General features: G+C 37.8%; 1 pseudogene; it reads right to left on the minus strand.

The window, feature by feature from the left end:
• Positions 1-39,444: 39,444 nt before the first annotated feature.
• On the minus strand, positions 39,445-41,076 carry LOC123826336 (annotated as a pseudogene).
• Between the last annotated feature and the right edge of the window lie 31,013 nt (positions 41,077-72,089).

The raw sequence follows: 72,089 nt of genomic DNA on the forward strand, positions 1-72,089 counted from the left end.
GGGTGAACTGCTGGCCCCTCCAGGATGAAAGGAGCCTCATGTAGTAAACGTGTCACCATGTGCTGATTAGTCTTCTCAAAGAAGATTCAGAGGTGCTGAGCTTCTCAAACAAGCTCAGAGGGGCTGAGCACTGGTCTCTGTAGCAGGCTGAATCTTCAGAGGTGGCAGTCACAAGCTGACCCTTGATAAGTACAAGTTCATGCTTTGGGTTCTATATAATTCTGCCACTGTGGACACTGCATTCATCTGCCTATCATGATGGTGACACAGTTTAGTTATGTCAACTGACTGAATCATTTTGTTTATCTTTGGTTATTTAGCACAGCTTTTGTTTTGAATAGTTTCTGATGGTGCTTTGTGTTGCCAAGCATCAAAATCAATTTAGACCCTGTGTTCAACAGTCATCAGGTTTTGATATTTCCCTTTTCCCAGGAAACAAAGTGGGCAACCATTAGAGTATATGCCTGCCTCAGTTTTACACATTCCTTCTTTCCAGTGAGTGGATTCTGGATCTGAACAAGGGATTATGACATTTTATTGGGGCAATACCCTCAGCCTCTTGCTCCCTGATTCTGCCTTCTCTGGCTCCAGCTATTGTGGGAGGGCGCTCTGCGTGGTGTGGGCCCAGCTCCCACTGGGAGATGCACAGGACCCACACCCACATATAGGTTCTCCCGTGGGGAATCAAGCCTGCAATGTACTTAGACCTCTATGAGTCTTTTTTGCTAAAACTCCCTCACCCTGAATTGAGGACATTTACTGCAAAGCAACTTCCTAAAAACCATGCTAAACCTTCCAAGGATGAGTGTAACTGGTTCAACTACTTTTGGCTTTTCATTTGCAAATATCCCTCTCCTGTGATGTGATTACCAGCATCCTCTCCTTTGTTTTATGTATAAGGTAACCACCTAAAGTGAGCCTGTGCCTAGTTAATGAGGACCTTCTTGTAATGTGCCCAGTAAGACAATAAAAGCTTATTAGAGCCAGGGCCAAGGCTTTTGCTCCCCTTGAGAGAAAAGCCATGCTGTCCCTTTTCCTCCACCAGACTCAGTAGTCTGCATGAATGTCTCATTTTCATCCATAATGACATGAACCCCACGAGCTGGGGTCCCCATCAAGCTATTAAGCAGCACACATCCTGTTGGTATAGTTTTTTTTAAGTTTTATTTTAATCATTGTTCAAGTACAGTTTTCTCCCTTTTACTCCCATTCCAGCCCACCCACCCAACCCTCCCCTCTTCCCCCCCATTACCCCCCACCCCTAGTTTTTGTCCATGTGTCCTCCAAATTTGTTCCTGTAAACCCTACCCATTTCCCCCTAAAATTCCCTCTTCTCTCCCCTCTGGTCACTGTCAGTCTGTCCCCTATTTCAGTGTCTTTGGTTATATTTTGCTTCTTTCTTTGTTTTGTTGTTTAGGTTCCTGTTAAAGGTGATATCATGTGGTATTTGTCTTTCACTGCCTGGCTTGTTTCGCTTAGCATAATGCTTTCCAGCTCCATCCATGCTGTTGCAAAGGGTAGGAGCTCCTTCTTTCTTTCTGCTGCATAGAATTCCATTGTGTAAATGTACCACAGTTTTTTGATCCATTCATTTACTGATGGGCATCTAGGTTGCTTCCAGCATCTAGCTTTGTAAATTGCGCTGCTATGAACATCCAGGTGCACAGGTTCTTTTGTACGGGCATTTTAGTGTTCTTAGGATATAGTCCCAGCAGTGGATATGCTGGGTCAAAGTGCAGATACATTTTTAGTTTACTGAGGAAATTCCATACTGCTTTCCATAGTGGTTGTACCAGTCTGCAGTCCCACCAACAGTGCACTAGGGTCCCCTTTTCTCCACAACCTCTCTAACATTTGTTGTTTGTTGCATTGTTTATGATGGCCATTCTGACTGGTGTGAAGTGGTATCTCATTGTGGTTTTAATTTGCATCTCTCTGATAGCTAGCGATATTGAAAATCGTTTCATGTGTCTTTGGATTTTCTGTATGTCCTCCTTGGAGCAGTGTCTGTTCAAGTCCTTTGCCCATTTTTTAATTGGGTTACTTGTCTTCTTAGAGTGGAGTCATGTAAGTTCTTTATATATTTTGGAGATTCAACCCTTGTCTGAGGTATCATTGGCAAATATGTTTTCCCATACAGTGGGTTCTCTTTTTATTTTGATACTGTTTTCTCTGGCTGTGCAAAAGTTTTTTATTTTGATGGGGTCCCATTTGTTTATTCTTTCCTTTATGTCCCTTGCTCTAGGAGACATGTCAGTAAAAAAGTTTATGAGTGAAATATCTGAGATTTTCCTGCCTACGTTCTCTTCTAGGACTTTAATGGTGTCACGGTTTATATTTAAGTCTTTCATCCACCTTGAATTTATTTTTGTATAAGGTGTAAGTTGGTGCTCGAGTTTCATTTTTTTGCACGTAGCTGTCCAGTTCTCCCAACACCATTTGTTGAAGAGGCTATTTTTATTCCATTTTATGTTGCTGCTTCCTTTGTCAAATATTAGTTGACTGTAGGGACTTGGGTTTATTTCTGGGCTCTCTGTTGTGTTCCATTGGTCCATGTGCCTGTTTTTATGCCAGTACCAGGCTGTTTTGATTACAGTGGCCTTGTAGTATAGTTTAGTGTCAGGTATTGTGATCCCTCCTACTTTACTCTTCTTTCTCAAAATTGCAGCAGCTATTCGGGGTCATTTATGGTTCCATATAAATTGTTGAAGTGTTTGTTCTATGTCTGTGAAATAAGCCATTGGTACTTTAATAGGTATTGCATTGAATGTGTACATTGCTTTTGGTAGTATGGACATTTTGATGATATTAATTCTTCGAATCCATGAACACGGTATATGTTTCCATTTGTTTGTGTCTTCCTTGATTTCTCTCCTCAGTGTTATGTAGTTTTCTGATTACAGGTCTTTTACCTCTTTGGTTAGGTTTATTCCTAGGTATTTTATTTTTCTTTTTGCTATTTCAAATGGGATTTTTTTCTTGATTTCTGCTTCTGCTGTTTCATTGTTGGTGTATAGAAATGCCTTTGATTTCTGGATATTGACTTTGTATCCCGCTGTTTTGCCAAATTCATTGATTAGGTCAAGCAGTTTTTTGGTGGAGTCTATAGGATTTTCTATGTACACTATCATGTCATCTGCAAACAGTGACAGTTTTGTTTCCTCCTTTCCGATTTGGATGCTTTTTATTTCTTTTTCTTGTTTGATTGCTGTGGCAAAAACTTCCAGTACAATATTGAATAGAAGTGGTGAAAGTGGACATCCTTGTCTTGTTCCTGTTCTTAGTGGAAAAGATTTTAATTTTTGCCCATTGAGTATAATGTTGGCTGTAGGTTTCTCATATATGGCCTTTATTATGTTGAGGAATGCTCCCTCTATTCCCACTTTGCCAAGTGTTTTTTATCATAAATGGGTGCTGTACCTTATCAAATTCTTTTTCTGCATCTATTGATATGACCATGTGGTTTTTGTCTTTGCTTTTGTTTATGTGATGTATTACATTTACTGATTTGAGAATATTGTACCATCCTTGCATACCTGGAATGAATCCCAGTTGGTCATGGTGTATGATCTTCTTAATGTACTGTTGGATGTGGTTTGCCAGTATCTTGTTGAGGATTTTAGCGTCAATGTTTATCAGTGATATTGGCTTGAAGTTTTTTTTTTTCTTTGTTGTGTCTTTATGTGGTTTTGAAATTAGGATGATGTTGGCCTCATAAAAAGAGTTTGGGAGTCTTCCATCTCTTTGGATTTTTTGAAATAGTCTGTGAAGGATAGGGGTTAGCTCTTTCTTAAATGCTTTGTAGAATTCTCCTGTGAAACCATCTGGTCCAGGGCTTTGTGTGTTGGGAGTTTTCTGATTACTGCTTCAATTTCTTTTGCTGTTATTGGTTTGTTCAGGCTTTCTGCTTCTTTTTTATTGAGTTTTGGAAGATTATATTTTTCTAGAAATTTGTCCTATTCATCTAGGTTTTCAAATTTCTTGGCATACAGTTCTTCATACTAATTTCTTACAGTCCTTTGTATTTCTGTGGTATCTGTTGTAATCTCTCCTCTTTCATTTCTGATTGTGCTTATTTGGGTCTTCTCTCTTTTTATCTTGATGAGTCTGCTTAAAGGCTTGTCGATTTTGTTTATCTTTTCAAACAACCAACTCTTGGATTCATTGATCTTTAGAATTGTGCTTTTAGTCTCTATGTCATTTAATTCTGCTCTGATCTTGGTTATTCCTTCCTTCTGCTTGCTCTGGGCTGTCTTTGTTGTTGTTCCTCGAGTTCTTGTAGACGTAGGGTTAGGTTGTTTGTTTGAAATGTTTCTAACTTTTTTAGGTCGGCCTGTATCACTATGAACTTCCCTCTCAGGACTGCCTTGGCTGTGTCCCATAAGTTTTGGGTTGTTGTGAGTTCGTTTTCATTTGTTTCCAGAAACCTTTTGATTTCTTCCCTAATATCATTCTTGACCCATTCATTGTTTAATAGCATGCTATTTAATCTCCATGAATTTGAGTGTTTTGGGTTTTTTTCCTTGGGGTTGGTTTCTAGCTTCAGTCCCTTGTGGTCTGAGAAAATGCTTGGTATGATTTCAATTTTTTTGAAATTCTTGAGGCTTGTTTTGTGTCCTATCATGTGGTCAATCTGAAAATGTTCCATGTACATTTGAAAAGAATGTATATTTAGCTTCTTTTGGATGGAGGGTTCTGTATATATCAGTAAAGCCAATTTCATCTAGGTTATTGTTCAATGCCACAATATCTTTGTTGATATTTTGTTTGGAAAATCTGTCCATTTTTGATAGTGGTGTGTTAAAATCCCCCACGATAATTATGTTGCTGTCAATATCTTTCTTGAAGTCCTCTAAGATTTTCTTTATGCATTTGGGTGCTCATATGTTGGGTGCATATATATTTACAATATTTATGTCTTCTTGGTGGATGGTGGATTCTTCTCTTGAATATTATGAAATGGCCTTCTGGGTTTCTCTTTATGGTCCTTTTTTGGAAGTCTATTTTGTCTGATATGAGTATGGCTACCCCGGCTTTTTTTTTCCTGTCCATTTGCTTGGAAGATTTGTTTCCAGCCCTTCACTTTCAGCCTGTGCAGATCTTTTATCCTGAGGTAGGTCTCTTGTAGGCAGCATATGTGTGGGTCATGTTTTCTTATCTGATCAGCTATTCTATGTCTTTTGATTGGAGCATTTAATCCATTTACGTTTAAGGTTATTATTGATAGGTACTTATTCATTGCCTTTTATGTACGTGTGTTACTCTCTCACTCTCTCTTTTCCTTTCTTTTCTTAAAGCAGTCCCTTTAGCATCTCTTGCAGAGCTGGTTTAGTGGAGGTGTATTCTTTTAGACTTCTTTTGTCTGAGAAGCTTATTTGGCCTTCTATCTTGATTGAGAGCCTTGCTGGGTAAAGTAGTTGTGGTTGCAGGCCTCTGGTTCTCATTACTTGGATTATTTCTTGCCATTCTCTTCTGGCTTGAAGTGTTTCCATTGAGAAGTCAGCTGTTAGCCTTATTGGGGCTCCCTTATATGTTACTTCCTGTTTCTCCCTCGCTGTCTTTAAGATCCTCTGTTTGTCTTGAAATTTTGCCATTTTAATTATGATGTGTCTTGAGGTGGGTCTCTTTGGGTTCCTCTTGACTGGGACTCTCTGTGTTTCCTGGATTTGTGTGACTTTTTCTCTCATCAAATTAGGGAAGTTTTTCATCATTACTTTTTCAAACAGGTTTTCTATCCCTTGTTCTTCTTCTTCTCCTTCTGGTATCCCAATTATACGGATATTATTACGTTTCATATTGTCTTGCATTTCTCTTAATCCCTCTTCATTCTTCCTGAGCCTCTTTTCCTTTTCTTGCTCTTTCTGGGTGTTTTCTTCTACTTTGTCCTCTAGCTCGCTAATCCAATCTTCTGCTTCATCAATCCTGCTTTTCATTCCTTCTACTGTGTTCTTCAGTTCAGAAATTGTATTCTTCATTTCCTCTTGGCCCTTGTTGAGAGTTTCTATTTCCTTTTTTATGCTGATGTAGTTTTCAGTGAGTTCATTGTAACTTCCCTGTAGTTTCTGGTAGCTCATTTTGAGCTCATTGAGTTTCCTGACAATCATTGCTTTGAACTCAATATCTGATAGTTGAAGTGCCTCTATTTCATTTAGTATTCTTTCTGAGGCTTCCTCCTTTCCTTTCATTTGGGGATTGTTTCTTTGTCTTCCCATTGTTTGTGAGACTCTTCTTGTTAGCCTCAGCTTCTTATATTGATCTGTTCTGGCTCCCTGGGTTTATGTTGTGAACTTCTTTAGTAGAATAGCAGTGAATTTCAGTGATGCTGTTTCCTTGATCTCCCAAGCTCACTGGTCTTGGGCTGTCGTTTAAGTTGGCTTTGTGTTTGCCTTTGGGTTTTGATTGTTGTTGAGTCTTTCTTTGGTGGTTCCTTCCCACCAGCTGGTTAAATGAGGGTCACTCTGTCCACCACCTCTTGTATTTTGTTGTGCTGGTGAAGGCAGGTTGTGTTGAAGCTGGTTCTTCTGTGTGTATAAGGTTTAAAGAATTCTTGTTCAGTTGTTTGTATTGGGTACTGTCTCTACTGTTTAGTTGTATTTCCAGATAGGTCCTGGATTGAGGTTTGTGTGGTTACTACTCCCTCCTTCACCTTCTTCTGTTGTTATCTGTTAGTGGTTCCTTTGGTTGTTGGGTTTCCTCTTCCAGTGGGTATCCTGGTGTTCACCTCCTCCACCTATTATTTTTTTGTCATCAGTTGGAAGGGGGAAGGCAAAATGGTTTAAGACAGCAACAGAGAATTCTATGCTATTTATACAGTAGTAGCAAGTAGGGAAGAGATAGGAGATCCTTTGACTATGTATAGTGTTAACCGTGATCTTCCACCCAGCTAGCTGATTTTTTAGAAAGGATGGAAAGAAGATAAGACTCTTGTTGGGGAAGGAAGGATTGTGAGTTGGATCTATAAAGCAGGGAGGTTGTGGGAGGTCAGATTCTGGGGTAAGGTGAGAGTAAAGGATAGTAAATACGTGTAGTGTGTGAGAGAATAGAGTTAACCACTACAGTAATAGAGTTCAGGAAACTTTGAAATGGGCTAAGATCGGGGTGGGGGTGGTGTTGTGAAGTAATTACAATTGCATGGAACAGCAGTTATTTACAATAATATTATGGCAACAATCATATGACAGAATCTATGAGATCTAGGTAACAAGAATAGGGAGTACAGAACCTCGAGTAGTGTGCTAATGGGACACAGGTGAGTTAAAGGACAGTAGATTAGCAATACAGTATGGAAAGAGATATCAGCGGGAAAGCTGTCAGGTCATACAATATATCCAGCCTAGCAAAGCAGACTATACAAAAAAGAAGAGGGATATAAAAATACTATTAAAAAAAGATGTAGGAATACTGGAAAAAATAATAATAATACAAATATGCAATAACTTGCAGGTTCTCTGTAATAGCAGAGTGAAATTTATCTCACTGTCCCAGCTGTTGTGATGCCCCTTCTTTGGGTTCAACTTTGGTCTTTTCACAGATCCAGGATTTTGTCTCACTTGTAGGTATTTAGAAAAAAAATTTAAAAAAGTAAAAAATAGAAAAAGGCAGACGAAGGAAGGGAAGAAGAGATAAAATTGGAGGACAGGAAGGAGGAAGGAATAAAACAAGAAATCAGGTAAGAGAGGAAAAAGAAATCAAAAGAGAATAAAAACAATAAAAATTAAAAAATTAAAAATTGTTAAAAAAATAGAATCAAATTAAAAAGTCTCTTGGTTTCAAAGTGACTTTAAAAAGCCAGACCGGTTTTTCTGCTCTTGCTGGCTGAGGCAGGCTGAAGGATGATTGGTGTGGCTTTTCTTCCTTGGCCAGCGGAGCTCCCACTGGCTCCTCAGCCTTGCACCCTGGGTGTGGGAATCAGGTCTTTCCCCAGGGTTACTGCTGTGGACTGGGGTGCGGGGATGCTCTCCCTGCACACGCGCCCCGTGCACTCATGCGCTGGCATGCCCACGGCTGGGTAGTAGGGAGGCTGGAGCCACTGATCACTTTAGGAGAATTCCCCAAACAGTGTCTGTGTCTATTCACTCCTTCCTCTTGAGAAATTCCTCCTGTTCAAGCCTGCCGCTCCCCACAGTGGCCTGGCTTCTCCCACCGCCAAATATTCCAGCCAGACCAGTGACTATGGGGGTCCGGGTCCACTGCGTGACTCAGCCCCTCCGATGTCCACAGCCTCCAAAGGTGCTCACAGCCCCCGTGTGTTTGCCAGCACCTGGATTCCTCCCAGAGCTGCTCAGACCTTGTTTGTCTGGGGAGGGAGCAATTGTCCTGGCTCTCTCCCAAGGACCCTATGGCAAACCCAGCAGCGGGCCCAGGGCCTATGGCTGCAGCCCCAAGACCACTCGCTGGACCCCGGGACCCTACCTTGTTGCAGCACTCTTCTTAGGGTCTGTTCTTTGGTCTGTCGGTTCTGTCACAATCCTTGGTCCCCTATTTTCAAAAATGCTGAAGTATGTTGGTTTCTTGCCTCTCTACTCCATAGATTGGTCAGGATTTTCTCTCCTGAGCAGAGGAAAGCCGAATCTGCTCCTTCCTACTCCGACGCCATCTTAGCCCCCTCTACCTCTTACCTCCTGTTGGTATGTTTTACTTCTAAGGAAACATCATCTATTAACCATCTTCACACTGCTATGTGAGCCAATTCATACTGACTTACCAGTTGTACCAGCTAATGTCAGCCTCCCACTTCTGGTAGGTAATATCACCAATGCTAGTGATGCTTCTAGTGGTCTGAACTGCCTCAATTTCCACAGGCCCCACTGGAATTAATGAGCCCCATCTCACAACCACCTCTCTTGTTATCATCCTTTGCCTCCAAGAAGAACCACTGCTACCATTCTTGGTTATGCTGGTTTCCTCTCATCAGCTACTTTTCATGTACCTCCCAAAACTGTTCCCACAGCTACTGCCTTGGCTATTGTTGCTACATCAAGATAATTTTTTCAAGTCAAAGTATCATAATCTCTTTTCTGCTTTATATGGTCCAGCATACTTCCAGGTGGGTTATAACTCTAGCTATCAGCATAGAACCCAGGAGAGGACATGGGAGAAGCTCTTGAGAGAGGGATCTTTTTAGGAGAGGCCTCTGCAACATCTTACAGCCTGGAGGAAGCACTAATTCCTAGTAGAAAGTGTACACATTTGCAAGCTCTGAGGGTTAGGGCCACAGAGCAAGATCCACTGGAACATCCATCTAGATGTCCTGCCTTGTGCCTCAGGGTCCCAGGTTTTCTCAAGCAGGGCTCCAAGCTCAGTAAAACAGATTGCCTTAGCTGAGCATTTCAGCTTCTCTGGACTCAGTGTCTCTCAAGTGAGTCTGCTCCTCAGCTGAGTCAGACCATCTCTACAGGAGATAAAGCTTCTTTGAAAGTGTCCAAAAAGACCTCATGGCTCTCACACATGTCTTTAATTGTTTGTTCATGGCCCTTAGTGTCTCCTTATGCTTCTGTGAGATCTCAGTGCAACTTAGCAATAACCAGCCAACTCTGCTGTCTTTGTTGTAATTATTCCTTCATATCTTTCAAGTGCCTGGATCATGGCCTTTGGAGGGGAATCCCCTCTGCCAGGATGTTTTTGCAGGTCACCAACAAAGAACTCTACAGCAATCAGACCACAATTTATGCCAGGCCTAAGTGTACCACATACCACTCAGGAAGGCAACCTGCTTGTCCTCCAGGCAGGGAGTGAGGCAGATTCCAGGCTCTCCTTCAATCACTGTCTCCTTGGACTGACCCTGGCACCTCTGTGTTACCTTGAGTCCCCTGAGAAGCAGACGCCAGGATGGGATCAGAAGTGCAGGGCAGTTATTGAAGGAATGGCAGGAAAGGATCAAGGAAAGAATCAGGGCTGGGAAGGAGAAGGCTCGGACTGACACCTATGAGAGGAGATGGGGACAGGGCAGTGGAGGGTGGCGTAGAAAGAGCATCAGTCCATGGAGCAGTGCCAGGAAAGATTCCGACTAGCTGAAGCAGAGTACTCGTGGTAAGTTGCATGTTAGAGAATTCCCTTGTCCTGAGGAGTCCTCCACTGTCTAGCCTTTGTCTGGGAACAGTAAAGGGGAAACTCAGCTTTAGCACTCACAAGGTGGGGTTCAGAAGGCAGGTGGCCAGGTGTGGAGGTTAGCCAGGCTCCCCCCAGCATGCTGAGCAGCACCCTCCCCAATGCCACCAACACAGACTGCAATAGCTTCCTGACTAATAGTTAACATTCACTAAGCATTTGTTGTATGCCAGGTACCATGTAAAAGGTTTTGAACACATCTTTCCATTTAATCTTCACAAGAAGTGTAAACAAATCCCAATTTTTCAAAATCAAAGTGAGGCTTAGAGAGGTTAAGTAATTTGCCATAGGTCGTAAGGAGTTGGTCCCCATAACAGGAATCCTATAACTTCCCATGAAAGCAATTTTGCATATATTGACAAAACACATACTCTGTTTCTGAAGGCTCACTGCGTTTTTGCAATATAATGGTAAACCAGGCAGCATGCATCCCACTGTCACAGAATTTAAATCTCATTGGAGAAATCTGTGTGCAGATGTGCAATTTAATGTGGCTCGTCAACTGCATAGAAAGGCCCTTATAATGTCATGTAAGTCTTCCTGGAGGACACGATATTTAAACTGGAGTATGGATAGCACTTATCCAGGTGGCAAGAGGTGGGCAAAAGAAAGTACCAAGTAGAGGAAACACTATGTGCAAATGCTTATGGACCAAAGAAACATAGGAACCTCAAGATACTTGGTGCTAATGGACACCATAGCGTGTGGAGAGGCTCCAAACTGTTAGTAATTTTAAAGTATCTTCTATGTAAACATGCACAGAAGCACAGTGACAAGCAGAAAAGATAGGGTCACCTATTCTCAAAAGGGATATGTTAAACAGCATGAAAGTTGCATTATGGAAAATAAATAGAACATTCTTTTAAAACACACAGAATTTAATTGCATTGCATTTACTTGACTTAAGATAAAAAAAAATCTTATTTGATTAATACAAGGGTGTACTGGTTGAAATCTCTCCTTTGCAGCTGCCTCCATGCTGCTCCAATGCTGCCATCTCTGAGGCGTCAATAGGTTTTTTCATTCCTAAACTCACTATAATTATTTCCTATTGATTCTAAGCGTATTAAGCTTTGTGTTCTAACCTTTAAGATACTCCAGAAGATAAGGGAGTACTAATTAAAGTAGTAGGAAGAGGTTGGTAATTCCTTTATTTAAAAGAGGTCAACATTTCCCTCCCAAAAAAAAAAACATTTCTTGATACTGGACATTGACTCAGAGAAGAACAAAATGAAGCATTTATTCCTTTTTTTTTTTGCTTTTTTTATTGTATTTTTTTCATTACCATTTATCTGCCTTATGCCCCCTTCCCCCTGCAATCACCACACTGTTGTCCATGTCCATGAGTCCCTTTTCCTTTTTGTTTCATTCCTCTACCCTCTAACCACCTTCTCAGAGTTGTTAGCCTGCTGTCTATTAGTGAGTCTGTCTTTATTTCCCTTGTAGTTCAGTTTTTTCATTAGACACCATATATGAGTGAAGTCATATGGTATATGTCTTTCTTTGACTGGCTTATTTCACTTAGCATAATGTTCTCTAGGTCCATCCATGCTGTCACAAAGGGTGACATTTTTCTTTTTTTATGGCTGAGTAGTATTCCATCGTGTAAGTATTCCATAATTGTTTTATCCACTCATCTACTGATGGACACCTGGGCTATTTCCAGATCTTGGCTATTATAAATAACACTGCAATGAACATAGGGGTGCATATATCCTTTTAAATTAGTGTTGCAGGTTTCTTTGGATATATTCCCAGAAGTGGGATTGCTGGGTTACCCAAAGGGAGATCCATTTTTAATTTTTTGAGGTGTGTTCATACTGCTTTCCGCAGTGACAGCTCCAATCTGCATTCCCACCAACAGTGCACAAGTTTCCTTTTCCTCACATCCTTGCCAACACTGTTGTTTGTTGACTTATTTATGATAACCATTCTGACTGAGGTGAGGTGATAAACTCAAAATGGATTAAAAATTTAAATGTAAGTTGCAAAACTATAAAAATCCTAGAAGTAAACATAGGCAGTAAAATTTCAGACATACCTCATAACAGTATTTTTGCTGTAATATTTTTCCTTGTCCAATCTCCTTGGGCAAGGAAAAAATAAGCAAATGGTACCGCATCAAATTAAAAAGCTTTTGCATAGCAAAAGAAACCATCAACAAAATGAAAAGTGAACCCACTGAATGGAAGAACATATTTTCCATTGATACATCTGATAAGGTGTTAATTTCCAAAATAACTATTTTTTACAGTTATTGTAAAGCAATTATACAACTCAACACCAAGAAGACAAACAACCGAATTAATAAATGGGCAAAGGACCTGAATAGACACTTCTACAAAGAGGACATATAGATAGCCAGTAGACATATGAAAAGATGCCCAATGCCATTATTCATCAGAGAAATGCAAATTAAAACCAGAATGAGGAAGGGTAGTTTTAAAAGATGGTGCTGGCCACAATATCAGCAGCTTTGTTGCTAGAATGGGTAAAATCTACTTGGTTTAGAGGAGAAAACCTGTGGATTTGCAGGGTAAAAGAGACAAGATTTTTGCTGACATGGGAAATAATAGCATCATCAACTGGTGAATTGATAAATATGGCATATGCATGTAGTGGAACATTAGTGATATAAAGAAATAACTACTGATGCATTCTCCAACTTGAAACACATGAAAAATATGCTAAATGATATGAAGCCATTCACAGAAGAACATATATATTCTATTTATGTGATATTCAGAAAAGGCAAAACTATATATAGGAAGACAAAACAGATCATCTGGTTGCCTAGGGTCGAGATCAAGGACTGACTACAAACAGGCATGAGGGTATATTGTGGCATGATGGAAGTGTTACAAGGCTGGACTGTGGGAATATTGTCACAACACTATAAATATATTAAAAGTGACCAAATCTACACTTAAAATGGGTATATTTGTATTTAATAGAATGTAAATCATATATCAGTAAAGGTGTTAAAAATTCTCCAAAATCTTGCCCCATTGCACCCATGCAAACATATTTCCTGATACTGGCCACACTCTGTGCAATGGAGTAGTTGTCCAAGCTGAATCCTCACTGTTTGGTCTGCTCCTCACCTCCAGCAGCAGCAATCACACAGTCCACAAGCAGGGCTGCCCAGCCAGGGAGTGCAGCGCACTGCAGAGCTGAGCACAGGGGAGAGTTGGTAACATTGTAACTACCTCTTTGACTGAGAAAGCCCTCTATTTGCCCCAGTGGGTGGAGGAGATATTATCATTTTTTACATTTCCCTTTCTCATGAAAACTAGAGAACATGGCCCAAGTTTCATTTTCTTCATGAAGCCTTCCCTGACTATTCTGGCTCATAATGATGTATAATGTAATAATTAGTTGTTTTCCAATCACATAATGGTCTTTCAGCAAATTTTGTTGAAAGCATAATAGGTGCTGGATACTATTAAGATACTAGAGAAAGACAAAGACCTTAGTTCCCTGAAACTGTATTTGAACATTTATATATGGTACTGCATCCATGTAATTAAATCTATGTTAGTTTTGTTGACTTTGTTATAGTACAACTTTCTGTTTGAGAGGAGGCACTCTCTTGTACCTCTTTTTATAATCTCTAATACCGCTTTTAATGTAGTTTAGGCCATTAGTGAAATGCATGTGTTATCTCTTTCAGGGAAATTTGCATTTAGGTCTTAATTTTATTTATAGGAAGAAAGACCTGGGAAGAGCAATTTAGGAATTTTTAATAAGGGAGTGGGTAGAGATTTATTTGTACCAAGTAAGTAAGAAGGGGAGATTATTTCTCTGCACTTCTGAAATTAAAACACTCAGTGAGTTTTAATTCTGCCTATATTTAAGGAAAGTTCTGGATTTACTCCAAGTTTCAATTACACTTGTTAATTAGAAATATGTTAGAAGTTTCATTTGTTAGGGTAGGGAAAACTAGCTGCTGTAATATTAATTTCTGAAATTCAGTGCTCAGTAGAAGTTTATATTTTATTTATGTCAATTCCAATGTGTGCTTGCCAGGTGGTCTACCTCATGGCCATTTCAGGCCCCAGGTTTATGGGCTCCTTCCATCAGCTGACGGAGGACCAGAGATTACACAGGGAAGACATGCCCTCTTCTCAACTACTTCCTACTGGAATTGACGCACATTTCTTCCACTCACATTCTATTGGCCAAAACTCAGTCACATGACCATATCTAAATGCAAGGAGGTGTAGCAAATATAGCTTTGCTACATGTCCAGGAGAAAAAGGAAACAGGTTTTTGGAACATGTAGCAATCTCTGCTTTAGAATTTGTACCCTGTTGTTCCAGAATAGCTCACTAATCTTGGATATTTCTGACAAATGCTCATGAATAATTCACTTTGTCACAGTGGAGACATGCCATATGCTGGCTATATTTGTGCTATCTTGCATTTTCATCTGGGCTATTTATTTTTTATAGTAAAAAGACTTACATTGTTTCACATTACAGTAAATAAAAATTGCATTTTACAAACAAATGGCATTCTATGAAGCCAGTTTTGTAAAATGAGAGTGTAAACACAAAAAAAGTCTGGATCAAAATACATAAAAAATGCTAGTAGTGGTTACCCCTTTGAAAGTTTAAATAATTTTCACTTGGTTTTTGGTGTCTTTTTTTTTTTGTATTTTCTGAAAAGTTTTAGAACAAGCAGATATAATGTTACAATCAGAAAAATAAAAATTCTATTTAATAGGGATCAACTTGCATAAAGTTTAGCACATGCTATAGGGTACTTTCACATGTTTCATTTTATTGCTCTTGAGAGTTAGTAAGGTGGACATAAATAGTATTATGCCCATTTTACAGACAAGAAAACTGAAGTGCAGGAGGAGCAAGTGACTTGCCTAAGGGCACATAGCCAGAAGTAGCTAAGCTAGGACTTAAACCTAGATCATATCCTTTCAAATTCGTTGTCTTTCCATAATATCAAGTTGGTTTCACAAATATTGTGCTATTGAATGTTTCATTTTTTAGTTATTAAAGAAGAAAAATAAACAGAAACTTGTTGGGAGGAGTCTTCTAAAGGGCTCCAAGAAAGATACAAGAGAAGTTTCACTTGACTTTTCCAAAAAAGGGACACAGAACTAGAAAAAGGAAAGTGCCCAATGCTCTTAGGTGTTTTTAAGTGAGAGCTTTTTGACAGAGAAATTATAGTGTAGCGTCACCTTCTTCACCTCTAGAGCCACTTGGATAGAGGTTGCTTCCTGGCTTTTGGCTGCTCTCTTTTTATAGTAAGGACTGGAAAAGTTTCCAGGCCAGCTTGTCACTGCCACATCTGATCCAGACAGCTTTGCACTCTCCAATTTTAGTTACTATTTTGTTTTCACCTCTCAGGGTAAAAAAGAACAGCCTGTAACATCGCTGTGGGGAATTTCTGGAGCAAGCACTACACTGACTGCATGGGAAAGGCAAGGCCGCCCCCACTCTGGTGTGCTAACTGGTCTCTTACAATTTTCCCAGTCAGCAGAGTCCCCAGCCTGCAGGATTTCAGCAGGCTGTGGTTTATTTCAGGGATATTTGGTAGGAACCAGAGAGGATGATTGGCGTGTGGACTGTTAAAGGTGTGCCATGGAGTTGGAATTCTCACTGAGAAAGCTTGTACACATGCCAAAGGACAGAGAGAAGGAGAGAACCGCTTCCCAAGACCCAGTGTTTGGAATGGGCTGAAAGCTAGTCATTATGTTACCCAGATGCATGTTCAGGATGAAGCTAGTGACAGCCCAAATAAGCAAATCCAAAGAAGCAAACCCACAGACATGATAGCTTTTAATTCAGTTGCTCCCCACTCCCACCCCTTCCCACTCTCTTTCCTTTGAACTTATGTCTCATTACAGCTACATTTGATGTTCTCCTCCAGTCTTTCCTCAAGAGCAAGTTTTAAAGAATGATTATGGTGTGGTGGTGGTGGGAAGTTATTTTAGATGGCAGAATCATTTTATTCACAAGAGAGATTTCTCTACTATTTTAGCAGAGGTTCTTGAGAACCTTGACATAGGTACAAAAATAAGGAAATCAGAGCTTGAGTTTCATCTGCTCAAATACTGTGAGCCTACAGTTGAAAGGTAAGTTCTCTGGGTCATAGGGTACATGTCTAAGTGTCACAAAGAGCAAGGCAGGCTCTGGCTGGTGTGGCTCAGTGGATTGAGTGCCAGCCTGCGAACCGAAGGGTCGGTGGTCTGATTCCCAGTCAGGGCACATGCCAGGGTTGTGGGCCAGGTCCCCAGTAGGGGGTGCATGAGAGGCAACCACACATTGATGTTTCTCTCCTTCTCTTTCTCCCTCCTTTCCCCTCTCTCAAAAAATAAATAAATAAGATCTAAATTTTTTTTTAAAAAAGAGCAAGTCAGGCATATAACATCTTTACCAAAGAAGATACAATATTTCTGACTCTGTTCCTGAAACTCAGCTTAAAAATAGTTGAAGATACTCTAAAATTTTGTCTCCTAGATAATTAATTGTCAAAAAGTTGAGTCACAAGAGAAATTTTTAAAATGAAAGAAAACAGATACATATGAGCCAAGAATGTTTCAAATTCTGTCACACTAACCTTTTCAAGTGTTATCTACTTTGTTCCCTTAATAATTTGCAGACTGTCACTAAGTCAGAATTCCAGGGTGAGAGGTGCATGAGGTGCTCTAATTTCTAGAAGAGAAATTTAAGGCAGGTATGCACCAGATGTTATGGAACAGTGGGAGTTTCCAAGCATATTTATGTGAGACTAAGTTTTACGATTACAAAGCCTCTGTTTACAGAATGAAGAGGATATAATCTGAGTTTGAAAGAAAGAGCAAAGTTGGAGAGTGAGAACTTTGTGTGCTGAGGTAGAATGGAACTTGCAAATACTAAAATGGAAATGGTAATGAACTTCTGTCCTTGATCTTCATTTTTGAGGAGGCCTAAAGAAGATCAGAAATTTTCTAATCTGGATTTACTTCTTGGCAGTTAGTTGGCTGTTGTAATGGGAGGGCCCCTTGAGATAACTCGAAGCTGTTGTGTCAATGAGACCCTGTGAGACAGGGCAACTCCGGCATATACTGAGTCCTTGGAAGATCAAGAGGGTGGTGTTTCCATGGCTAGCTGTGTGCTGGACAGAAATCCAGACACCTGGGAAGTCTGGTTCCATGCTTTAAGAACCATGTGACTGGATTATCCCAAGCCTCATCCCTTTACACTATACAAAGGGTATAGCATAGCAATGTGTTATATGTTGTTATTCAAACTGAATTCCACCTACCTACATTAAATAAAACTTTCTAATGCAGGAAGTATTTAGTAACATTAAGAATGGACAGAAACCCCAGATTCTTAGATTTCTTCCAAGAAAATATTGCATGCTCACATGTGTTACAAATGCCCTGTGAGCACTTATTATAGTGTACAAAGTGAGGAATATCAAGTCAGAAGTAATCCATAAAATCAGGCCTCTGTCTTTATTCTATTTCTTAAATAATTAGTGTTTCTAATCATGCCTTAAGGTTTCCAGGCTGGCTTTGTTTCTTTGACCTCTAATTGACCTCACCAATTTTTATGCGCAAATTTTGCTTTTCTACCTTTGGCCTTCAGGTAACTCATTAACACCTATTTGCTCTTGACTCATTTGTCATTACACTTTCACCTGTGCAAAAATTTTCTTTTCAATTTGCCTCTTCTGTTTGTTTTTATCAGAAATCGTTTACTATTTGGATGTAACTGTGAATGGAACTATTTCCGTAATAGCTGGGAACATTTTCAGTGCTTTAAGATTTGTAAAACTTTTCAGATTGAGAAAGCTGATTTCATTGCCCACACTAGATTGCTTCCTTGTAATTCTCACTTTCTTCTTTTCCTCACATCAGGGGAATTTAGGTCTTGTGATTCTTCTAAACTACTTCACCATTGGCTCTTGTACATCTGATCTTGAGGCTTTATTTGCTTTTTTCTACTTCAATTTAATTTTCCTGAAAGGGTTCTCTTTACAACCCCCTGCCCAACTCTTTCCCAAGGGCAGCAGGCTGCGCTGGTAGTGGTGGCTTCTCAAAGAGACTCTGTCTGCTACCGTGGGTGCTGAATTAGGCCCACACCCAGGCTCGTCTGTGAGGCTATTGAATCAAAGGAAACTTGTATTCAGTGCTCACCATGTGCCTGACACAGTTCTCAGTACTTTGCATGCCTTCGAGCCAGATGATAAGCTTACAAAGCAGATATCATTACATTTTAAAGATCAGGAAACTGACACCCACAGGGCATAAGTAATTTCCCACAATCATAAAGTCAGTAGGTAGCAGAGTTAGGATATGAATCCAAATGATTTGGCTCTCATACCAGAACTTTTAACTCTTACATTTTTATGTTATTGTATTTTGATCTTCTGCTACTGTTGGTTGCCCCCAAATAGATCACAGTTTGCACATCGTGGTGATCTATGTGGGCCTGCTATTTCATGAATGCTCATTTTGCCTTAGAAACAGTATAAGAAAAAAATGTTTTGCAAACAGCAAAAGACAGAAAAAAATCAAGAAATTATTTAATGAGCAACAGACCAGATCCATATAAGAAGATTATCTTGATCTTATATAAAAGGGATATAGTAGGTAGTTAGGCATGAGCAGAGTAGGAATGGCAAGCCACATACAGAAGGTCACCAGGGAAGGAAGCCCCTGCACTCAGCAATGGGCAAAATCAGAGCAGGACCTCACCCCAGTGTGACTTTTCCTTCCGTAGCATATTGCTGGTCATGTAGTGTAGACCCTCTGACCTTTCCTATCTCTGGTTATGTGTTTGGACCCTCCCCTGACCTTTCTTCCCCTGGTATGTTGCAGTCATGTGGTAGACTCCCTTAGAGAAGGAAAAGGGGACCGAAGAATAATCTCATATGACTCCTGTATAAGCCCTTGCATGGCCATTCCCTTAAGCACTAAACTCCAGAGATATCATCTAGTCCTAGTAGTGTTTCAGCTCTAGTCTCAGAAAAGCAGGAAGATAACTAAGACCGATGCCATGGCAGACATCAGAATTAGCTGCAGTGACTAATGACACACCCCTACCCCCGCCCAGCCCTGATCAATCAGTAGAAACCATGACTCTGAAAGGACACACCTGGAAAGCTGATGAATGTTCTAATGAGATCCTCCCCTGAAAAATCCCCACCTTTAGAAAACAGATAAAATCCTCAAGATGAAGGACCCTGTGCATGCTCACTCACTCTCTGGAAAATGCTGTGCTTTTCCTCCTTTTCTTCCCCCTGGTGCTTTTTCTTTGCCTTTCTTCGCCTTTCTCTTAAGCTCCAAGAGCCCTACTTCTGTCCCTATAACTTGTTTCCTGAGCCCATGCAGCCCAGCTGGCTCACTTCTTCCATGTCTCACTTCTTCTACTTCTGAGACTTTCTAAATAAAATTTTTGCTTGTATTTGAGTCTTAGCTTTGAATTCTTTCCCAGACAAACTCAAGAGCTGGGGCTGCTGAATTAAGGTCCAACATCTGGTACTATTTCTGTTAACAAAAGAAAAACTACAAAAAGGGGAGATAGTGTTACCAGATCAGACTGACCACTTAACAAACAAATCAAACAGGAAGATATGCAATAACTCAGAGGTCAAACTAAATTACACTCTATTTGTTCATTCATTTAGCAAATACTCTGTGCCAGGGAAAAGCCAGACTGGGAAAAAAGAGTGAGCAAAATGGGCAAAAATCCCTGTCTTCAGTGTATTTACATTTTATTGGAATACAGGTAAGACAAATAAGGCTAGTCAGTATAAAATATACATCAGATGACAATAAATGCTATGGAGAAAGAAAAAAATAAAGAATAATAAGGGCTGCAGTTTAAAGAGGGGGTGAGAGAAACATCCCTGAGAAGGTGACATTTGAGCTAAGGCCTAAATGAGGTGAGGAAGTGAAATTGCCAAAGTGCCTGGAAATGACATAACCATACTTGGTAATATAATCACTCTGCCTCCTGTATGGAGACTGGGCTGTAGGAGTCAAAGTAAAAACAAGAACCTATTTTAATAGTCCTAGTGAGAGATGATAGTGCTTGTGACTAGGATAGCCTCTGTGCGAGGAAGAAGGAGGAGGGGCATTTGGTTCCATACCCTGAAGGCTGATAGAATGTATTGGTGGGTTGGATATGGATGTGAGAGAGAAAGAAGCCAAGGATAATTCTTGGCATGATGGGGCTAGAAAATGTTTACTCCATTGGTTTCAGGCAGATTACAAAAGGAAGGACCACAAAATCCAACAAGCTCCCTACGATGGGAAAAGTGCTGGTGGATAGTCCATGATGAACATAATGGCAAAAATGTCCCACCACACCAGCTAGCATGAAATCCAAAAGGAATTGCCACAGGCTGCAGCCCAGGCACACAGTCACATCAGGGTGTTGAAACAACAGATACCTGAGAGTTGCAACTGGTGACTGGAGCCTGGCTCCTGAGAATCAAGAAGCAGACAATATTCAGAAAACTGTGGCAGCAAATAGAAGGAAAACTGGGGGCCAGAATTCTGTGGGGTGACTGACAGGAGGAAAAGAGGGCCTCTGCGTTAGAGGGTCTTAGGTACCAGGAAAGCCAGCCCTCAAAGAGAACAGACAGACCTGACTTGTCCAGTTTGGGATAGAAAATGGGAGCTTGTCATGGCAAAGGAAGTTGTCTAGTTATTGGATCTGAGAAACCTGATCAGACTGAAATGATCAATGAAAGGCACTTTCTTTTGGATTAACTGAGTATTGAATTAGAGCTTTTTAAATGCTCTGTGAAAACAGAACTGGGCGGTCCAAATGTTGACAGTAGCACCACCTGCAGATCCAGCCCTTGCAGTCTCTGGCTCTGGGAGTCACAGCCATAGGAAGGATAATGGACCCAGTGACACTGTTAAACACATGTCTCCCTGTTAGGAAGAGTGAGAGGAAAGCAGAGCCAAAGCAGGTGGAGAGGTCAACCATACACTGCTGGGAAATGGAGGTGATATGCTCCCTTCTCCCCGTGGCTCCGGACACCTGGCTTCTATATTTCCTTACTCACAAGGGCCTCTGGCCTCTTTCACCTGCCCATGCATATGATGGCCTAAAATGCTTGAAAATGTGCCTTTCCTACTGTGACTTAATCACACTAGATTGTAGACTTTCATTCAAAATGTACTCTCTCTCTTTCTGTCTACCAGAATAATTTATTCAGATTGACCAGCATGCTATATTTGATTTTATTTCAGACTTGCTAGAAAACAGTAAACTGAAAGGTATTTTGGAGCTGTATTGCAGCCATTCAAGACTGGACAGGTTCACTTGGGATTTGGACAGATGGAAGATTTGTGGAGCCGTGGAAATGCCTGACATGCCTTTCTTTATTCAAGTGTGGGTGATCCACACACACCACGAGCCACGTGTCCACTGGCAGGGAGTCCCAGCTCCCTTATAGACTAAATGCACACAAAGCTGGTGGAGTGCCAAGATACTGTATAACACAGCATGATTCTACACATGTGAGCCCACTCAAGGCAATAGGAATACTGCTTAAGGGGCCCATTCTCAATGTTATAGGAAAACGGCTGCTTTTAGTTGCCCGGACATCTGGGTGAGGGAGCCTGACAGACTCTATTTACCCTACAGAAGTTCTCCAAAGTAAACCTATGGAATGATTAGGAATTTCCTCAACAGTGAATTTGAGGGGTAACTTTTAACTGAGAGCTCGTTTATGTCAGGTTTCACTTACAAGAATTCTCGTGACTTCCAGCCAAGATAGAGGTGTAGGTAGACACACTGTGCCTCCTCCCACAACCAAAATAAGGACAGCAACAATTTAGAAATAAAATAACAACCAGGACTGACAGAACTGTATGGAAGTCTGACAACCAAAGAGTTAAAATAGACACATTCATCCAGATGGTAGGAGAGGTGGAGCCAGGTGAAGACGGGTCGCAGCAAACAAAATGGTGGCTTGTGGACCCTGGGCATGGGGTGGCAGCGGACAGACCCAGCAAGGCGGTGGCTGACCAGGCGGTCCCACATTCGAGCGCAGATAAACCAAACAAAACTGGGGAGCAAGATAGACCGTGCAACCCAGGGCCCCAGCACGGGGAAATAAAGCCTCAAAACACTGATTGAAAACACCTGTGGGGGTTGAGGCACAGGGAGATACTTTCAGCCTCACAGGAGAGTTCACTGGAGAGACCCACGGGGTCCTAAAATGTGCACAAGCCCACCCACCTGGGAATTAGCACCAGAAGGGCCCAGTTTGCTTGTGGGAAGTGGTAGAAGGGACTGAAATCTGACAGAGAGGGGAGCAGGCGCCATTGTTCCCTTTCAGACCCTGTCCCCACAAACAGCGTCACAAACCAGAGACTGGGTTGCCCCGCCCTGGTGAACACCTAAGTTTTCACCCCTCATACATAACAGGCATGTCAAGACACACACAAAAAAATGTCCAAATGAAAGAACAGATCAAAGCTCCATAAAAAATACAACTAAGTGACAAAGAGATAGCCAACCTATCAGATGCATAGTTCAAAGCACTGGTGATCAGGATGCTCACAGAATTGGTTGAATTTGGTTGCCAATTAGATGAAAAAATGAAGGCTATGCTAGGTGAAATGAAGGAAAATGCATAGGGAACCAATAGTGATGGGAAGAAAATTGGGACTCAAATCAATGGAGTGGACCAGAAGGAAGAAACAAACAATCAAACAGAAAAGAATGAAGAAACAAGAATTCAAAAAAATGAGGAGATGCTTAGGAGCCTCCAGGACATCTTTAATGTTCCAACATCTGAATTATAGGGGTACCAGAAGAGGAAGAGCAACAAGTGGAAAAGTTATTTGAACAAATAATAAAGGAGAACTTCCCCAAGCTGGCAAAAAAAAAAAAAAAATAGACTTCCAGGAAGTCCAGGAAGCTTGGAGAGTCCCAAAGAAGTTGGGCCCAAGGAGGAACACACCAAGGCACATCATAATTACATTAGCCAAAATTAAAGTGAAGCAGAAAATCCTAGAAGCAGCAAGAGATGAGGAGACTGTAACCTACAAAGGAGTTCCCATCAGACTGTCAGCTGATTTCTCAAAAGAGATCTTTCAGGCAAGAAGGGGCTGGAAAGAAGTATTCCAAGTCATGAAAGGCAAGGACCTACATCCAAGATTGCTCTATCCAGCAAAGCTTTCATTTAGCATGGAAGGGCAGATCAAGTGCTTCTCAGATAAGGTCAAGTTAAAGGAGTTCATCATCACCAAGCCCTTATTATATGAAATGTTAAAGGGACTTATCTAAGAAAAAGAAGATAAAAAACATGTGTAGTAAAATGACAGCAAACTCACAATTATTAACAATCACACCTAAAACAAAAACAAAAATAAACTAAGCAAACAACTAGAACAGGAACAGAACCACAGAAATGGAGATCACATGGAGGGTTAGCAACAGGGGAGTGGGAGGAGGAGACAGGGAGAAAAGGTACAGAGAATAAGTAGTATAGATGGTAGGTAGAAAATAGGGAGAGGGCAAGAATAGTATGGGAAATGTAGAAACTAAATGACACATGTAGAACTTATGACACATGGACATGAACTAAAGAGGGGGAGTGTAGGTGGGAGAGGGTGTGCAGGGTGTAGGGGAATGAAGGAGGGAAAATGAGATAGCTGTAATAGCATAATCAATAAAATATATTTTAAAAAGAATTCTCGTGATTGAGTGAGTTTGCTTTTCCTTCTTCACTGGTCTATAAAATTGCAGAAGCACAAAAAATAAGTATTTTATTTTGTTTATCTTTTCTCTCACATAATCTAAGAAAGTAAACAAACATAGTAATTGATCAGTACTCCACATTGAAATTAATATTCACCATGTTTTATTTTACTTAATTTCTCTTAGCTTATTTTGACTGGTACTTACAGTTTAGATTTTTTCTTTAAACAAGTATTTCATGATTTCCTTTTTATTATTTTTTATTGTTTTTTGAACATAGTTGTTTCCATTTTCCCACCATCACTTTCCCCCTCCCTACCCACTCCCTACCTCCCATCTTCAATTCTACTCACCCTGTGGCTTTGTCCATGTGTTCTTTATATATATTCTTCAATGACCCTTCCCCTTTTCCCCTGTTATCCCTTCCCACCTCACCTCTGGTTACTGTCAGTTTGTTCTTTATTTCAATGTCTCTGGTTATATTTTGCTTATTTGTTTAGTTGATTAGGTTCCATTTATAGGTGAGATCTTTTGGTATTTGTCTTTCATTGCTAGGCTATTTCACTTAGCATAATGCTCTATAGATTAATGAATGCTGTCGTGAGGTGTAGGAACACCTTCTTACTTTCTGCTGTGTAATATTCCATTGTGTAAATGTATCATAGTTTTTTTTGATCCACTCATTTACTGATGGGCACTTAGGTTGCTTCCAGCACTTGGCTATTGTAAATTGTGCTGCTATGAACATTGACATTGTTCTTTTAAATTAGTGTCTCAGGGCTCTTAGGGTATAATCCCAGCAGTGAAATTGCTATATCAAAAGGTAGTTCCATTTTCAGTTTTCTGAGGAAATTCTGTACTGTTTTCCACAGTGGCTGCACCAGTCTGAATTCCTACCAACAGTGCACTACGGTTCCCTTTTCTCCACAGCCTTGCCAGCACTTGTTATTTGTTGATTGGGTTATGATGGCCCAGTCAACCCTGTGGTCTAGTTGTGAGCTTAGGGTGATGATGGCCTCATAAAAAGACTTTGGTAGTCTTCCATCTTCTTGGATTTTTTTGGAATAATCTGAGAAGGGTAGGGATTAGCTCTTCCTTATATGTTTTGTAAAATCCTCCTGTGAAACCATTCAGTCCAGGACTTTCGTGTGATGGGAGCTTTTTGATTACTGCTTCAATTTCACCAGCTGTTATTGGTCTGTTCAGATTTTCTGTTTCTTCTTTATTTGGTTTGCAAGATTATATTTTTCTACAAATTTGTCCATTTGACCCAGGTTTTCAAAACTTGGCATATATTTGTAGAAATTTATTTGTATTTCTGTGGTATCAGTTGTAATTTCTCCTCTCTCATTTTATATTTTATTTGGGTCTTCTCTCTTTGTTTTCTTGATGAATCTGATTAAAGGTTTGTCAATTTTGTTTATCTTTTCAAAGAACTAGGTCCTGGATTTATTGATAATCAGAATTGTTGTTTTAGTCTCTATATGATTTAATTCTGCTCTGATCTTGGTTATTTCCTTCCTTCTACTTGCTCTGGGCTTTGTTTGTTGTTGTTCCTCCAATTCTTGTAGATGTAAGGTTAGGTTGTTTATCTGAAATGTTTCTATCACTTTTAGGTATGTCTGTATCATTGTGAACTTCCCTCTCAAGACTGCCTTCTCTCTGTCCCATAAGTTTTGGACCATTGTATGTTCATTTTCATTTGTTTCCTGAAACTTTTTGATTTCTTCTCTAATTTCATTCTTGACCCATTCATTGTTTAATAGCATGCTATTCAGTCACCATGAGTTTGAATGTCTTTGAGTTTTTCCCTTGAGTTTGGTTTCCAGTTTCAGTCCCTTGTGGTCGGAGAAAATGCTTGATATGATTTCAATTTTCTTGAATTTGTTGAGGCTTGTTTTGTGTCCTATCATGTGGTCTATCTTTCAAAATGTTCTGTGTGCATCTGAAAAGAATGTGTATTTAGCTTCTTTGGGATGAAAGTTTCTGTATATATCTGTTAAGTCCATTTGATGTAAGACATTGTTCAATGCCACAATATCTTTGTTGATACTTTGTTTGGACAATCTATCCTTTGTTGACAGTGGGTTGCTGAAATCCCCTACTATAATTGTGTTGCTGTCTATATCTTTCCTGAAGTCCTCCAAGATTTTCCTTATATATTTGGGTGTTTGATGTTGTTCTGCAGTTCCCTTAACCCCTCTTCATTATTTTTTAGTCTTTTTTCCTTTTCTTGCCTTTTCTGGTAGTTTTTTTCTATGTTGTCCTCCAGTTTCCTGATTTAATCCTTTGCTTTTTCTAGCCTGCTTTTGGTTCCTTCTACTGTATTCTTCAGTTTAGAAATTGTATTCTTCATTGCCTCTTGGCTCTTGTTGAATGTTTCTATGTCCTATTTTATGCTTATATATTTTGCAGTAAGTTTCTGTGTAGTTTTTGGTAGTTCTCACTGAGCTCATTGAGCTTACTTATAACCATTGTTTTGAACTCAATATCTGGTACTTGACTTGCCTCTATTTCATTTAGCATTCTTTCTGAGGATTCCTCCTTTCCTTTCCTTTAAGGGTTGTTTCTTTGTCTTCCCATTATTTGTGAGACTCTTCTTGTTTGCCTCTGCTTCTTAAATTTATCTGTTTTGACTTCCTGACTTTGTGTCATGAACTTCTATGGTATGAGGCCTGTGAGATTCAGTGTTGTATTTTCCTTGATCACCTGAACTAGATGCTCTTGGAATTCTCTTTTTGCCATTTATGTTGGTTCTCTGGATGTAATTGGGTTTTGATTGTTGTTGGGTCATTCTTTGGTGGGTCTTTCCCTCCAGCTGGTTAAATTAGGGTCACTCCACCCACCACATCTTGTGTGCTGTTGTGCAGGTGCTGCCAGAACAAAATCACAAAGCCCAGGAAACAGATCCATGCCAGCAAAGATAACTGCCCTCTGTAATTCCACTGTCAACAGCAAATGAACGAACATTGATAAGGGGGTAAAGAAATTAAGACTATTATAAGAAAGGAGAAGCAAATATGAGATGACCTACTGAAAGAAAAATGATTATGATAGGGCAGAGGGAGGAGCACTAATAAGAATTGGGAGTTTGAGCAATATGAAGAGAAAGGTAAAATTTACATCATGAACAAAAAAGGGAATGAAGAATGTGGAATGGAGTATGAGAAGGGAAGCATATAGTATTAGGTTTAAACAGAAATTAAAATAATATAAAATAAAGTGAAAGAGAGAAAGAAAAAGGAAGCATAATAAATAATTAATAAAAATATAGGAGCCAAATTGGAGAGTAAGATCCACCATAGTACTATCAACAACAAATGAGCTAAAGCTAATATAGATGGGATAGGAATAAAAGGGAAAAAAGAAACAAAGAAAAGTTTAAGAGGTATCTAGAGGGATGGGAAGTGATTTTGAAATGATAGGGGAAGAGGGAATAAAGAGTGAGGAACAAACACCAGGCTAAGACAGAAAAAAAATAAAATTTGGGAATGTAAAGGAAAATAAAAAAGAAAAAGGAAAGAGAAAAGGGCAAGATGAAAAAGAAATAGAAGAAAGACCAAAAAAGAAAAAAAAACAGGCTAAGATGGCAAAATTAAAAATTTGAGACAAAAAAGAGTAGGAGAGGGGACTGGTAAAATTTGATATTTGAAATACAAAATAAGTGAAGCTCTAGAGACAAAATTGAAAAAAATGCAACAACAACTACTCTGCCCACAACTAAGTAGGAAAGATTGCTAAAGGTGGAGAGAGCACAAGGGTATTTTAAGAGCAGGGGGAAAAGGATGTGAGATGACCATTGACTAGAAAATTGGTTTTGTGTGTCTGGATGGGAGAGAAATGGTAAGAGTGTGGAATGGAAACAAGTTGTAGAAAGAAAGAATACAAAATTTGAAATGAAAATAATTTGAGGAAAGAGATGTAAAATGGGATAAGAGAAGGGAGGGGCCAAATATGTGAATTAAGATACACTATAGTATAAAATCTAGTGACTTAACATGTACAAACTTGCTGGACAAGAAATGAATGTTAAAAATCTATGCAGACAAGAAAATGTGTTACAAATTAAGGAGAAGAGTACAGTGGATTTCGTCTCAATAGCCTCTTGTTTTTACCACTGTTTTTCTTTTGGGATCTGCCTTTGGTGATGTCAGATGTTGAGCCTATCTGACCTTAGGCAGCCTTTTCAAGACTTCTAGGGATCTACTGTCCCTGGCTGACTCCTTCAGTTGTTAATCTAGTCACTCTGCACTCGGAATCAGGTTTAAGCACTGTGGGGCTGGGATGAATCCCTCCTGCAGTGGGAGCTATTGTTTGCCCTCAGGCTGCTGATGCTCAGAGGGGAGTGGTCTGCCTGAGCAGGGTGGCTGCTGCCATGTGGCTAATGACTCAGCATTAGCATCCTGGTGGCCTCTCTCACTTCTCTCCCCAAAGCCTCCGTTCCCAGTCTCTCCTCAAGCATCTCTAGTCCACTCTGTCCCCTCTTTGCCAGGGATCTAGTTTCTGTGGCTATCTCCTTCAGTTGTTAATATAGTCAATCTGTACTCAGCAGTCAGGCTAAAGCACAACAGGGCCAGGGCAGAGACCCTCTGGGATTGGGGCTATGGCTTTCCCTCAGGCTGCTGCCACTGGGAGGGGAGTGGTGTGCCTGAGCACAAAGGCTGCTGCCTGTGGGCACCCAGCCAGTCCTCTCTAGTCTCTACCACACACCTTACCAGTTAGGTTGTGCCAAAGGTGTTTCTTCTGTCTGTCCAACTCATAATTTCTAAGAAACATATTTTTCATTGTCCTTTTTATTTGTTCTTAGAGCAAGTTTGAGTGGGATTGGACTTCAATACTTTTTCTGTTGTTCATTTTTATGTAAATTTAGTTTCTATAGATGTTTAGAAGAAGACTGGGTTCAAAGAGTTTTTACAACTACACAGAATTCTCTCCCTCTCTTATATTATTTTTGTGTAGCATTAACCTAAGGTAACATGCTTGCTGAAATATCCTGGCCTGGTCCACCACCCCCATGTTGTTTGGACAACTCTTTTTCTTTTCTTTTTTTTTTTTTCTATCTTGCCTATCCTGATAAATTTTGCTTTCATTCCCAACAGTCTTTCTTTAGTGAGAAGGCTTGTCTTGCAAGGGAACCTTCATCATTCAGTTTTGAGGGTTCAGAAAAGGCTAAACTGCTCAGCTCCTGGGCCCTAGGGAAATGCATGAGTGGAGCTGGGGAAGCTTGCATTCACCTGTTATTAGAAAGAGCAGCACTGCTCCCAGCTGCAGGTATTTTCCTCAGATTTGCCCTCCATACTTTCCAGTGAGACACTGAAGCTGTTCTGAGACTATGTTGTTCTTGGGCCCTTCAGATACCTCTCTGGCTCCCTCTAATTCCTCTGGCACAGATCCACACTCACTGGTGTGCATATAACACACGGGCATACCTCTGGGTTATTTGTCCCACCTGTTTGTATTTCAGGATTGGTAAGGACACCTTGTCTCTTAGTTTTGTTATTATAAGTGCATCCATGGACTTTTTCTTTTGCTTCCCCATTACCATTTAGGAGTAAGTCTCATTTTTACATTTTCTGTTTCAGCCACTGCTTTCTCATTCTGGAGGAGGACTGGAATATGTTTCTTCAAGCAGCTCCTAAGGGAGGAATCTTTCATTGAAGCCTCAGGACTCTCCTATTTTCCCATTTTTCCAAAAGCTCCAGAAAAGCAACAGGACACAATACCCTGTTATGACATTTTTCCAGCATGCAAAAAATCATGAAAGCATCAAGCCACAGAATTGTAGTACTTGGAAGTTTAGTGCCAATTTCCTTCTATTGTAATACATCTCACATAAGGGATTCTTTTTCCTGGAAGCAAAAATATCTTAAATTCTGGGTCCATAGTGTTATTAATAACTACAGAGAACAGCAGAATATAAGTATTTTCTGGAGGAAAATAGAAAGACTTGCTGACAGTATCTTTGTCAAAATGTGAGTTAAATAGTGCCTTCAATCCTAAGTCAACTTTTGAATCTAACACTCAGCCAAGAAAAATGTTCCACAATGAGGTTGATACTGATATTAAAAGTTATATAACCTGGTGGGGAGGAAGGTGGGGCTTGCCTTCCCAGCTTCCAGATTGCCTTTCCTTCTAGAAACTAGCACCTAAAGCATTCCTATATTATAAGAATATTTAGAACTGTGTTTAGAAGGCACCTCCAGCTATCATGTCTTACCTATAGTCCACCTGCCTTTTGGAATTTTTCCAGAAAGCTGTCATTATTTTTTTTAACATCTTACCTTAGGGCCTGTGAATCTGGTACATCCAGGCTGAGTATTGTGTGGGTATTATCCAGAAGCTCAGAAAACAAGGCACTCCAAATTAATAATTGATAACTTTCCAAATAAAGTACATTCTTGTATACTTTCACCTTTCATTCTTCAATTCTCCACAGCCCAAACATCCTTCTCCTCTTCCTCCATACAAAGCTACCCCAACCTGCTGTGGTTAGGGCTTCTCCAGTGCAAAGATCAGTTCCTTTGGGAAGCACCATGTCTTGTATTCCTCTGCAAAACTTTGCCCCTTGTCAGCTTCTGAATTAATTGGGCCTTGGAAATGTATACTTTATTTTTATAACAACATAAACAACTCCTTTGTCCTCTGTATTTCTCTGGAATAAAATGTGACCTGCAGAAAGTCAACACAGACAGAAGATAAAGAGGAAAAGAGTCTGGAATATTGCCTGAAACATAGCACCACTAAGCAAAAGGCTTGCTTTCCTTGACTTTGCCCATTTAGAAGTCAGCATGCATTAGGTCTAGAGATGAACCTCCCTGACCAACGAGAGTGATGGCACTCTCTGATAAGAACATGTAGGTATGCTTACCACTGAGCCTGACCTGGTCACAGAATGAAGCTGGATTACTCTGGAGGAAGTAATCAAGATATTTTTTTTTTAGGTCAAGAGCTTTATTCTTCCTTTAATAGGCTTTTGCCAAGAGAAATACATAGCCATGCATAAGCAATATGAAAACAAATCCGTCAACAACATCTTACTTAGAATCCTAAGTGCTCCTGTTTCTATTTGCTTCTCTTGACATTGCTATGCTGTAGTCTGCGTACGACAGAATCCAATAGGGAACCAAAGCATAATATAAAACAGAGGGCAAGGGTACAAAAAGTAACAAGAATGAAATTAGGAAACGACAATCAAAATTCTAGTGAATTGACTTTTCTATTTTTTCTTCATTTGAAGTTAGAAATGCCATAAGGTAAATAAATATAATTCTGAGATAATACACTTTTCCATGAAGTTCATTAATTTGTTCATTTATACACATAACAGATATATGTTATTGCAATTAAGTCATTGGAAAATATTTGACCCCCTGTACTCATGGAGCTTATAAGTTAGTATAGGAAATGTGCAAGTGGCTTCTACATGATAAAGATAGTGAGGTAAAATATTAGTAAGAAGATGATAAAATATGGTGTGATCACTTAAGCAAATCCTCTTCTACTCCAATATAATGTTCTGAGAGGGCTATGTTGAAACATATAGCCTTTATTACACTAAAAATATATGTAAATAATAATATACAAATTCCTTTAAGCTGGTAATCAGTCATAGTTTTCTTTATCTAATAAGACAGTGGAATCTAATAAAAGAGATTGAATGTCATATAAGTGCATGTATCATTATATATAAAATAAACTGAGAATATATTTCTTTGCATTAATGGTCATTTTCAAAATGATGCTTTATGAGCATGACAGTAACTATAGATTTTGTCATATTTCTCAATACCTTTTATCATCCTGATGGAGTCAAAGTGACAGAAAATTAAGGAGCATTGCAACAGAATTAGAATTTCTTCTGGGACAAGGCCATGTTTGTATTATATTTCAGACTTACCTGATATATGGAGGCTACTAAAAGGATATTTGTTTGCTAGAGTTGAGAGCTCTTAAGTGGAGGGTGACTTTATCTCCAGTGACCATTAGAACCCTGCTAATGATGAATGACATATATGTATAGTGTCATTAACACAGTGAGGGGTGAAAATTCACCATATAGACCTTCCCAAATATTCTAGTATTATTTGTTTCAAACATTAATGCCTTACCATAATTCAGGGAAATATTGATAAAAGCAGCCCATTTTTCCACTGCAAAATTTGTACTTAGAAGATATTACTTTTTAATTTTCTAAATTCTGTTTTGGTGATCCTATCTTTAAAAAACATATTATATTAGAGGTAATACCCAATTTGCTTTCTGGATTTTTTTCAACCTTCTAGATTTCAGATAATTGATATTTCCCACTCAGTGATATTTTCTGTAGGTGGTTATATAAGTTAGTTAGTTGTTATTTTTTATTTACATAATCTATAACATTAGTTATAAATTATGGTAAAAGGTAAAAGCTATAAATTACAGTAAAAAGTAAAATTAGTTATAAATTAGGGTAAAAGGTAAAAAAAATTCCCTGTTTCTATATCAATTTATACCCTAGAGATGTTTTTCAGCAAGTCTGTCTCCTGAATTATTCCCTGGTTGTGACCTAGGAAGCTGAGGAAGATTCATTGGTTGAGTTAGTTTACCAAGAAGCTGTTTAGTGAACTGATGCAAAAAGATAACTTGAAACACTGTAATGAAGCACCCCCATGGCTTGGATTTAACAAGTCTTTATTGAGTGAATGGTGTATGAAAGACACTGCACTAAACCCTTTGAGAAATTGCAGGTGAATTGCACAGGGTCTTACCCTTTTCAGGGAACCTACAGTTCAGTGGAAAATGCTGAAAGAAATGACTATTGGAAGGAAATGAATGTAAGAGTGAAACAGTGAGTAGAACAAATTCAGGGAGAGGGGAGATCAGTACATTTAGACACATAAACATCTAATGAAACTTTAGCAAATGAGAAGAATACTAATTTTTATTAACTCTAGGACATTAAAAGCAATTCAGTCTAATGAAAAACTCCCCGTGCTTAAATCTCATTTAGCAGTGGCTTCAAATGTTGGTTTAGAGATGGAACCCAGATATCTCCAATTTAATGAAGCTCCCTCAGCTTAGTTGGGAACCACTACTTTAGCATCCTGGCTAAGGGGAAAGCAGTCTGATAACAAATTCCCCACTGACAGAGAACCCACTACCTTGCCAAACAGCGTATTCTTCCTTGGAAAACTGCAGTGTAGAGTATTCTTTCTGGTCCTGAATGGAAATTTCTTCATGAAACTTTAATTGGCTAATTGTTGCTCTGCACTTCTAACCAGGCAATTCAAGCTCATCTTCTGTTATCTTCTATAAGTATTGTAGTTTTAGGCTTTACATTTAGGTCTTTGATATGTTTTTAGTTAATTTTTGGGACAAGTATGCAGTCTATGTCTTGATTCTCTTATTTTGCATGTGGAAGTCCTGTTGTTCTAGCACCATTTGTTGAACAGAGTATCTTTTCTTTGTTGTATTGCCTTTGCTTCTTTGTCAGTGATCAGTTATTTATAGTGGTTCATTTCTGTGCTCTCTCTCTCATTCCACTGACCTATCTGTCTCTTCTTTTGGCAACATTGCACACTGGCTTGGTTACTGTAGCTTTATAGTAACACTTGAATTCAAGTAGTGTCAGTCCTCCAACTTTATTTTTCTCCTTCACTATTGTGTTGGCTACTCTGGACACTTTGCCTCCTTCTAAAAACCTTAGAATCAGTTTGTCAACATCCAAAAAATTACTTACTGGGATTTTGATTGGAGTTGCATTGAATCTATAGATCAAGTTAGGAAAAAACTGATATCCTGATAATATTGATTCTTCCTATCCATGAATATAAAGTATTTCTCAATCTATTTAGTTCTTTGATTTCTTTTATCAGAGTATTGTACTTTTCCTCCTATAGATATTATACACACATTTTTTAGACCTAACCTGTTGATGTGATGCATTACATTCATTGATTTTTCCAATGAATATTAGAATATCCAAAATAGCCTTGCATATTTGTGATAAATCACACTTGGTTGTAGTGTATTACTCCTTTTAAATATTATTGAGTTTAATTTTCTAAAATTTTATCAAGGATTTTGCTTTTATGTTCAAGAACAATATTGATTTATATTTTTATTTCTTTGTGATGTCTTTGTTTGGTTTTGGTATTAGGGCAATGCTGGCCTTGTAGATTGAATTAGGAAGTATTTTTCCTGCTTCTATCTTCTGGAAGAGATAATTGGCATAATTTCTGCCTGAACCATTTGATAGAATTTGCCAGTGAACCTATATAGGCCTCCTGCTTTCTGTTTCATATTGTCTATTTAGACTCATTTTTAAAAAACACAATATTTTTTTGTCATTGATGTACCTAAGAACTTTTAATGACTCTTCATTCTTTGAATAAAATCCCGAGACCTTAAGATGGACAGCTTATATGATCTTGCCCTTTATTTCCTACAGCCTCTTTCTCATATTTGCTTTCTGAGTCATATTCACATAGACCTTTTCTCAGTTCCTAGAAGGTTTAATCCTCAGGGGTTTACACCCGGACTTTCACCTGTTCATAATACCATTCTCCCAGATTGCTTACCTAAGTAAAAAAATGTTCATCCTTCAGCTCTCTGCTATACTTTCTTCATGTGTCCCCTCCATAATAATGGAGTTAAGTCTTTATTATTGTTATTATTTGTTTACTGTTTCTCTTTTTTACTAGACTATAAGTTCAATGAAGACTATTTGTCTTGTTCACGCAATCATTGCCCTACAGTTCAAACAAATGTCCATCATATATCAATCATGTAACAAATATTTGTTGAAAGAATATTTCTCACACTGTCTCTGGAGAAGGTACTCACATTATCTTCCTTATATGGATAAGGAAACTGAAGCATTGAGAGAGTTGGTATATGGTTCAATTGTATTCATAGTAAATTAGATGGATAGATTGAAAGTCATGTCAGTGACTGCCCCCCCATTATCAAAAACTGTACTGGAACAGGACACTTTCTTGGGGCTTCACGTAGACTGAGGCTATACTGGCCCTCAGGGGATCCTTGAAATCCTTAAACTTCTTATAGATTATTTTAGATAGGAGGATTTTTAGAAAATTAAATATCCATAGATGTCATTTACTCCTTAAAATATTCTGGTTCACAAATAACTTTAAGAACAATTTTTATAGAGAATCATCTTAAAGTGTCATAATTTGTTTTCAACTTTTGTAGACATGTCAGTACTGTCCTTGACACACAGGAAAAATGACATCTTACTAACAAATGCTATAATGATAATTTTGACTTTTAAAAAGAGTAATACAAGATCATTTATTTGTTTAAAAAATTAATCTTAAATTCCTGTTAAGAGTGGTGATTTTCTTCTGAAAATTCTCAGTAGTGTTTTAAGTTAACTGACACTAACCAGCTATTTAAACCACATGAAGAACTTCAAGAGCAGAATTGTTGGAGGACTTTTTTCAAAACCTTTTTCATTACTTTATAAACATGTAAGGCTTGGTATTTTTTAGAAAGAACTGACATTTTATATAGAGAGAGGTCAAAGAGAGCTATGTATCCTTAGCAGTTTAAGCCCATAAACATTTCAAGCAGTTATAATGAACAATTAATTATCTTAGAAGATTTGGATCCTGGTCTTTTTGCATAAGTTCCAGCAAAAACTTAGCTAGAAGGGAAATTGTTTGCTGATCATTTTCTTGAGACCAAATTCAGCATTGAATCCTAAAGGGTTAGGGAGTATATTGTAAGGAAATGGGTTCCCAGGTCCCTGAAAATGAACCAGGGATGCTGATAGCTGAAGTGACTTTGTTGTTGGTTAAATTGCATCAAGAAACATTGTGGCCTAATATAAATTTAACATTCCCTCAAAAGGAAACCACATATGTTGGGAATGTTTGGACTTTCTGATTGGAAATACAAACCCTAAACATAAAAGTTCGGTTGTGTAATAAGAGTTTGGTGATTTCCTAGGTCTGGTGGAGTCTTACCTGTATTGAGAATGTTTCTGAAATTTGTGCCATTAGGGAAAAGCCATACTAATGTATGCTGCATTGGGTAGCTTCCTCTTTTTAAAATTCTATAAACTTAGCCAAATCCAAAGAAGAGATATGTGTGTATTTCTTTCCAATAGATACAATCTGCCTGAAATCCATCATAAGCTCAAGTTCAAAATGGAATCTCCTGTTTCTATATCCTTCTCATCTCTTCTGGCTGTTGCTCAACAAGCACATATATAACTAGACTTAGAATTCAGAGCTGTACCTGGTATATTCTTAAACTGATTGTACTACTTCCTCACTCCCTGGTGGTCTCCTGGGATTATTAAAATGGAGGCAAAATTATTTGGAATGACAGTATCCTTTTCCAAATTCTATCTGGGGACTATAGAGACCTTCCATCAAGAGACCTCGGCTATATTGAACTTTATATCCAGAAGGGAAGGAACTATTTACATTATTTAACATATCTGTCTGTGTTTCCTATGGGGTGAAGTTTTGCATTTAAAGTTCTCAATTGTCTACTTTTATAGTTTAAAACTCAAATGATTTAAAAAATGAAGAATGATATTCAAAAGGCTGCAATATGGGGATCAGATAGTTTCACAAGTCCTAATACTTCCACAATTACCTAAAAGAATCAAATATAGGGTAGAAAGTGCCAGGGTGGGGAGGTAAGAAAATGCTGCTGAGATACCTTAAAATAGTAAAAAATCTATCTGTATGCATGACTGACTAGACAAAGATCTTCCCAAAATGAATTTCTGCCATGACACTTCAAATAAAATTAATTAAATGTTTAATGTGTGTAACTTTGAGGTAAGTGCTCAGCTAAAAAACAAAATGTTTTAGAAAAAAAAGTGAGGTATCTCAACAATTTTAAATAATCACTTAAAGAATATCATAAATTTTCTAATTTTTTCATTTATCTTTTTGGGAGATGGAATTAATTTAAAAAATTATTATTTGTTCTCTAAAGTGGGTTGTTAGTCCTGTAAGCTCCTTTTATTTGGTGGTCTAATTTCACAAGAATACAAGATGAAGATGCCAGCAAAACAAGTTTAAACCCATATGTTGACATTTCTCCATTAACAAATTAATATTGCAAGTTATGTGAAAAGTGCACTGTATAAATAAAGATAAATAAAAGTGCACTGTATAAAAAGTGTACTGTTGGACTTCCAGTTGAGATGGAGGTGTAGGTAGACATGCTTTGTCTCCTTGCACAACCATGAGAAGGTTCACAACAAACCTCAAAACAAAAAACATCCAGAACTGCCAGAAAATAGAACTGTATGGAAATCCAGCAACCAAGGATTTAAGGAAGCAATATTCATCCAGAAGAGTAGAAGGGGAGGAGATGGGGAGCTAGGCAGAGAGGATGTGGTGTGGTGGTGGTGAAGCAGTGGTGGCAAGGTGGTGAGGGTGGCAGCTGGTGGAAGAGGTGGTCCCACATTCATGTGTGGGGGATGAAAATTGGGAGGGACACTTTGGGAGCATACAACCCCAGCTCCAGGCCAGACACCCTAGCTCAGGGTTTCAGTGCTGAGGAAATAAAGCCTCATAACTTCTGGTTGTAAAACCAGTGGAGGTTGGGGTGGTGGAAGAAACTTCTGGCCTCTCAGAAGAGTCCATTTAAAGGGCCCACAAGGTTCTAGAATGTACAGAAACACACCCACTCTGTGAAACACCACTGGAACAGCAGTGAGAAGGGTGCCAGTTGAATGTGGGAAGGAGGTGAAGTGACTTGAAATGGGTGAGTGCTGAGCTATCCTCCAGCAGCCAAACAGAGGCATTGTCCCCACTCCAACTTCTCCCTCACAATACTGAGAGACAAAGTGGTAAAGCAGATTGCCCCAAGCTGGTGAATACCTGAGCTCTATCTCATACAACTTAACAAGTGTGCTAAGACACAGAATCAAAGCAGCTCTACCTAACACATAGAAACAAACACAGGGAGGCTGCTAAATTAAGGAGACAAAGAAATATGGTCCAAATGAAAGAACAGAACAAAACCCCGGGAAAAGAACTAAGCAAAGTGAAGACAGCCCAGCTATCAGATGCAGAGTTCAAAATATTGGTGATAAGCAAGCTCAGAGAATTTATTGAGTATAGCAAGTGCATAAGGGAAAAAATGAAGGCTACACTAAGTGAAATAAAGAAAACCCACAGGGAACCAATAGTGAAGGGAAGGAGGCCAGGATTCAAATCAATGATTTGGAACATAAAGAAGAAATAAACAATTAACCAGAACAGAATGAAGAAGCAAGGATTCAAAAACAATGAAAAGAGACTAAGAGGACTCTGGCACATCTCCAGATGTGTCAACATCCAAATCATAGGGATGACAGAATGAGAAAAGGAAGAGCAAGAAATTGAAAACTTATTTGAAAAAAATAATGAAAGAATGCTTCCCTAATTTGGCAAAGGAAATAGACATCAAGTCCAGGAAGCACAGAGAGTCCCAAATAAATTGGACCCAAAAAGGATCACACCAAGACACATCATAATTAAAATGCCAAAGGTAAAGATAAAGATAAAATCTTAAAAGCAACAAGAAAAAAACAGATAGTTACCTATAGGGGAGTTCCCATAAGACTGTCAGCTGACTTCTCAAGCAAAATGTTTCAGCTAAGAAGGAACTGGCAAGAAGCATTCAAAATTATGAAAAGCAAAGACCTATACCCTAGATTATTCTGTCCAGCAAAGCTATCATTTAGAATTAAAGGGAAGATAAAGTGCTTCTCAGACAAGGTAAAGCTAAAAGAGTTCATCATCAACAAACCCATATTATATGAAATATTACAGGGACCTATTTAAGAAAAAGAAGATGAAAAGTAGAAACAGGAAAATGACAACAAACTTACAACTATTGACAACTGAATCTAAAAAGCAAAAATGAACTATGCAAACTAGAATAGGAACATAATCATAGGCATGGGAATCATTTGGAGGGTTACCAGTGGGGAGGGGGAAGGCTGAGAATAGGGGAAAAGGTACAGGCATTAGGAAGCATAATTGGTAGGTACAAAATAGACAGGGAATGGCACAGGAAATAGAGAAGCCAAAGAACTTATATGCATGACTCATAGATATGAACTAAGGAAGTGGAATTGCTGGAGGGAAGTGGGGCAAAGGGGAAAAAACTGTAATAGCATAATCAATAAAATATACTTAAAAATAAATGCACTTTTTTTCTCCCTTACAAGTCATAAGTGATCTGTGAAGAGACACTTTTTAATTATGCAAATATCCTTCCCCCATAACAAGTTGCCTTTAGACTTAGCTTCCATTGAGGGTCCCGATCTGAGCCAGTCTTTGCCATGATACTTGGAAAGTGATAGTTTTCCAACCCCAGCGCTCCCTCCGCAATTACCCATCAGCTCTTAGCATTCTACTGTAAACAATTTATATAATGTTATTAACCAAATTTACCCCAGTAAATTTAATAATAAAAAAATTAAAAAACTCTTATCTATTATTGATATGAACTCAGCAAATGTATAACTCACTACCATATATACTGTCAAAAAATAGGAACTTGAAATCTATCTCTTTTTTTTCTCATCTGGGATGGACTTTACTGGACATGTTGCTGCCCAAGCCATGGCCTGGGAGCACCACGGCCTGGTGTCAAAGACCCAGGCACTGAGTTTGAAGAGGCCCAGAGTTCAAGGCTATTTGGAGTGAGGCCACATAAAGCTGGTGAGAGAGCCCAAGAAGCAGTTTTGCTGCTGGATTTGGAGTGCTCGGCCAGGTGCTACTGCTTCTCCTGCTCTAGCAAGCTTTGTCACTATTTGAAAGCCCCCAGAGGGTCATCCTCTGGGGTGCAGAGCTCCAAAATGGTCCATACATCCTCCACATGGTTCAATGTGATGGTGGTCTTGAGGAAAGCAGACAGGACTAACAAGACTGAGTTATCAGAGTTGCTGTCCCAGGGCTGCAGGGTGACACCATTGTAGTGCTGTAGAGAGAAAGCTTCCTTCTTGTAGTCCACAACTACAACATGGGATGTAGCCCAATTCAGACAGGAAATGTTCTTAACATGGTGCCCATCTGTGTATTACGTGCCATCCATGAAAAAGTGGTAGGAGATGAAGCTCTGGGGGTCTGCACTGTTGATAGGAGGAAACACAGTCATGCCAGTCTCTGACATGATGATTTGATGCAAAGCAACAAGCTGCTGGAATAAGGTCTTGATGCTTGGACACTTCTTAAACCTCCAGTCAGTGGACAACAACTACTTTTGGTACAAGGGGACACCAGTAAGCTCCAAGACCAGTGTGTAGGGTAGCTGGTAGTATGGTTCCCACAGAGGTCTGGGGGAAGGCAGGGGTTGGTGTGCTTAATGATCATCCATCTATAATCTTTGAAATATTTGTATGTCTGGTGCAACAGCTACACCAGAATTGGACCCGGAATTCATTGGGAATCTTGGCATCAGTTTCATCTGCAGAGTTGTTTCCAAAGATAGAGATGAATCACGTTCCCACTGGCCCCTAGCAGCCCAGCAAGCCAGAGTGCGACTTGTTTGGCATATCTGGGATCCTCTGTGCCCCTCTGCTCCTGTGATCCCTGGGCCTGAGCCTTACTTCTGGAGTGTCTCCTAATCTCTTTGGATTGGTCAGAGTTGGGGGGTATTGAATCATCAGCCTCGCGCACAACCCCAGAAGCCAGCTCGCAAGCAAAGGGCCAATAACAGTGAGGCCACCATCTTGCACTGACTCCAGGAAAACATTACTATTCTTGATTCTAGTTTCCCTATAACTAACTATTGCAAATTTTAGTATTCATTTCAACAAACCATCACTTTTTTTCACTTCAAGGTTATGTGGCTTTCCACTTTATCAGGAAATTGGAGGCATCAGCTGTAAATGACTCAATGTTCTTTCTCTTACCTTGCATATAAAAATGTATTCTTCTCCACTTTTGTCAAGTCACAAAAAGTGAAGAGCCTTCCTCATGTCCCTTCCTTCCTCCTTTTCTCCCTCCCTCCCTCTCTCCCCACCTTACTTTTCCATGCCTCCATCTATCTTTTATCAGCTCCTGTGAATCAACCACTTCTTCTTATAAGGTGACTGTCCATATTGAATTAGGGCAGCTTTAGTGAACTCCTCTAACCTTAATTACCTCTTTAAAAGCCTATCTCCAAATATTGTCATATTCTGAGGTATAGGGGTTAAGATTTTGACATGTGAAGTTTAGAGGTACATAGTTCCTTTCCATTTAGCATCTCACAGGAGCCTTTAACTGACCTCCTTGCTGGCAGTACATCCAACCTTGAAGTCCACCAGTGCTCCCAGTGTCATCTAACTAATGTACAAACAGATGAGGAACAATTTGTATATTTTAAATACTTATCACCTTCTGTTCCTATCTGATCTTTAGCAGTACCACTTATGTAAAAATTGTAGCCTTGAAGGATCAGGAAGATGCTGTTATAAGTGAGGTCATTTGTACACATTTTGAGTACTGTGCACCAAATTCATTTCCACCTGTCTACTTTACTATTTTCAAATTTGATGAGTTTATTTATTTACTTATTTTTATTTATTTTTGGTATTTATTTTTAAATTGAATTTATTGGGGTGATATTGGTAAATAAAATTATGTTGGTTTCAGGGATAAAATATAATATACTATCTGTATATCATATTATATATTCTCCACCCTAAGTCAAGTTTCCTTCCATCAGCATTTATCCCCCCTTTACCCTCTCCTACCCACCCCGCACCAGACAGGCACCAGCCAGGAGCGAGTCTGCCTCAGGCCAGCCTGTAGTGTGTGTGAGTCTGCCTCAGTCCAGCCTGTAGTGTGTAGGAAATATTTCACAACACGAGTTCAGGCAATTTTGAGAATACATTTATTAAGGCTGGATACAGTGAATCAAAGGAAGGACTTAAAGGAAAGACTTAGGGTAGAAGAAGTAATAGGAGAGAACCTGGGCAGTATTCTGCTGGCTCCCTAACAAAGAGAGGAAAAGAGTGAGCCAAAGCAGTATTCTGCTCTGAGCTCTCATGGGAAGAGAAAAAGGGGGCCCTGGAGGTAACATCAGGCAGTAAGCCTGCATAGAGCTGCCACTGCCCATGGCTCTCCTGGCTGCAAGTCTTGGGATCCTTAGAATAAAAAGGTTATGCCTGAGAAGGGGCATGGGCATGCTCTAGGGTGAGCTAACACTGTGTCTTTGTTCTCATGGCTTCTTTTCTTTCTATGGGTGAGAATATTAAGGGAGTGTTTTAGCAGAACATTCATTAGTTTTCTAGTTGCATTTTTAATACTCTGATGTGCCAAATGGGTGCATAGGAGGTTTGGGAATATTCTTTGGTCTGCTCTACTGTTTTACTTTTATCTCGGGTCTGTCCAGCTTTTAATGGGTTTTGTTTTTGTTTTTGTTTTTTTTTTTGGTTATTTGTTTCCCTGACTTCATTTATCCTCAGCACAAGTGACATTAATTGGGTCTTTGTTCTTTATTTCCCAGGCCAGGGAGATTTAGGGTATGTATTCTTTGGTTAGGGAGGAGGCTTACAAGCCATTCATTCTCAAATGTCCTTGGTTAGGGGAGATAAGTACTTTCGATTCACCAGCTGGCTGAAAGTTGCTCAAACTATTTGGCCTTGTTTGACTTTCATGTCTGTTTCCCCATTCCACTTACCCAGGAATTTTCCTAGCTTCTTACTATTCTTCCTCACTCCCAGCCTCCTTTCTCCTTTTCTGGTAATCATCATACTATTGTCTGTCTATGAGGTTTTTTTGTTTGTTTATTTGCTTAATCCCTTTACCTTTTTCAACCTGCACCACCTACCCCTCCTTTTAGAGCTGTCAGTCTGTTCTCTGTATCTATAGCCAAATTTCAAGCAGCCCAAGTGCCTATCAATAGATGGATGGATAAAAAGCTGTGATACATTTACACAATGGAATACTACTCAGCCACAAAGAAGAAGGAAATCTTAGTTTTTGCAACAGCAGGGATGGACCTGGAGAGTATTGTACTAAATAAAATGAATCAATCAGAGAAAGGCAAATACCGTATGATTTCACTTATATGTGGAATCTAATAAACAAAATAAACTAAAACAAAATAGAACCAGAGTCATAGATAAACGTTTTCCTTTGAGTTAGGGGTGTCCAACCTTTTGTCATCTCTGGGCCACATTGGAAGAAGAGTTGTCTTGGGCTACAATTAAATACATTGTGAAACTTAATCACAAAAAAAAAATCTTGTAATGTTTCAAGTAAATTTACGATTTTGTGTTCATATCCATCCTGAGCCACGTGTGGCCTGCATGTCACAGGTTGGATACTGCCGGTACATGTATAATCAGGAGCAACCTCAACTTAGACCATAAATTATTTTACATTTCTTTTCTCATTCATGAATTAGCACAATTCATGTGCTAATGAATTGGTGGTGATTGCATCGATATATGGATGTTCACCTATCCTATTTGGTTCAGTGCCCAACCAGGAAGCATTTGCTATGTTTCTACCACTCATAATTCAAAGATGAATAAGACATGATTCCTGTCATCTAGCATGCATATGTGTGAAAAAATAAATCAGTTTGGTATGATGAATGAAGATAATAGATGATTCAGCAACTTTTCTGTTAAATCAGATGGTTTAAAGAAAAAGCTGGCATTTCCAAACATAAGACTTTTATACTTCTTTCTTCTTTTAAACTGTCTTAATTTAAAGCCTCTTTCTATGCTATTGGTTTACTTATGCTCAATAAACCACTAAGAAAAGCACCAGGGGTTTGTACCTCCTTATTTAAATTTCCTAAATGAAATTCACATATGGGCCCTTAGACCTAGGAGCAAGCATGCTGCTCACATTTCAATATCAATACTTTTTGTTAAGTTACATATTTTCTTGGTTGTCTTTTTGGTATTTCACCATTGATCTATACCATTTTTTTCTCTTAAATAGATACATAATTAATTTTTATTAAACATATTTCCTATTTTGGTATCATTGCTTTTTTAAATTATTAAAAAACAACTACATTTCTCCCATTCTTCTTGTTTATATCTTTTCTTTCATCATCTCTACATTGTCTGGTCAGAATTAACTCCCCCGCACATTGGTTTCCATCCAACTCCAGATGAAACACTTTTCCTTCTTTCCATAAATTCTCTGCATTAAAAACATCTGACTGTAAATATTGCTTTTATTTTGCATTGCCATTGGTATTACTTCATTCTTTATTAATTATCTTAATATTTTTTGACATCTTTAAGGGAAGTGGAGCTTTCTTTATTTTTTTAATTTAATTTTATTTTTTTAAATATTTTTATTTATTTATTTTTAGAGAGCGAAGGGAGGGAGAAAGAGACAGAGAAACATCAATGTGCGGTTCCTGGGGGTCATGGCCTGCAACCCAGGCATGCACCCTGACTGAGAATCGAACCTGCGACACTTTGGTTCACAGCCCGCGCTCAATCCACTGAGCTACGCCAGCCAGGGCATCTTTATTTCTTATGTAGTGTTTAATCTCATGGGAATTTCCTCAGGTTTACTATGTTAATGTCAAATTTTCTTTTTCCTGAAAAAGTAATTCCACTTTTGAACACTTTCATTACATTTTATTTCACAGCTCTGTTATTTCATGTAAATAAGTCATCTGATTAACTGGTTTATTTTTTTTTCTTTTTACTGGATTTGTAGGTTATAGTTTAAGAATACTTTGGAATCTCTATTCAAGTATTTATTTTATTAAACTCAGCACTACTAATGTTTACTCTCTCTATTCACTATGTACTATTACATATTCTGAGCATTTTTATCCCTTTAATGCCCAAATTTTGGTGTAGTAAACATACATGCTTATTTAGGGGATGTTTCTTCTGCTGACTTGTGTGAAAGTTTAAATTAGTGCACTTATTAACATTTTTATATTGTTTGAAAATAAATTTAGTCTTTATATTCAAAGATATGCTTGCATATTTGCACTATTTACAATATATGTTTCTACTTTATGTGTGTTTCATAACATATTTATACATTTTCATGGCATGCTCTAACTTCCTTTTCTGTTTTTTCCACTGGTGTTCTCACTCAGATTCCCTCTGTTGGTTCCTATGGTAGAATACAACTTCCTCTGGGATTAGAGATTCTGTTCTCCTATAAATTCTCTGAATTCCTTCTTTACTATATTTTCTTTTTTTTCTGTTACAAACTTCAGGTATAATTAACTCTTCTAAAATTATTTTTTCAATATGTGTTTCTTATATGAGAACTGTATTCTCCTCAATAAATTCTGGATGGACTGGAGTGAGCCATAAGTACTCCATTTTTTTTCTCTTCTTCCTTCCTTCTTTCTCTCCAATTATTGAATAAGAAACATCTTGTTTTTCTTTTCTGTAGATTTTGCCTGCTGTCATGTTCTCATAGAACTCCAGTCATCTATTTGATTACATGCCATATCATAGTAGAAGTAAAAACCTAGAATTTGGTTAAAGGCAGAACTAAACTTGAGACACTAGCTACAACTATGTTGAGTAGCTGCATGTTCTTGGATAGGTTATACAACTTAAGGCTGAATTTCCTCATCTGGTTAATGATTATATGATAATAGCACCAAATGCACAGGCTATCTGAGTGATTTTTTAGTTGATATGTGGTAAAATGCTTAATGTAATTCTTTAAAAATAGTAAACATTAAATATATATTAATGATATGTTAATTTTCTCTGCATCATCTTCTTTATTATTCTGAACTTTTGACATATCCTTGCTTACCCACTAACACTGTGATTAGTATTGTTACACATGTGTGAGTTTAGAAATGATTTTCTATTTTTTTAAGATTTCATTTATTTATTTTTAGAGAGAGGGGAAGGGAAGGAGAAAGAGGGAGAGAAACATCAATGTGTGATTGCCTCTCGAGTGCCCCCTACTGGAGACCTGTCCTGAAACCCAGGAATGTGCCCTGACTGGGAATCAAACTCATGACCCTTTGATTTGCAGGTCAGCGCTCAGTTCACTGAGCCACATCAGCCAGGGCTAGAAATGATGGTTTTCATTATTTATTCAATATTGTTTCCCTTTCTCCACACTGCAATTCTTTCATGTTTAGATCTTAACCATAAAGGATTTTTTAATGAGCCATGTCTACAGTATGGTTTTTGACAGTTTTGTAAACTTCAGTTCTTTTATCCTAATTAATGGTGATCCAGTTTGTGGTAAAGACAGTACTTCCAATGTTCTAGTTCTATTTTGCACTTCTGGTAACCTGTCCAAACAGCAAACCTATGTGTTAACTTGATTGGAACTGATAATTGGTCATGACAGAGAACATGTGAGGGTACTGTGTACCCTACAGCCACTACTTCAATTCTCTTGAAGTCAACACTAACGTCTTCTTGTGGTCCTTTTTCATCTTTAGCAGAGAGTCTAAAGTTCGTTTAGTAATCTTAGAAACAGCAGAAAACTAAACAAAACCTCTGCTTCCAGTGAGTATATATTCAACTGGATGGGGAGAAAAACAATAAATATGATAAATTATATAGTATACTAAAAATATATGTGTTATGAACATGAAAAAATGAGCAAGGTAAGAGTGACTTGTTGTTCCAGAGCCTGGAATTTTAAATGAGATTATCATAAAATGACATCTGACCAAGATTGGAAGGTGCTGAGGGAATTAGACATCTGGTGGAAGAATGGTTCAGATGAAGAAAAGAGCTCATGGAAAAGGTGAGAGCATGACTAATGTGTAAAAGGACTACAAAGGGGGCCAATGTGGCTAGAGTGAACTGAGTGATGGGAAACAGAAAGAATGGAGGGTGAGGTCAGGTAGGTAATGTGAAACAGATTATGTAGGGTTGTGTGGCCTCTGTGAGTACTGAAGGCTTTACTCTGAGTGAATTAAGACCATTGAAGGCTTCTGAGGAAAAAATGACATTTTACTCTGGCTGCTCTACTGGGAATAGAAAGTCTAGGTTTACTCTTCCTACAACATATAATTTTAAAAAACCCAAATGCAATCCTTGTATCTATGTCATTTTTAGTAATCAGGTTCTCTACTACTTTATATTCTGCTGAAGAGTCAAAAGAAGACTTATAGGAGGTGTAGTAGGAAGCAGTATAGGAAAAACCTGCTAAAGTTTTGTTATTAATAATTAAAGAATGTAATTCTGAAAATATTTTTGAAAGCCAAAAAAATTCAGTAGAAATATATACTTTTATGTTAAAGAATATATACTTTTAACATAAAAAGAAAATAGCAACAGCTAAGTCAGTACAGAACAAATAAAAATATTATAAATAACCATAAAAATAAAAGGAAAAATGACAAAATAGAAATAGACCAAATTATAGGTTATTATAATTCCTTGTTATGAACAAATGAACTCATGTTGAAAGTATTCATATGTCACACTAAAAGGATACACATAAAAGATATAAAAATATGGCCTGACTGATGTAGCTCAGTGGATTGAGCATGGGCTGTGAATCAAAGGGTTGCTGGTTTGATTCCCAGTCAGGGCACATGCTTTGGTTGTGGGCCAGGTCCCCAGTGGGAGACATGTGAGAGGCAACCACACATTGATGTTTCTCTCCCTTTCTTCCTCCTTCCCTTCCCCTCTCTCTAAAAAATAAATAGAACCTTTAACATATATGTAAATATTACATGGAAAATTATCAGAAAATGGAAGGTAAATAAATAAATAAATAAATAATCACCAAAATGCAAAGGGAACCGACCATATGGGAAAATATATTTGCCAATGATACCTCAAACAAGAGTCTGATGTCCAAAATATATAAAGAACTCATATGACTCCACACAGGAAGGCAAATAATCCAATTTAAAAATGGGCAAGGGACCTAAACAGACACTTCTCCAAAGGCCCAGAGATGTATGAAAGAATGCTCAACATCACTAGCCATCAGAGAGATGCAAATTAAAACCACAATGAGACATCACTTTACACCAGTCAGAATGGCCATCATAAACAAATCAACAAACAGTAAGAGTTGGCAAAAATGTGGAGAAAAGGGAACCCTAGTACACTGTTGGTGGGAATGCAGACTGGTGCAGCCACTGTAGAAAACAGTATGGAATTTCCTCAGAAAACTAAAGATGGAATTGCCTTTTGATCCAGTGATTCCACTGCTGGGATTACCCTAAGAATTCTGAATCACCCATTCAAAAGAACCTATGCATCCCAATGTTCATAGCAGTGTTATTTACAATAACCAAGTGCTAGAAACATCCTAAGTGCCCATCAGTAAATGAATGGATCAAAAAACTGTGCTATATTTATACAATGGAATACTACACAGCAGAAAAAAGAAGGAACTCCTACCCTTTGTAGCAGTATGGATAGAATTAGAGAGTATTATGCTAAAGGAAATAAGTCATATGGTAAAAGACAAACACCATATGATCTCTCCTATATGTAGAATCTAATAAAAAAACCTAATGAGTAAAATAGAATCAGAGACATGGAAATAAAGAACAAACTGACAGTGACCAAAGGGGAAGGGGTAGGAGGATAACAGGGGAAAGAAAGGGAAGGGTCCAGTAAAGGAACATGTATAAAAAACTCATGGACAAGAACAATGGTCGGGTGAGGATTGAATGTGGGAGAGTGGGTGGGTAGAGTAAAGCTAAGAAATGGTGGGAAATGGGTACAAGTGTAATTGAAAAACATTTTTTAAATAAAAAATAAAATGGAAAAGAAAGAAAGAAAAAAGAAAAAGAGAAAGAAAGAAAGAAAATAAAGGAAGGAAGGGAGGGAGGGAGGGAGGAAGGGAGGGGAGAGAGAAAGAGAGACAAGGAAGGGAAGATAAGAGCAATAAAAATCTTTTAGTCAAGCCCTGTCCAGGTGGCAGCTCAGTTGGCTGGAGCATCATCTTATACATCAAAAGACTGCAGGTTTGATTCCTGGTTAGGGCACATACTTAGGTTTCGGGTTTGATCCTTGGTGGGGTGTGTAAGGGATGCAACCCATCAATGTTTCTCTCTGTCTATTCCCCCTCCCCTTTACCTTTCTCTAAAAGCATTCCAATAGGGGATAAAAAGTCACATTTCCATGGTATTTTATCACAGTATCTTATTTAATTATCTTTTTGCTTTGCTTTAAAAATTATGTCACTGAATTTATTTAGGTAGCATTGATCTTATTTAATTTTTATAACAATTCTATGAGAGTTACTCTTTTATTATATTTTTTACATAAAATATTTTTTCTCACTGTAAAATAAAATTCCGTCCATTGTAAAATATTTAGAAACAGCAAATAAACAAAACCACCTGTGACAGAAATCACCCACATTTTAATTGTGAAGATTTGTCCAGAGTCCATATGTACTTACATTTGACAGCTTTATTTCTTTCCCATAGCCATCCAATCCGAGATCAGTGCTAAATGTCTATAGATTTGAGAGATTGTCTCTTGAGCTTCCAGCTAGGGCTTGATACTATTTAATTCTGGGTTCTCTCCTTCAATCTCTCTCACTTTCAATGATGCTGTTATCTTCTCAATGTGTCTCATTGACAGTGGTGGTCATTTAAGCTTTTTAGTGACCCTGAGAAATCAGGTAGGGATAGTATATGCCTCTGTTTACTGATAAGATAACTGAGGTTCAGAGAGATTAACATTGCTCCTCGAGTCATTTAAAGATCTTTATCTGTAGCCAAGAGTTGTGGGATTGAGGGTGGGCATGGATAGGGTGGGGAAAAGTGGTGGTGGGTAAATGGAGACAACTGTATTCAAACATCAATAAAAAAAGTAAAAAAAAAAGAAATTGAAAGTAAACTAATGCAGAAGAAAGCAAATAAGGATAAAATCATATATGATCTCACCTGTAACTGGAACCTAATCAACAAAACAAACAAGCAAGTGAAATATAACCTGAGACATTTAAATTAAGAACAATCTGACAGTAACCAGAGGGGAGGTGGGAGGGGATAATGGGGGGAAGGAGAGAAGGGTTTTCAGGAACTACTATAAAGGACACATGGACAAAACCAAGGGGGTGGGGGTGGAAGCAGGGGAGGGAGGTGGGGATGGCTGGGGTGGGGGGTGACTGGTGGAGAGAAAATGCAGACGACTGTAATTGAACAATATAACAATTTAATAAAAAAGATAAAGTAAAAAAATCTCTATGTAATATCTGCATTTCTAATTTGTAGTTTTCCTACATTTAAAATACATAAAGTCACTTCTTAAAAAATAATACAGGTAAGATAATAGACCAAAAGAGATATTTTACGTACTCTTTCCAACATAGAAAATCAACAATTAGCAGGTTTGTCAAACATACTCCTTTTGTTTTTACTATCTCAATTTCAATTTTAAAGAAGTATTGAAAATATTTGGTTAAGAATGTTTTCTAAAATATTGCTTCCAGAAATTAGTTTCACAAAGGAAATACAATGAAGATTTCTTAAAAGAAAGCATACTCAAGGTAAGACTATTGAATTATATCAACTCTCTCTATTTGACCTATTTTCAAGCTACTTGCACCAGGAATGTGACACACTTTGGTTTTTCAAAACAGCACACAAATATTTCCTGAAATCGACAAGTCCAATAACTATTCTCAGGATTAAATGGACCTTTCCAACAATCATTCCTAGTCAACAGCAATACGCCATCTTTTGGCTATTTGAAGCTTTCAGAAAGCCAGTCTCAAAGGTGCCATCTATAGTTGATGAATCTTTGAAACTGCTAAACATCTGTTTCATATCTTCTATTACCATTTTCACAAGTTTTTTAAAAAATATGTATTTTTCAGTTGAAAAGTTCATTATAATACTGCCACAGGTAACCACAATACACACTATAGCCAATATATAGTATTTTCAAAAGCTTCTTTTCAGATCTTTAGCTTCCTGTAGGAAGAAAAGTGAACAGAAAACTAATGGTAAATAAAACTAATGGTTTTAAGTTTACTAGAAAATATTAAGTTTACTAGATTTAATTGCTAAGGACCTGTGTGTGTGTGTGTGTGTGTGTGTGTGTGTGTGTGTATTATTTATTTATTTATCTTATTTTCCCCAACCCTGTGTCATCAGTATCAATTTTTATACGTTTGTACTAATATTTTAAAGTTACCTGAAGTATAATAAAGGTCTACCTTTGTTACACTAAACATTTGTTTTGAAGAATTTTTGTTTTTTAGGAGTTTGAGAAGAAGTGAATATGTGCTTTGTGGACAAGACCTATGTTATCTTCACCTTCAATATTGTTTTCAATAAATGTAGATGGACACTGACATATCAAAAATGAATATATCCTGGGAGTGGATACTAGGCAAAATGAATTTATAAAAGCAAATAGTTAATTACATTGTAGTGGATATAAACAAAATGTTACAGTTATTTCAAAGAATAATTTTCATGAAAGTCATTCTGTAAATTCTAAGTTAATATTGTTTTCTTTTACTTTAAGAAAAGAATTCCTGGGCAGTCTCTTTGTCTAACAAGGGACCATTATAATTTTAAATTTTGATTGGTTTAAAAAAATCAAATTTAGAAATCTGTTTCAAAGAATGTAAACTACCCCAAAGGTAGTAAAATTTTAGGTTCATAAATCAAAGGGGAAAATGTTTACTTTAAAGTATGATGGTCCAATTCTGTAAGCATGATCACAGAGAAGGGAGCAAAGGATCAGAAATATATGTCATGCCCTGGCTGGTGTGGATCTGTGGATTGGGGCTGGCTTGCTAACCAAAGGGTCGCAGGTTCAATTCCCAGTCAGGGCACATGTCTGGGTTGTGGGCTGGGTCCCCAGTTGGGGGTATAGGAGAGGCAACCACACAATGATGGTTCTCTCCCTCTATTTCTCCCTGTCTTTCCCTCTCTCTAAAAATAAATAAATAAATAAGATCTTTTTAAAAAAGAAGTATATATCATGAAAATACAAATTAAAATATTACAACTATGGACTCAAACAGCACAGAATTCAATGTGCTGTTACCCTTTTAACAAAAGAAAAATGTATTTTAAAATTACTGTTATCTTAGGAAGGAAGCTTTTTTAAAGGGCTCTGTGATTATACAGACTTCAATAAAGTTATGTGAAGATGTGAATAGAGCAAATTAGTGGGAAAATGGTGGAAGCCAAAAGACTCACATATTCTGAGCAGTAGAATAATTTTTACTCTTAGGACAATGGAGGCAAAAATAGATTACCTCGCCATACTGAGAATTAATTGAATCAAACCCATCCATTCCTACTTTCAACCTTTCTCATCTAAGAGACATCTTAATTGTGTCTCAAAATAATTTCTCTCTGTAGTCATCTCTCTGTCTTTTTATGATGTGTGGGTCACCAGCCAGCAGTGATCACGGAACGCTGCGGATGGCTCGACGAAAACACACAAGAAAAAACATGCACAGAGACAGACTAGTTTCTGTGGAGAAGTAGGGACAGAATGGCCACCCCCTCTAGTGGGGAGCACACCAATTTACCGTCCAAACCTGCTTTTATTGGGCTCATTTTGCATAATAATTCAGGTAAAGTGCAGTACTCATTAGGGGGAAGTAAGGAACAATAGATAACAAGGACTCTGCCCGGTCTATTTTGAGTTGGGGTCAAAAAGCTGTAAGATTTTGAGGAACAAACTAACTTCCTCCTTGGACCCTTCTCATTCAACTGAGAGCATTCTAAACAAAGAAGGTTTCACAGTAATTTACATGTTCTTTCTTAGGCCTGATCACCCAGGGAATCCGCCCTTTTCAGCACAGAGCTGCACCACCCTGTCATTGTTTCAGGCTTAGGTGGAGCACGGGACCTAAGGCAACCAAGAGATAAGGAGATTTTCTCCCAGAGGAGGAGAACTCAGGCTATGGCAAAGCTGAGGAGCAAGGGTCCATCACCCCCTTTTGCTGCAACCCCCAAAGTCCTTTTGGGGGGCCTCCCACGTGATTGTGCCTGTCTTAGATCATTCCCCCCTTGGGGAATCTTACCCATCTTTGGCTAACTGACCAAGCTTTGGGGTTCAGTTATGAATGAAGCAGCAGAAGCAGCACTCCTGCCAGGGAGATAAGCTTTTGCCTCCTTGCTGGCTTACGGTTCCAAAGGTGTTCCCTTAGCCTTAGCCTAAGCAGGGGTTTCAGCTTCTGATACCAGTCAGGGCGGTTCCCAACACTTTTAATGACATATCTTTCCCTGATCAGTGCTGACCATCTGTATAATATGTGCTAACTAGAGAATCTTTAGTCCAGATGTTTCTAATTGATGAGGAAAAGCTTTTTGAAAATAGAATCTATATAATTCTTTCATGCAACTAATATTTCCTGAATGTCTACTAAGAGCCAGTGACTATTCAGCAGATACACAGGAGAACATGACAGTTTCTGCTTTCATGTATAAATTGCAGTATAAATAGGGACAGCAGCACACAGGAGGAAGGAGGGACTGGACAGAGGGAAGAGGCTTGCACACAACACATGCCAATGTCCTAGAAATGTTCACATGAAAATGTTCTAAGGGTCTATGTGATTTTATATGTTCTGCATAGGGGGGACATTTTTGAGCTGCAAACTGTTTGAAATTTCTTTGGGATAGGCTATGCATCATTTAGGGAAATGTGGTGGCCAGTCCTACAATTGGCACAAGAAAGGCACAGGTCCCCTGCCCCAGGTCACATCATGGTGTATGGCAAAGTCTGTGTGATGGCTGTGGTAGTGCTTAGCTGTCTTTAACTTAATTCGAAACATTTTTGTTAGATTGTATTATGACAGCAGTCATGTTAGCATGCATTTTAAAAAAACATCAAAATTGACAAATTTTTGTTCAACCATTTTAATATTGATGATAAAAGAATGTATGTAACATTTTATGCATATTGTACTTTATTATTTCAAGAAAGGCAGAAATGCTAAAAAAAGATTTGTGTCATGTTATTGAGAAGGTGCTGTGACTGACTGAATATGTCAAAAGTGGTTTGCGAAGTTTATTGGTTCTATTGACATTTTGGCCAAGTGATTCTTTGCTGTGAGGTTGTCTTATGATTGGAAGATGTTTAGTAGTACCCCCAGCCTATACTACTGGTAGCCAATAGTAGGAGGTTGCCGACATACTCAGAATATCTAAGTCAGTAAAGTTATTGGTGAAAATAAAAAAAAATGTGTCTATTATGAAAAAAACTAAATGGACTTTTTGGCCCACCCAGTAGAAATGGATTGGCTTGGGATGTTCAAGTGGAAAGAGAAACAGGAGAGTTCTATGCTGCCTTTCCTATACTAGAAAATGGACAAAGATTCATCTTATGGGTAAAAGATCATGTGTCAGTTCCTTGGTTTATATTGGTAGAACTGCCATTTGCATATTTAGGCCTTTGAGGCAGTACTTATTTGCACTTCATTTTATTTTTCTAAATTTTATTTATTTATTTTTAGAGAGTGGGGAAGGGAAGAAGAGTGAGAGAAGTATCAATGTGTGGGTTGCCTCTCATGCGTCCCCTACTGGGGGCATGGCCCTCAACCCAAGCATGTGCCCCTACTGGGAATCGAACTTATGACCCCTTAGTTCTGAAGAGGCCGGCACCAAATCCACTGAGCCACACCAGCCAGAGCTCACTTTAAATTAGCAGCAAGTTATGGCAAACCTGCTTTAACTTAAAAGTCAATCCTCTAGTCCCTCAGCTGCAACTAACTTCTTGGAGCTTTGGTTCCCAAAGTGGGTCAGGGGATTACAAGGGCTTTCAAACTGCAGGTGAAGGAGGTTGAATGGGTTGTGCTATCTCCAAGGTGAGGGACAAGGTGAAGGATAGACGGTGATTAGAATGAACCCCTAAGTTGTGGCTTGATGGCTTTGACGAAGAATTGTTGGTGATTGAGAGTTAAAAGCCGTTAGATACACAGACCGTTGGAAGTATCTACGAGGAATACAAAGCAATGTTTAAAATTGTGGGATTCATAATTCTAGTTCAAAACCAAATGTCAGAAGAAAAGAAAATTGTTCTCCTTACGGTTCATTCAGGACTGTTGTAGTACATCAGCCAACAATATGCAATGCAGTTGGGCTTGTTGAATCAGTAACATGTGAATGGAATTAGTGTGGAGGCAATTTATAGTCAAGCATTATCAAACAAACCTGTACTGTGCCATTGACTCAAGGGCCTGTGTAGGTTCTTGCTTTAGTTACGATAACTACAGAAATGGAGAGAGACCCAGTCTTGGAATACACTGGAGCTCAAGGAGCAAATCTGACAAGTAAAGCTCAGAGTTACAATATCAAAGTACAGAGAAGAGCTGGAAATGAAAAAAGTTGCCTGGTCCTTCTGAAATCAGATACAGGAAGATCTGGACTTCAGTGAGAGAGGTGAGTGAAGACAGCCTTTAATAGGCAAGTGTAACATTCACATTTCTACCTAGACACATTTACTGCTTTTTCCTTTGTGTTCTCTTCATTTCTAATACACTTGGGAACTCTGCCCATCCAGAGATCAGCTAAATATATATGTTTTTCCACTTTTTCTTTTTTTTACGTTTAACTCTTTATGTTAGAGTATAATGTGATCTTGAATTTGATCAATTTTCCCCCAAAACTCTTTGTGAAAAGCCAAGTTTTGAATAATCTCCTTTGAAAGGCCAGTTATCCCCCAAACTCTTTTTGAATAATCTAGCCCCATTGTTTTGTGATGGTCCTTTATAACTTGTATCCTATTAGTGTGTGAGTTAGGGTATTTTCATGATATTTATCTACTTTACTCTTATGTTTTGTAGCAATTCCACACTATTTTATTTGTGGTAGTTTTATATTTTATGGGTAACTTACTATCACAATGTCTCTGTTGGAGACTTTTTAAAAACTATCGTTATGTAACCAGAAAAGACACCGGCGTTCAGGCTGCCTGTCACTACCAAATCCAATAAGCAATGACAGTGATTGAATCTTTTATAGGCGCTTTATTCAGATGGTCGGCGATCCGAGAAGATGGCGGGTTCCTACCCTAACAAACCATCTTACTCTTTCTTTCCCAGCCAGATCTTTTATAAGGGGGTTGGGGGAGGGCAAACAAGGTGTCAGCGAAAGCCTTTGAAATTCAACAGTTGCCTCCATGGGGGAAGGGTAGTCGCTTGCTTCTTCCTGGTACAGACGTCTCCAAGAGGTCATCTGTTTATTCTTAGGCGCCAAGATAGGCCTTATCTGTAGTTACTGAAACAAAAACTTAACATACACATTACTTGCTAGATTTATGACTATTTACCTTAAGCTACATTTTCCAAGTTTTGAGTCCCCTATCAGTTATATTTGTTCTTTTTTAAAAATATTTTATTTATTTATTTTTTTAGAGAGGAAAGGGAGAGAGAAAGAGAGCAAAACATCAATGTGTGGTTGCTGGGGGGTCATGGCCTGCAACCCAGGCATGTACCCTGACTGGGAATCGAACCTGTGACACTTTGGTTCGCAGCACGACGCCAGCCAGGGCAATTATGTTTGTTCTTCCAAATAAATTTTAATTTTTGTCCAGTCCACAAATATATTATCAGGATTGAATTAAACCATTTTATTAATTTAGGAAGTATTGACTTTTCAATATTTAATCCTTCTGACACAAATGTTTATCTTAATTTATTTAAACTCCCTTTGCTTCTCCCATTAATTTCTTAGCTGTATTTTTTTTGAGAATTGCAAACTTTTCTTGCTAATTGTGGATATTTTATTTTTTGACTTCTCTGAATGACAATATACTTTTGTTTTACCTTATGGTTATTGTTTATTGATATAGGATAAATCTAGTGGTGATAGCATTATTAAAGTAGTTCTAAAATATTTAAAATTTTTTTTCTGGATTTTAAAGATGCATAATTGTATATGAAACAAGTAGCAATAATTTATTTCCATAAAATTAGAGGGAATTTTTGCATATCATGGCATATTTGGCAAACTTTCATTCTAAGTGTTCTGTGTTGTGGCTGGTGTTCATCACATCATAAATAGAAACAAAATCATAAAATATACAATTGTATTTACAGGTTGTATTAAACAAAAATTAAAGTTCTAGTCATATTAATTTTGATTCGCTTTTTTAAAAACCAGAATTTTGTTTCTTAAGAGCATATTTTTGTTCCACTTGCACTCAAGATTTCTAAAACCAATAAGCACAATTATTATGCTTTCCAATGAATTAGGGTAAATTTTTATTTACTATGATTAATAAATTTTCATGCAAATGAATCATTGAAACGTATGTGAAGAGTTTTATGTAGGACTGTAAATTTAATGGTAGTTCAGCTTGTGCCATATGAAGTGAAAGCTGAAGGAAATTGTTTTTCTTCAATTTTTTAAATGTATTTTTTCCATTAGCATTTAGTCCCCTTATACGCCCCTCCCCACCACATGTCCTTGAGTTCTTTTTCCTTTTTGCTCAAACCCTCCATCCCCTCCCCTCCCCACCTTTGCTGTCAGTCTGCTCTCTATGACTCTGTCTCTATTTTGCTTGTTCAGTTTGTTCATTAGGTTTCACATATGAGTGAAACCATATGTTGTCTTTCTCAGGCTGACTTATTTCACTTAGCATAATGTTCTCCAGGTCCATCTATATCATTGCGAAGGATAAAACTTTCTTCTTTTTTATAGCCAAGTAGCATCCCATTATGTAAATGTTCCATAGTTGTTTTATCCACTACTCCACTGATAGACACAGGCCACTTCCATATCTTGGCGATAGAAAATAGTGCTGCAGTGAACAAAGGAGTGCTTATGTTCTTTCAAATTAATGTTTTGGGTTCCTTCGGATATATTCCCAGAAGTGGAATCACTGGGTCACAAAGCAGATCCACTTTTAATTCTTGAGGTATTTCCATACTGCTTTCCACAGTGGTTGTTCCAGTCTGCATTTCCTCCAACAGTGCACAAGGGTTCCCCTTTCTCCACATCCTCACCAGCACCTGTTGTTTCTTGATTTACTGATGATAGGCAATCTGATAGGTATGAGATGATATCTCATTTTGGTTTTAACTTGCATCTCTCTGATGATTAGTGACACTGAGTATCTTCATATGTCTATTGGCCATCTGTATGTCTTCTTTGGAGAAGGGTCTATTCAGGTCCTTTGCCCATTTTTTTTAATTGGGATTTTTTTTTTGGTGTTGAGTTTTATAAGTTTTTTATAAATTTTGGTTATTAACACCTTATCAGATGTATTGGCAAATATGTTCTCCCATTCTGTGGGTTGTCTTTTTATTTTTTTGATGATTTCCTTTGCTGTGCAAACACTTTTTAGTTTGATGTAGTCTCATTTGTTTATTTTTTTCTTTTGTTTCCCTTGCCTGGGGAGATAGATCTGATAAAATATTGCTACAAGCAATATCCAAGATTTTGCTGCCTATGTTTTCTTCTAGGATTTTTATGGTGTGGGTGCTAACATTTAAGTCTTTACTCCATTTTGAATTTACTTTTGTGTGTGGTGTAAGAAGGTGGTCTAGTTTCATTTTTCTAGTGCACATGTCTTTCCAATTTCCCCAACACTATTTACTGAATAAACTGTCTTTATCCCATTATATCATCTGCTTGCTTTCTCTGTCAAATATTAATTGAATATAAAGACATAGGTTTATTCCTGGGCTCTCTATTCTGTTCCATTGATCTATGAGTCTGTTTTTATGCCAGTATGATGCTGTTTTGATTGTTATAGCTTTATAGTATAGTCTGATATTAGGTAGCTTGATTCCTCCACCTTTGCTCTTCTTTCTCATGATGAGAAAATTCTAGGCCAATATCCCTGATGAATATAGATTCTAAAATTCTTAACACAATATTAACAAATTGAATATAGCAATGTATCAAAAAGATATACAACATGATCAAGTGGGATCTATTCTGGGAATACAAGGTTGGCGCAACATTTGCAAATCAATAAATGTGATTCACCACATAAACAAAATGAAGGATAAATATCAATAGATGCAGAAAAAGCATTTGATAAAATCCAGCACCCATTTATGATAAAAACTCTCAGCAAAGTGAGAATAGAGGAAACATACCTAAACATAATAAAGGCCATATATGACAAATCCACTGCCAACATTGTACTCAATAAAAAGTACAAGTGATCCTTTTAAGATCAGGAAGAAAACAGGGATGTCTGCTTTCATTTCTCTTATTCAATATAGTACGGGAGTCCTAGCCACAGCAATCAGACAAGTGAAAAATAAAAAAAGGCATTCAAATTGGAAAGGAAGCAGTAAATCTGTCTTTATTTGCAGATGACATGATACTTTACATACAGAACCTTAAAGATTCCACCAAGAAACTACTAGAACTGATAAATGAATTCAGCAAAGTAGTAGAAATCAGTTACATTTTTGTATGCCAATAACAAACTAACAGTGTTGTGGAAAACCCACCCACACGCGGGGAGATAATGAAGCACGAACTTTATTACCCAGGGGCCCAGAGGGGGTGGCTAACATCCAAATCCTCTGAGCACCGATCCTCACTTTCCCGGGGTTTAAATAGTCCCAGGCTTCCTACCTACGTGGTGAAGCAAGGTTACAGAAGCCGAATGCGGAAGTTAGGGCCAGCTACCTTATATGGGAGACAAAGAGAAAACTCAGGAGGAATTTGCAGAAGCAAGGAGCAAGGAGCTTATGGGAGTCTGTGTACGACCTTGAGTAACTGGCCGTTGCTTTGGTTACGACTTGTCAGCTTCTACAGTCCTGTGTGAAACTTTGCAAGTGTTACAGTTACAGAGAGAGCATAAGAAACCTTTGGAGTTTTCTTTTCCAGCCACAACAGAAAGGGAAATTAAGACGCAATCCTATCCACAATCACTTCAAAAAGAAAAAAAACACTTAAGAATAAGCCTAACCAAGGATATAAAAGACCTGTAACAGAAAATTACAAGACACTGAAGAAAGAAATTGAAGAAGGTACAAATAAGTAGAAGCACATACCGTGTTCAGGGATAGAAAGAATTAATATCATTGAAATGTCCATACTACCCAAAGTAATGTATAGATTCAATGCAGTTCCTATCAATATTCCAATGACATATTTCACAGAACTAGAACAAATATTTCAAAAATTTATTTGGAACTACAAAAGGCCTTCATAGCAATGAAAATTTTCAAAATGACTCTTGGTTCCTTATATTTAAGACATTAAGCTCATATATCTATATCTATATCTATATATATCTATATATAGATATCTAGATATCTATATATCTATATATATATCCTGTTGGTTCAGTTTCTCTAGTGAACTTACACAGTCCCTATAATAACTTTCTTATTCCTAAAAGAGGAATAAGTAGGAAGCCTTCATTCAGACATGAACTTTGGGACTACACTTTGGCACCCCTGAAAAAAAGGGAAAAATAACAAGAGTGACAGAGAATGCTTTGTCTCATTGAGAGAAAATATCCCCAAGAAATATCTTGTTTTCTGTGATACTTGATCCCATCATTAGATTTTCTAATGTTTTTCAATATAATATATTTGTTTAAGGAGGTGTTCAGCAAGTACATAAATGGCTTGGTTTTATACTGCTTCCTAAAGGAAATGTAGAGATCATGCCACCTTTGGGATCCATCTGTTTCCAGTCAATTTTGTGATCATGCTCTCTCCAACACAAAAATGTGCATTCTATTTCAATTACAGTTTGAAAAATCTAAATGATGATGTGTCTCTTTGCATCCTAACTGGTGTAGGTGGCTTGTTACTGCTTTAATCATAATTAGTTGTGCGCTCTAGATGCACTACCTGAGATAATTATATACAGTTTAAGGAACAACTGCATGAGTCTGCATTTGGGCTTCCTTTAAAAAAAAAAAAAAAGCTCTTATAAAGCCCTTGACTTCCTCTCCTGTTCATTTCTTTTAGTAGGTTTCAGAAGGTGCTGGCTTTGATTAATGGTCTCTAACCACATTTTTTTTAAACCACCCTCCATTTATGAAGTTATGTTTCATTTTAGTTCTGGTTGTCATAGTATGGTTGTTGCATAGCAACAGTATTGACAGAAACATTATCTTTTTTCCCCTACACACAAATGAATTACTCAGTGCTGATCAACACTACTCCTTTGCTTTAAGACTGTAAAGACTTTCATTATTTTATTGGGTGGGTTAAGCGAGGTAGCATGTGTAGTTTTCAAAAACTGAGGCACTACAGTCAATTGTAAAGGAAGGAAATTGGTCAAGAGAAGATGCAAAACCAGGCAGACATTAGGGAGATATAAAGACAGTTTAAACAATGGAATATTGTTATCCAAAGTGTGTGGGAGAGATCATAGTTCGGGGCCTTCATAAGATGATGGAATTAAAAGTCAGATCGGAACACTGTGATGAGAAGCAGCTAGAACATGATTGTATGAGTAGAAAATCCATTCCCTTTAACTTTAGATTTTCTAAAAATAAAACTTTAAAACACAACTAAAGCCTTAAGTTTGTACCTCCCAAATAAAACACAAGCTCTGTGTTCAAGAAAACTTAAGAATGGATGTTGGGAACCACACTGCCTAGTTTCAGAAGCTGTAACCCTCCATGGCTAAGGCTAAGTGAGAGACCTTGGGACCCTAAGCCACAACAGGACAAAGCTTATCTCCCTGGCAGTAGCACCACCTCTGCCCGCTGCTTGGCCTCTGGCAGATGACTGGTTAGCCAATGATGGGTAAGATTCCTTAAGGAAGGGGCAGCCTAAGACAGGCATGGTGACTAAGGGGCCCTCAGGGAAGGACTTGGGGGACTATAGAAAAAGGGGGTGATGGACCCTCACCCCTCAGCTTTGACATAGCCTGAGTCCTCATCCTGTCTGAAAGAAGTCTCCTAATCTCTTGGCTACCTTACTTCCCCTGCCTGACTTAAGCCTGAAACAATGCCTTAAGCCTGAAACAATGCCAGAGGTGAGTGCAGCTCTGTGCTGGAAAGGGTGGGTTCCTCAGGGCAATCAGGCCTAAGAAAGAATGCATAAAATCCTGTGAATCCTGCTTTGCCAATACCCTCAATTTAAATGATAAGGGTCCAAGCATGAAATGAGTTTGTTTCCCCAAAGTTTTATGGCCCTTTAGGCTATCTGACCCTGACTCAAAATAAGCCCTCAGAGTTCTTTGTTTGTTATCTATTGTTTGATCCTTACTGCTGTACAATAACTGATGAACTTTCCATATATGCCCTGTACTTCAATGCAAATGAACCCAATAAAAGCCCATTGAGGAAAAGACTCCTGACCCTTCTCCTTGAAAGATCAGCCACCTTTCCTCCCCAAGCAGATCAGGTCTTGGTAGACTTATTATCAACTGTGGTGTCTGGGTGGGAGGGGCTCTGCAGGTAGACACCTACAACCTGTAAAATAATGTACCAAGCAGTACAAGAAATAAAAGATACTGGGAAGCAGCTGTGATGCATTTCCTTCTCTTCTATTTTCAGGAAGAATTTGGGGAGTATTCATACTATTTCTTTTCTATTTCTTTTTTCTTTTCTTTTTTTCAGTGTGAAACAGGAGGATCTGCAAATTTTTTATTTTATTTAAAAATACTTTTAAACTTTATTGTTATTCAAGTACAGTTTTCTGCCTTTTCCACCCACCTCTCCCCCTCACCCCAGCCACATCCACCTCCCTCTCCTGGTTCCACCTGCCCTTGGTTTTGTCCATGTGTCCTTTCTAGTTGTTCCTGAAAACCCTTCACCCTTTTCCTCCCATTATCCCCTCCAATCTCCCCTCTGGTTACTTTTTTTTAAGGAAGAGATATTTATTTATTTATTTATTTATTTATTTATTTACTTACTTACTTACTTACTTACTTATTTATTTATATTGTTCAAATACAGTTGTCTCCATTTTCCTGCCACTGCTTTCACCGATCTTCCCACACCCACCTTCCACCTTCAATCCTACCTGCCTTTGGCTTTGTCCAAGGGTCCTTTACACATGTCCCTTGATAACCCCTCCCCTTTTTTCCCCCATTATCCTCCTCTTCCCTCCCCTTTGGTTGCTGTCAGTTTGTTCTTTATTTCAATGTCTCTGGTTATATTTTGCTCACTTGTTTGTTTTGTTGATTAGATTCCACTTAATAGGTGTGATCATGTGGTATTTGTCTTTCGCCACCTGGCTTATTTCACTTAGCATAATACTCCAGTTCCATCCATGCTGTTGGGAAGGGTAGGAGTTTCTTCTTTCTTTCTGCTGTGTAGTATTCCATTGTGTAAATGTACCACAATTTTTTGATCCACTTACCTACTGATGGGCACTTAAGCTGTTTCCAGGACTTGGCTATTGTAAATAATGCTGCTATGAACATTGGGGTACACAGGTTCTTTTTAATTGATGTTTCAGGATTCTTAGGGTATATTCCCATTAGTGAATCTCTGGGTAAAAAGGTAGTTTCATTTTTAGTTTTTTGAGGGAATTCCATACTGTCTTCCACAGTGGTTGTACCATATACCATATTATTTCTTTTTAAAATGTCTGATAGAATTCATCAGTGAAGCAATCTGGGCCTAGGCTTTTCTGTATGGAAATATTTTAAATAACTAATTCATTTCTTTACCTATATTTCTACTAAGATATTTGTTTCCTTCGGAGTCAACTTAGTCATCTATGACTTAGCCAATTTAATATAAATAGTCAAATTGTTGGTGTTTTTTTTCATTGCTAATTTTGTTAATCTGTGTGTATTCATGTTTCTTCTTGGTTATTCTAACTAATGGTTTGCCAATTTTGTTAACCTTTTCAAAGAACTAAGCTTGATTTATTGATTTTCTCTTTTTACTGTTGTGTTTTCTATTACTCTGGTTTCTGCTCTTATCTTTATCATTTTCTCCTTTTCCTTGCCTTGGGTTGAGTTTATACTTATTTATTTCCAAATATTATACTTTGAAACTTTGATCTGAGATATTCTCCTTTCTATATATAAGTGTAAAAAGCTATAGATTTTCCTCTCTGAGATGCTTTAACATTAACTGCATCCTATAAATTTTTACATATTTTTTTCTCCAGCATCAGTGAGATATAATTGAAAATAAAAGTCATATATTTAAGGTGTACAATGTGACCTTTTATATGTATATACATTGAAATGATTACCGCAGTGAAAATATTTATTACATAAATACCATTTGCGTGTGTGTGTGTGTGTGTGTGGTGAGATCTACTCTCAGCAAATTTCCAGTATTTAATACATAATTATTAACTATAATCACAGTGCTATACATTAGGTTTCTCCAGAACTTATCATCTAACAGAAAGTTTGTACCTGTTAATCAGTATCTCTATTCTTCCCCCACACCCAGCCTCTTAACTACCATTCTACTCTGCTACTGCAAGTTCAACTTTAATTTTTTTTTTAATCCACATATAAGTGAGAGATCATGTGATAGTTGTTTTTCTGTGTCTGGCTTATTTCACTTATCTTAATGTCCTCCAGGTTAATACATATTGTTGAAAATATCAAGGTTTTTCTTCTTTTTTAAGCCTGATTAACATTCCATTGTATATGTATACAACATTTTCCTTATCCAGTCATCTGTTAAGGGGCACAGAATGTTTTCTTATTTTGGCTACTGTATATAATGCTGCCATGAATATAGGACTGTAGCTGTCCCTTCAGATTTATTAATATTTGCTTTATAAATCTCGGTGCTCCAATGTTGGGTGTATACATATTTATAATTGTTACTTCCCCTAATGAATAACCCCTTTAGCAATATATAATTACCTTCTTTGTTTTATGTTACAATTGTTGAGTTAAAATCTATTTTGTCTGATATAACTACCCTTGCTCTCTTTTGATTTCCACTTGCATGGAATATATTTTTTCACTCCTTCAGTCTATAGGCAACAGTCTAACTCTAAAAGATTTTATTTTTTTAAACCATTTAGCCATTCCATGTGTACTGATTAGAGAATTTGGTCCATTTACATTTAAAGGCTGTACTATTGCCATTTTGTTAATTATTTCCTGGGCATTTTGCATATCCCGTGTTCCTTTCCTCCTCTCTTGCTGTCTTCCTTTGTGATTTAATGATTTCCTGTAGAAATATGCTTTAATTTTTTCCCTTAATTTTTTTAAATCTATTTAGGTTCTGCCTGTAGTTACAATGAGGCTTATATAAAACATTTCATAAGTCTATTTTAAGCTGATAACTTTTATCACATACAAAATATCTCCACTTTTATTACCTGCTATATTTCATGTTTTAAATGTCACTATTTATATCTTTTATGTTATATAACCATTAAATTATTGTAGCCCATAGTTGTTTTTAATACTTTTATATTTTAGTTTATACTAGAGTTGTGTTTTATACTCTACTGTTATAATATTAGAGTACTCTGAATTTAACTACATGTACATCTTTACTAGTGTTTTATACTTCAGTATATTTTAATTTTACTAATTTTGCTTCAGCTTGAAGAATTCCCTTTAGCATTTAATTGGGACAGTCTAGTGGCGAACAACTCCTTCACCTTTAGTTTTGCTTGGACTCCCATAATGAGAATGTTGCCTCTCTTAATAGTTTACCATAAATCCTGTAGACATTTTCCTTTTCATTCTTTTTCTCTTCTAATTGGATAATTTTAAATGACTGATTTTTAATTTTGCTTACTCTTTCTTCTCCTTGATCAAGTCTGCTATTAAAGCTTCCATTTTTCTTAAATTTTTATTGAATTTTGGGGGGTGACATTGAATAATAAAATTTTATGTTTCAGATATGCATTTCTACAATACATCATCTGAATATGGTATTGTGTGTTCACCACCCCAAGTCAAGTCTGCTTCCACCACTGTTTATTCCCCCTAAAGCCTCTTCCAACTCCCTCTACCCCCAACTCCCTCTGATAATCACAATATTGTTATCTATGAGATTTTTAAAATTCTTCTTCTTTTTCTTTTTGTTTTGCTTAATCCTTCATCTTTTTTACACAGCTCCACCCAACATTCCTCCCCTCAGATAGCTGTCAGTCAGTTCTCTGTATCTATGAGTCTGTTTCTTTTTTGTTTGTTAGTTTATTTTGGTGATTAGGTACAACCTGTAGTGAAATCATATGGTATTTGTCTTTCTCTAATTGGCTTATTTTACTCTCCAGGTCCATCCATGCTGATGTAAAATGTAATATTTCCTTCTATTTTTTTATGGCTGAATAGTATTTTTATTGTGCAAATGTACCACAGCTTTTTTATCCTCTCATCAACTAATGAGCACTAAGGCCAATACAATGACGATAGGGGTGCATATATTTTTCAAATTGTTTCAGTTTCTTCAGATATATTCCCAGAAGTAGAATCTCTTGGTCAAAAGGCAGCTCCATTTTCAATCTTTTGAGAAAATGCCATACTGTTTTCCACAGTGGCTGCACCAGTCTGCATTCTCACCAACAGGGTACAAGGGTTCCCTTTTTCCCACATACTCACCAGCACTTGATTGTTGATTTGTTGATGATAGCCATTGTGACAGCTGTTAAGTGATATCTCATTGTGTTGCATTTGAATTTCTGTGATAATTGATAATGTTGAGCATCTTTTGATATATCTATTATCTATTACCTATATATGTGTGCCCTCTTTGGGGAAGTGTCTATTCATATCTTTGCCCATTTTTAAATTAGATAGTATGTGCTTTCTTCATGTGTGTGGTGTGTTGTATAGGTTTTATTATAAATTTTGGATATTAAGTCCTTTTCAGATGTATCATCATATCCTATTCAGTAGGTTATCTTTTCATTTTGTTGATATTTCCTTTGCTGTGCAAAAACGTTTTAGTTTGACATTGTCCAATTTGCTTAATTATTTTTTTATTCCCTTGCCTGAGGAGGTATTTCAGAAAAAATATTGCTAAGAGAAATGTTTGAGATTTTACTGCCTATGTTTTCTTCTAGGGTTTTTAAGCTTTTGAGTCTAACATTTAGGTCTTTAATTCATGTTGAGTTTATTCTTATGTATGGTGTAAAAAGGTGGTCAAGTTTCATTTTTTTGCATATATCTGTCCAATTACCCCAACACTATTTATGGAATACAATAACTTTACCGCACTGTACAAGGTTTGTCCAAAAGTATCCAGCCATGTACTATTGAAAATAGACATCATTGAAGAAGATACAAGATACAAAAAACATTGTACATAGGACAATGATGCCTCAGTCCCCTTCAAAGTAGGCACTTTGGGACCTCACATAGTTCCAATCACTCCCCATTGTATTTTCCTGAATCTCATTGATGGTCTGAAATCTCTTCCCTTTCAAAGGTGATTTTAGTTTTGGGAAAAGCCAGAAATCACAGGGTCCTAAATCTGGGTTGTAGGGGAGTTGAGTCACTTAGGTGATTTGATGTTTTGCAAAAAAACTGCACAGGACACGAGGTATGTATAAGCAGGCACATTGTCATGACAAAGCTGCTAATCACCAGTTGCCCTTAGCTGTGGCCTTCTGAATCACCTGAATAATTTCCATTAAGGAATGTTCAAACTTAATGCAAAATCTGATGCAGATTCATTGCCCTACTTACCTAGTCATTTTGAATGTGACACAGCCACACAGTACACATGCTCACTCAATGGTGACTACTGTCCCCACTGACTAGTACAGCGAAGTCATCATTGTTCATACATGTGCATATTCCAGTCCACTCTTCTTGGCTGCCAGGTTGCATCAATGTTGCACAAGCCATTCTCATTATATTAACAATGGCTAGACTTTTTTTCAGATAGATTCCATATGTTGTCTGGGATGAGGGTAAATTAGAATGCTTGTGTGTTGTCGGTGAAAACATAAAATGATGTAGTCATTATAAAAAAAATTATGATGGTTCCTCAAAAATTTAAAGATAGAATTACTATACGATCTTACAATTCCACTTCTGGGTATACATCCCACAGAATTGAAAGCAGAGACAAACAAATGTTTGTACACTCATGTTCATAGTAACATTATTCACAATAGCCAAAAGGTGGAAGCATCCCAATTTATCTTGAAAAGTAAGTGAATTAAAAGAATGTGGTATATGCATACAATGGCAATCATTAAACTTTAAAAACCCATGTAATTCTGATGTGTGCTGCAACATGATATATGTATAAACCTTGAAGACATAATGCTAAGTGAAATATGCCAGATACAGAAAGACATATATGATTCCACTTACATGAGGTACTTGGAATAGTCAAATTCATAGAGACAGAAAATGGAATGGTGATTACCAGGGTCTGGGAAAAGGGGAGTTATTGTTTAATGGGTACAGAATTTTATTTTGGAATGATGAAAAGTTCTGGAGATGGATGGTGATGATGGCTGCACAACAACCATATGTATATGTGAATATACTTAACACCTTGCCTTCCTCCCTTTTCCTTCCCTTCCCTCCCTTTATTCTTTTCCTTCTTTTATTCCTTCCCTCCCCCCTTACTTTCTCCCTTTACCTTTTTTCTCTCCCATCCTCTCTTTCTTTCTTTCCTTCTTTCCTTCCCATCTGTCTATTATCTATCTATCTATCTATCTATCTATCATCCATCAATCTATCAATCTATCATCTATCCACTTACTTTCCTATCTATAATCTATCTAACATATATCTAATAGTTGGGTTATCTATTCTGTTACTTCCAGCTTTGGGATGTGTTTCTTTGTCTCACAAACAATTAATAAACATAATGTAGTTTATGTATTCTTTTAACATTGACTGTTTTAGGTTGTTTTCTTATATTGTACATATGCTGTGAGGAATATGCTTATTCATAAATATTTATGTCCATTTACTAAATAAATACTCACTTAATACTTACTATGTACATGTTTTATGTGCTTAACAAACTTAACTCATTTTAGGTTCATAACAACACTTTGAAGCAGGTCCTATTGTGAGCCACATATTCCAGTCAAAGAAACTGAGAAATGGAGATATTAAGTAACTGGCCTAAGGTCGTACAGCTGTTATACTTAAATTCTAGTGATATAATGTCAGCAATCATGCTGTTAATTACTATAGTAGGCTACCTTGTTATTTATTCAAATAAATTTCCAAGAGTTGAAGGATTGAATTAAAGAATGAGAAAAATGTAAACTTTTCTTTGTAGCTATTATCCAATTTATTTTCAGGATATCTGGTTCAACTTACAATTTTACCAAAAGCATTTGGAGATGTCAACTATGGGTTTTTTTAAAAGAAACTGTAAACCTTATGTTTTAAATACATGCCTTAAGTTATTAGTTATTACCAATATTTCTTTGCATGTATTTAATGGTCACTTGAAGTTATTTTATGAATTTTTCTTTTCCTATTATTCTCACTAATGTAAAGAGGTTCAGATCTATCTATTGAATATACTAATTACTTTTCTTTTAAAAATAATTCTAATTGTTTTCCTCTATAGGAAAAATTTTATTACTCTAGCTACATGTTGCTAAATCACTTTACATGATAACTCTATGGATTATAAGCACCAGCATATGAAACATGAAAAAACAACCCAAATTGCTGTCCAGGGCTATGGTCATGTCAGACTGGATACTTGGATAGCCTCCCAGTTGCTCTTTCCAACTCCTGTTTTGCTCCTTGTTTTACCCTATTTCTCCTCAAAAGAATCAACTTTTAGAATAAAATTTTAAACATACTTATGTTTTCATGTTTATCAATGGTATAAAATTTTAATTTAAAAATTTTAGCAAAGGCTCTAAAATCTTCATGGACTTTCCCCACATTGTCTAGATGTATCATTTCTCACATTTCCTTGCTACCTTCTGCCCTCCATGTAAACACTGAGCCATATTAAACTACATGTATTTCTGATCTCGCCAGGCTGCTTCTTACTGCTGTGTTTGCACTTGTCAGCTCCCTTTCCCTGTGCCACACTGCTCAGGCCTGCATAGTGAGCGTCTCCTCATCACTGTAACTATCTGTCCTATGATCTTTTCCTCCCTCTCTCCCCTCACAGAGAGAGAAATGGTGATAATTCCTTTGGTACATTCACTGGGCTCATTATTTACTTCGATTGCAGAACTTTAGAGCATTTATTTATTGTAGAAGAGTCTGTTAAGTCTATTAGAGCTGGACTAATCCCTCTGTGTTTCTGAGTACCTGAAATTAATGTTGCATGGATAGTAACCATGCATAATTGATGCAGTCTATGTCCAGCCACCTGGCTAGGTTTGCCATTTATTAGCTTTGTGGCCCTGTGTAGTCCCTTTCACCCCTCTGACATGAAGTTTCCTAATCTACTAAAAGAATACAATTGTGTAAACCATAAGTTGATTCATAGGGTTGTTTTAAAGTTTATACAGAACAATGTTTATAGTGTCATGTTATAGTAATTCAATAAATATTTAATACAGTTACATTCTATAGCAGTGTATAAATTGGGGGATTTTTATGTTCTTCTTTTCTGAAACAAAAAATTAGTATACAGTCCTGGCCAGGTGGTTCAGTTCATTGCAATGTCATCTGATACACCGAAAGGTTGTGGGTTCAATCCCCAGTCGAGGCACGTACAGGAGGCAACCAATCAATGTTTCTCTCTCACATTGATGTTTCATTCTCTCCTTCTCTCCCTCCCTTCTTTCTTTAAAATCAATAAACATATCCTCAGGTGAGGATTAAAAAATAATAGTGAAATTACAAAGTATTATACATAATTGTCCCCTAAATATTATTTCTCTTTTCACTGAAAATGAAAGAATATACCTTCTTTCACATTATTTATCTAAAAGTTTGCATTTTGTATTAGTGTGAAAATAATTGTTCCTCATCTAACATGTTATTAAACAGAAAAGAAAAGATGAGTTCATTAATCTTGGTATTTTGTGAAAGAACAACAAATATATTTTAAAATTCTCACAACTAAGTAATATGTGGCTTCTTTAAACCTGCCTTTGGCACAAAGGTTATGAGATTCTCTTTGGCCTCTCTCCTATATGAAAGCTTAGAGAATTAATATTGATTGCATTCAGATTTCCACCAAGAATGGGTATAAAGCATTTTTTATATTTTGCTACCTTGTGAGTGAAAATGATTTCTGAATCTAATAAGATTTCATCTCAAAGAGTCCTCAGTGTGGAGCCTGCACATCCCAGAGCATGGTCTCATCTACTTCCACTTGGGTCCTCAGGCTCTGAGTCTGTCTGTTACATCTAAGTGATTATCATGTGTGTGAATAGATGAAGTTTTCCTGCTTGCAGTTTGTGTATGTGTGTGTGTGTGTGTTCGTGTCTGTGTGTGCATGCGCTCTTCATGCACACATGCCTAGAAAAATTCTCAATAGCTTATTCAAAACACTAAAAACTTCCATGGAGGTGAAATGAAAGTTATCTCTGGGGAATCATGCAAAATAGAAAGTACAGAGCACTAACAGTATTAAGAATATGATACTAGTTGAATGGATCTAATCACCCACTTACATCAAATAAGGGCACCAGCCTGGGTTATGCTAAATGACCAAACCTGCTTATAAAATATTTTTAAAAGATTTTATTTATTTATCTTTAGAGAAAGGGGAAGGGAGGGAGAAAGAGAAGGAAAGAAACATCAATGTGTGGTTGCCTCTCGTGTACCCCCTACTGGGGACCTGACCTGCCATCCAGGCATGTGCCCTGCCTGACTGGGAATCAAACCAATGACCCTTTGATTGGCAGGCCAGCTTTCAATCCACCAAGCCACACCAGCCAAGGCTGAAATATATATATATTTTATGTTAATCATTGTTCAAGTACAGTTTTCTCCCTTTTACTCCCAATCCAGCCCCCCGAAATATATTAATTATTGACTTCCTCATCAAAATTTTTTTCTGACCATAGTTAGAAAAATTTAGCAAATTCTCTCATCTTTACCTTCTGATAAAATACGATCAGCCTGACAGCCAGTCAATGCTATTCCACACCACTATACTAATAGTAACAACATATCAGCAACTCTGGGATTCCACTCCATCCAGCCATTAAAGCAAAAATGATGAGACCAGCATTTTCAGCAGCATGTTTCCTGAGCTAGTATTACATTGCTTCAACTACTCTTATTAAAATGAATAAATAAGTTCATTCAATTATTAGTCATCTCTAGATTTCCTAGCAAATTGAGGAAAGCCAGAAAAAGAATAATTTAGTGAATATCCAGGAGTTTATAAAAATGCCATAGCAATGGTTTCCAGAAGCAGAAATCCAACAGCAGGATGTACAGGGACACAGAAAAATAAAACTAAGGGAATTAAGAGAAAATAAAGAAAATTTTCTCTCCTCATCATATATGCTTATTTTTTCCCCCTGAATCGTGAACTATTTGACGGAAGGAAGGCACTGATGATATTTTGCTTGAACCACTTCTCTGGGCCCTTCTGCCTGCTGTGACCACTTACCTGGATAATAATCCCTGTCTTCCAAACTATGTCATATCCTCCCATTTACAGAAGTAACTCTCACTGTAAAAACTTTGTAG

The sequence above is a fragment of the Phyllostomus hastatus genome, unplaced genomic scaffold (genome assembly GCF_019186645.2).
Source record: "Phyllostomus hastatus isolate PE091 unplaced genomic scaffold, TTU_PhHast_1.1 phas_contig_80, whole genome shotgun sequence".
NCBI lineage: Eukaryota > Metazoa > Chordata > Mammalia > Chiroptera > Phyllostomidae > Phyllostomus > Phyllostomus hastatus.